Source organism: Magnolia sinica, chromosome 10 (assembly GCF_029962835.1).
Source record: "Magnolia sinica isolate HGM2019 chromosome 10, MsV1, whole genome shotgun sequence".
Classification (NCBI taxonomy): Eukaryota; Viridiplantae; Streptophyta; class Magnoliopsida; order Magnoliales; family Magnoliaceae; genus Magnolia; species Magnolia sinica.
In genome coordinates, this window is record NC_080582.1 from 3383020 (window position 1) to 3440470 (window position 57451).

The window sequence follows — 57451 nt, forward strand, 5'->3', positions numbered from 1 at the left end:
AAATACTCTCATGATCTGCTCTCTCTAGATCAAGTTCAGCCTGTGGTTACAACTTCGTCGTTGTGAAAACGGATTCGGGAACTTTTTCCTCTATTGGAATCCAAGATGCAATGGCATTTCAGAAGGGGCGAGCGCAGCTTTTGGAGGGATAATTGGTCAGGAATTAGCCCCCTTATTCACAGAGTGGAGCATACAATTCCTATAGGGATGATGGAGCTCAGAATCATGGACTGTTTGGGTTAGGCGGGGCCTCTTCCCCCCTCGTCAGTCTTCTCTTTCTTGCCGGAGGAGCTGATCGACGCTATCTTCCACGGAGGTTTCTGCACCTCAGATGGCCCAGATGCCCCTTTGTAGCCCCTCGATCCCGCTGGCGTCTTCTCAGTTAAGATAGCTTGGAAACACAGCCGATCGCCCAAACCGCAGGTAGACTAGCATGACAAATTTTGGCTTCCGCAACTGCCACCGAAGATATCCATGTTGCTCTGGAAATCGATTAAGGGTGCCATCTCAGTGGAATCAGCAGTCCAAGCCAAAGGTATCCACCTAGCTTCGCGATGTGTCTGCTGCAATGGGTTGGCGAACCAAGGGTCAGCAATTGAGATAGTCAATCATGTTTTCCTTCTCAACGCCCGGGCGAAAGCTGTGTGGTCCCATTTCACTTCCATCTTCGGCTTTTCTATTGCAAGGGTGCCTTCCGTGCAAGCTAGGCTTGATCAATGGTGGTAGGGTCCTCTTCCTAGGGGCTGGGTGAGAACGTTGTTTAAATTGGTCCCAGGATTCATCATTTGGGAACTGTGGAGGGGTAGGAACCAGGCCAAGTTCGAAGGCAACCACCCCACATTTCAGGTGCAAGTGTCTCGGGTGTTAGGTTGGCTCCACGCGATCTCCAACAGATGGTTACTAGAGCACTCCCATCTCCTTTCCGACAACCAGCTCCTGTCTCGTTTGGGTTTACATCATCAAGTGTCCCACCTGCCCGAGCCCAAAGTCATTCTTGTTAGATGGATGAAGCCCCTTAACGGTTGGGTAAAAATGAACGTAGATGGCTCTGTCAAGGGAAACCCATGTCTCGCAGGAGGGGGCGGGATGGCATCTTCATTTTCGGTTTTGCAGAGGCGTATGGCAGGGCCTCTAACACCCGAGCCAAAATCAGGGCCATTCATGATGGGTTGTTCCTATGTCTTAAGAAGGGCTTCAAAAGGATCATTATCGAGTCTAACTCTCTGATGGTGATCAATTTCTTTATTGGAACGACCAGCCTAGGGCGAAAATGGAGGTATTGGCTGAGTAGGATCAATGCTCTCCAGAAGGATGGGAAAGTCAAATTCTGCCATATTCTTAGGGAGGGGAATGGGCCGACAGATAGGTTGGCTAGATTGGGCAGAAGCTCCCAGTCCTCCACCCATTTTCTCTCTGTCGCCGAGGTCCCTCGGGAGGTTAGGGGCCTCATCTTCCTGGACAAGGTGGGCCTGGGTGCCCTTAGAAGTTAGCTCTGTCGGGTCCTCGTTGCTTGGTTTTTTGCATTGTGAAGTGGATAGTCATATGATAGGTTCTGGCAGGCTGTTCTGGAACTGCTGAACCTGAATTGTATATAATATTTTGTAACCTCTTTTCATGGAATGAAAAATCTTATTTTCAAAAAAAAAAAAGAAGCCCCCCTCTGGGTTCAGATTATGGAAGGGTCGGGGTTATCGGCTCCTCCCCACCGGAGGGACTAGTTAGAGATATTGAGATGGGCGAAGCCGGTTAAGGATTGGGTAAAGTTAAATGTAGATGGATCGGCTAGAGGCAACCCGGGTATGTCAGGAGGAGGTGGAATCTACAGAGGAGATAAAGGGAACTTTTTATTCGCTTTCTCGACAGGGTATGGGTTGGGTTCCAACAAAAGAGCTGAGCTCCATGCAGTATATGATGGCCTCATCCTGTGTTTGGACAATGGGCTGGATAAGATTGAGGTTGAATCCGATTCGAAGGTTGTGATTGATCTCCTATTTGGGAAGTCGCCCACTCCTTGGCAGTGGAGACCGTTGGTCTCTAAGATTGTTAAGTTGAAGCAGAGAAGGTCATTTTCATTCAGGCTTATTCAGAGAGAAGGCAACGGGCCGGCGGATGGGATGGCCCGCGAGGGGAGAGAGAGCTAGTCCTTCTGCTTTTTCAACCAAGTGAACGGCCTTTCCAAGCAGGTTCGAGGGCTGATTTTCTTAGATAAAGTAGGGTTGGGTTCTATTAGGATACATCCAATGGGTCCCTAGGGAGGTATTCTTTTTTTTTTTTTTTTTTTTTTTTTTTTATATAAATTGGAGGTCCCCACCCCAGGTTTTTGCTACCGGGGGTAGTTCCATTCTAGCTAGTTGTATAGCAATTTTTCTTGAAATGAAGAAATTGTTGTGTGAAAAAAATGCGAAATACTTAGACATCTGTTGTTCACTTAGTAAGGCTAACAAAAACCTTTTTCCTGCAACAATTTGAACCCCCAGCTGCAAGTTTTAAAACTATGGTGTCGTAGTTTTAAAATTATGTGGTGTCGTAGTTTAATCCTGTCTGCAAATACACCTCAATAGAACTTAACCTACAAAGCTCTGTTGAGGATAAGGGCTCCACTCAAAAAATAAGACCAACACTTCATATTCACCAGTCCACATGTGCAACCCATTTTTGGCACATGTACATCAAATTGCTACATTTCGGAAGAATTGTTTATTCCTGTGTCATGATGCAAAAAAGAACCGCATCACGTACATAAATATTGCATCCACTCTTGAAGTTTTATTCTTTCAATTAAAAAAGCATACACCAGAGACGACCAGAAACTGCGCAAACATAGGACACTGAAGGAAAAAAGAAAAGATATGTAGGCCACCAAGCTAAAAATCACACAATTTTGCAGCATTCCATGGCCCCATGGTTACATGCAAAACTCGCAAGGCTAAAACCAGCAAAACCAGCTATCTTTGCCAACTCTTCAAACTCCTTCACAGTCCTGATCTTCCCTTTGCTCCAGGCTGTCTCGATCACATCAAGCAGGAAGCTGCCCTGAACACCCACATCGTTCTTTATTTCTTCTGGAAGAACATTTTCCACAATGATCACCTTTCCAGAGTCAGGCAATGCTTTGTAGCAGTTCTTTAGAATTTGGATGCACCGCTCATCCGTCCAATCCATGAATATCCACTTCATAGTTATACAAACAAACAAACTCTTTAGTAAATTTGTTACAAACACATCCACTTCATAGTTATACAAACTCTTCAGTAAATTTGTTTGCAAACAGAATTCATTTCTATGAGATCGTGAAAGAAAATACTTATACAAGAAAATGATAGCTTCCCCTAATTGGGAATTCACTTATTTTGTTGGAAAATATTTTCCATGAATTATTATTCATGAAAAGTTGTACAGATTCATGAAAAGTTGTACAAAGTTTTCCTTGCCCTCTCTCTCTCTCTCTCTCTCTCTCTCTCTCTCTCTCTCTAAATTCTTTTTTGGAAACTAACTTTTTTAAAAAAATTGTCACTTTTTTCCAAGTTCCAGTGACATTTTAGTAGAACCCCTTGCTAATCATAAGCATGCCTGAAAGAAAAATGTTTGTCATATTATTTAAACTTGTTTATAATATATCATTGTATGAATTTACCACAATGTATTCCAAAAATGATACAATGTACTTTATACACACACACAGACACACACACACACACACACACACACACACACACACACACACACTTTGATACAGTGTTGAGTTCAATGAAAATTTCTGTGGATGATAAGATAAAATGTTAAGGGCCCGTTCCGATAAAAGCAGAAGCTACTTTTTCTAGTTAGCAGCAGACAAGTAACTTATTTGGGATAAGAAAGTTTGGTTTAAGATCAATTATAAGGAACTTCAAGTTAAAAAAAAAGGTTACTTAATCACTTCAGCTTAACATGTAGAAACCAAGATAAGCAACTTGAGGCATACGTAGGTTTTCATAAGTAACTAACGATTATAGATCCCTGTTAGCAAATGGCATGCCACAAAAAATGATAACGAAAATATAAAAAGGCAGTCCAAAATTCGGTCAACGAAATAGAAACTCTAAAAAGAAGGTAATGATAATTCATGTTTAATATAACTTTAATTAAAAATTGACCCAGTGCAAAAAGTGGGTACGTGTGTGCATATATGTATATGTATATTGGAAATGAATAAAATCAAAACACAAAACTTCAATTAAAATAGATTTCTATGTACATAAGTAACAACATACATTTGTAATGAACCATGGCAATAAAATCAAAAAAAAAAAAATTTGTTAGCTTGTTAGTACACCCACTGTCAGCTCACACTTCACTGTTAGCCACCCCCACTAGGGAATCGATACCAAGACCACAGTGTTGAAACGAGGTTTCTTTCACTCAGTCTACCACTTGAGCTATGGATCTGGGTGTTGGTAATAAAATCATTTGTTCCTCTCTTTGATCCTTTATTTCCAATTAATCCATCTATAAATTTGCAGCCCTCCACTAATTTCTTTTCACCTTCTACTCAATTCTATCAATCAGGCAAGGAGTTCTGATCTAATCTTTCAATCACTTTCAAATGCTTTTAGTTTTCTATCAAAATAAGTTTATTTGTAAGAAAAAGCTTAATTCAATTTGAACAAAGGATTTTTTTATTTATTTATTTTTTATTTATTATTTTTTTTTTTTCATTACTTGTGTTCTGAGTATACATGGTGTTTTAAACGTTATTTTGATAGTAAATATCGTTTGAATACTTGGAAACCGCAACAACATTCAATCCATGGGTCTATATTGTTACATTCTCAGCCAGCATTTCACCTTTTACCCTGTAGGGTTTGAGATGTGTTAGGACAACCCACTCTAGATGACAGTGTTAATCGACCACGTTCAGGCTTCGTTTTTCAAGCTCCGCTCACTACTTCACAGCTAGCTTTAAAAGAAGGCAGCCTTAGCCCAGCTTCAAAACTACTGAGTGCGCTAGCGTGCAATGTCTTTGAAGCAAGCAGCAAGCAACGGATGCTGGCTTCAAATTAAAGCTTATTACTAAGGTAAAACGCGCTAGCGTTGAAAAGTATGAGCACTAATGCGCGCAACAGCCGTTGCTTGCTGGCTTCAAAGCCTATTAGTAGAACGCGCTAGTGTGCTGTAGTTTTTTAGCTGCTTGCTGCTCGCTTTCTAAGCTACTAAGCTGGCTCATTCATATGATGTACCCAAGTTTATGGATTAGGACTGTCCTAGCGACTGCAGACATGCAGGCATGGACTTGCACATGGGCTGGAGAAGAAAACCAGATGTGCATGAAGCTGTGTCCTGAGCCTGGTCTATTCTGTAGTTCGAAAACCTCACAAAACTCAACTCAAATACGATTGTGTTGCACCTGACTCGACTGAATAATATTTAAACAAATAATACATATTTAAAGTATTATTTAGATATAATAAAAGTAAAATAGCAAATTTAATTGGACTAATCTGTTGTTACTTGGTTGGTTAAGCATGTGTTTCTTTGGAGAATCGTGCCCTCCATTTTTATTATAAGAAACTAAATTGGCCCAGAGTGACTTGGCTGAAGATATTCTGCTGGAAACCTCACCAAATCAGCTTCACTCGCCTGAGTTTTGAGCCAAGTCAGCGAATTTCAAAACTATGGTATATGATACACTAGTCTTGGAACTGGGAATCTTAGTGGGCCATCATCTCTATGCCCTAACGATACCCGTACCCGTACCCCTAGATAGTTCTCCATCATCGCCTCCACATACCCCTCTCCTGCCAAGCAGAGATCGTAGAAGCCAAAAGGCCCTCCGAGACCTGGGCCTCCACTCCAACCACAGTAGCATATTGCCCTTTTCAATTATCAAATGGGGAAGGCTAGCAGTAGGCTGGGTGAAACTGAACGTGGATGAGTCCTCTCAGGGAAACCCGGGCCTTTCGGCTAGTGGGGGGAGTCTGTCGCAATGATAAAGGCTACCTCATCTTTGCATTCTCCAAAGGTTTTGTTATTAGAACTAACTTTCAGGTGGCAGTAAATGCATTAGTGGACGGAATGAATCTCTGCCTGGATATATAAAGTGGAAAACGACTTGGAAGCAGCAGTGGACTTATTTTCTAATGCAAGTCCAACTCCATGGAGCATCTACTACTGGAAAAGGAAATTAGAAATTATGCAGGGAATGGCTATTATCACAATTCAGCACATTCCGAGGGAAGCTAATAGAGTGGCAGATGGGCTAGCTCGTCTGGGCAGCGAAAGCCAACTGGACAAGGAGTTTGACCAGATTGCTGTCCTCCCGCTCTTGATCAGAGGGGATCTCTTCCTTGACCGAGCAGGCCTAGGAATGGTTAGGGAAACATAGCATTGTTCTGCACAGTTAAATTATAGGTTATGATAGGCTGCCTCCTCCTCTGTCTCGGAGGGCTAGCCCAAATTGTATATCGTCTGTACAGTTTCATCAGTGTTTATTGTATCAATACATGTTTTCAGTAAATAATAATAATAATAATTAATTAATTAATTAATTAAAAAATTTATTTAAAAAAAAAAAAAAAAACAACTCAGCTTACCTTAACTAAAATGGCTTCTGCGCTTGGAACGCTGGCAAACATATCTCCTCCAACATGCTCCACACCTGTAATGAAAAGTCAATCTTGTCTTCTCACTTCCATCCCAACAAAAAAGCGATTATAAGGGCCCGTTTGGTATATATTAATTAAGGAGATCCTGTTGATTTTGAATGGTTGCATTCCAGCTCTTCCCATTTGGAAATACTCAGACCCCGTTTGGTACATGCCTAAAAATGTTCACTCTCATTTTAGCCAACAGCACTGTATTAGAGATCTTGATTCTCAAACATAATGAGTTCACATTATCAGTCATTACATATCAAAGATCGAGATCTATAATATGTAATTACTATTAACTAAAATGAGATGCATCTACCAAACAGGTCCTTGTACTTTCTATTTTTAATAATTTTTTTGGTAGTTTTTAACCTCTTGTTCTGCATTATTCCCATCCAACTCATGAAACCGATCAGAGTTTTGTGTTAGGTGATTGTTATGGTAGTGCCAACCTTTTGAACTGGTTGGATGTCATACACACATGGCAAGTTGAAAAAAACTACTGCTGAAGACATAAGAGTGCAATCAGTTATATTTGAAGACTTGAATGAGTCTGGTGAGACTCGTCCAAGTCGATTCAGAACCAGTCAAATCCGATCCAGTTCAATACCACAAGCCCCCAAGTCACCTTTTACACTGGCAAGTTAGGTCGATTCATCCCTGATGTAGGGCGGGTCGCAGACAGTTTCATGTCCAAGATGCCCAGAGAAGGCCTGCTCGAAGGTGGAAGTGATCCGGATTGTTAGAACCTTAAAATAGGCATATCTTACAAACCAGAATGAGTTATTCGACCTAACATATATGATTTTGGGTAGGAGAAGCTACTTTACCCAACCAACCTGTTATGTTGGGTTTCCCATGCCGAATTTGCAAGATTTCATCAGATCAACGGTTGAAAATCCTTTTTATTTTCATTTTTACTATTTATAGTAAGTTTTAATTGGAACGAACTTTTGATCCATTGAGTTTTAGGAGTTGTGTCCAACATGAGAAGTGCTTAATAAAATTAGGAGAACAAATTGGTTAGGCCAAATAGGACACTTACTATTTTCATCCGAAAACCATGAGGTCTAGTGGAAATCATGACCGTCTATAAGTTTAATATTTATAGTAAGTCACGGTTTTAGGGAGTTTGATTTGAAACTTCTTCCTAGGGTTTATATCACTATTTAAGGGTTTGTAAATAATTTATTATCAATCAGTTTATTTTGGATTTTATTAGAATTTATTTATTCTATTTTCTCTCTCCTCAAAGATTTGAGGAATTCCTGTGAGGAGTCCAGAGAAGCTCCGTGGATTCGGAGTAATTATTCCCTAAGGAAGACGGCACTCGACCTCATCACGTTCATCCCTGTGTCAATCCCTTACTTTTTTTTCTTTTTTTTTAAAAAAAGGAAATTTCAAATTTTCATTGACCTGGGCAAGTCAAGTCCAAATTTTCATTGATCTTGGGCAAGTCCAAACTGGACTCATGATTAATCTGAGATGCCTTGCTACATATAAAAATCATATTCTAAAATATACCTGGGTAGTTAGGTGCAGTGGCGACGACTTCTGGCAAATCGAAATTGATTCCCTTGATATGAGGGTACTTAGAGATAATCAGGTTAAGCGAGGCTCCCGTCCCACCTCCAACGTCGACCAACTCCTTGACTCCTTCAAACCCTTTGTAGGTCTCTAAGATTCTTGTCAAGACAATGGTGGAGTGGTCCCACATTGCCTTATTAAAGAGCTTGCCGAATTTCAGCTCCGTGGAGACGTACTCATATGAGGACTTCCCATGGGCTTTGATGAATGGTAGCTCCCCTTCAAGAACAGCATCTTTCAAGTGGTGCCTAGTCATTTGAAACACCACAAAAGACCGTGTGCTAACCTTAGTAAAACATTGAGGCCTGATAATGTGTAACTAGGATTAAAAAATCTTTTGAGGTATGGACAAAAAATCTCTTTTTAATAAAAAAAATAAAATTATTTTTACATTACTGCCCATTATTTTAACACATGGACTTTCAGTCAAGTGAGCTAATGGACAATTACCACGTTTGAATGTTAAGGGGCAAACTGACTTCTTTGTCTCTTCTCAATGTCTTAACCCATGCCACATCGAGACAATGATTTCGGCGAAAATAATGGAGCGGAAGCATGCTGTTTGCGTGGAACTTACTTAGATTATAATGGCAGGATGCGTTTTGTGGGGGCACATGTAGTGTCCATATAACATCCACTCGGTCCATCCTTTTGGACCGTCCATGGAAGGACAAACATTAGCCACATCTAAAACTTTTTTTCTTTTTTAACAATCAGCCACATCTAAAACTTAAGTGTGCCACATGACAGAAAATAATGGGATGTAATGCATACCTTTGGAAATTTTGTTGTTCATTGTTACCTGTGTGATGGCTCACCTAAGCATTGGATCTTTTTTTTTTTCTTTTTTTTTGGCTCCCAACATTTCACCAGCTCACGAATCTGATGGATGGAGTGAATATCGCAAAGGCATTATGGTGGACCACACCATACGAAACTATGGGGATTGGATGGATAAGGTTGAAAACTTGTTGGGATCACAAAGGTTTTGGATCAAGCTGGTATTTGTGTCTTCCCTTCAGCCAGGTCCATGTGGCGTTTAACTATGTGAACTTATGAACAAGTTGGATGGCAAATAAACATCACAGCATGCCCTGATTTAAGTTTCTACGGTTAGTTCCATTATCCCCACGGTTTCCTATGGCATGATCGCTTTCTATATTCCTCATTTTTTAGCTCATGCTCTAAGTTGAGCTGGCAAAATGGCTGAACTTGGATAAAACATGTAAATCATGGAGGTCCCATAGTTTCGTGCCACGGGTAAATGCAGCAACCGTTCTTCCACTAGCTTATGCATGCTAGCCACGCGGGGCCACTGTGATGTTTAAGAAAAATCACCAACTACGCTAATTTCTTCAAATAATTTTAAGGCATAGGTGCAAGATGATGTAAATCTAAAACTCAAGTGAGCCACGTGGTTGGAAACAGCACCCACTTTCAAACAGTAACAAGTCCTCCCTAATATTTGTGACCCATCAATCACTTTCTCCCAATCATTTTAAGTCATGGACCAAAAAATGAGACAGATCTAAAGCTCTGGTAGGGCATAGAGAAAGAAAACAGTGAAAGTGTACAACAAATATCATTGGATCACTCGTGTCACCCCATCCTAATGTTCTTAAAAATCATCCCATCCACCAAAATTTCCTAAGGTGTGGACCAAAAAATGAGGCCGATCCAATACTCATGGGCCACCTTGGAAGTGAATGCTCACAGTCGAAGACACTGTTATAAAGTCATACCAAGATGGTGTAGCCTACCGTGATGCTCAAGACAAATCCAATCTGTCCACTAGTTTTTTCAGATAATTTTATGGAGTGGGCCTGAAAATCATGCAGATTCTAAACTTAGCTCTGTATCACAACAGAAGTTTTTGATCATGCTATTATTTCTTAGTTTTAAGTTCATACCAGTGTCAATGACTAATATGGTTTGGTAAACCTCATCAACGGTTTTGATGGCATGTAAACATGACGTTGGAGCTCAGAAGGTTTCAGTGGTAGGCATTAGCCGTCCCACTTTTTCCTACCGTGGGATCCACTTGAACTTCGGTTCTCCCTCTACTTTTGGGACGCGGATTGGCTAGTGACCCAGCCGCAAGCCAATGGCCACTAGTCGATGCTCTGTGGGCCACACAATGATGTATGAGTTTCATCTACGCCGTTCATCCATTTTTCTATATCATTCTATGAATGTATCTAAAAATCAGGTAGATCTAAATCACAAGTGGACCACATCAAAGGAAACATTGTTGAATGAATGCCCACCGTTAAAAAATTCTTGGGGCCACAAAAGTTTTGCATCAAGCCGATATTTGTTTTTCCCTCCATCCCGGTCTCTATGACCATTATTAAAAAAAAAAAATTTAAAATTTTTTAAAAAAAAAAAAAAAAAAAAGAAGAAGAAGAAGAAAAAAATCTATATTTCATATGGAAGTGAGCACAAAGGAATGACAAAAGGGTATCGACAAAAGGTCTTTATGACCTAATCAACAGGTTGGATGTCAAATAAAAATGATACGCCCCGGAAGGTTTTTAATGGTGGATATTGAATCACTACTATTTTTTCGTGGTATGGTTTACCCGAGATTTAGATCTGCCTAATTTTTGGATCAAGCCCTAAAATTATCTGAAAAAAAATGTATGGACGGTGTGGATAAAACATATACATCATGGTGGGGCACACAGAGCAGCCACCTGGCTTAGCCAAAACGCATCCCAAAAATTTTGTGGGACCCACTTGAACTTTGGGTCTCACAAAATTTTTATCCTTGGACATAAAATGAGATGATTTGACTGTTGGACGAAGTAGATTTGTCATAACCATCACGAAGGTGGCCCACCTGATTGGTTGGTTGCATGAAAAGTAGTTACGAGAGGTCTATCTATCCGCGGTATTGGAAGCCATTTGTTTTAAAGACACACCAAGCATTTATCAGCTGCTTACCACATTTCGAGAATGACTCGATCTTGTGTTAAAAGACTCATGGTCGCAAGGGACGCACCGTCTTGATTTTTAACGAGCAACTTGCATACAGATGCCAAACCATAGACCCTTTCCACGCACCCGTCAGCACAAGTGCGTGAAGTGCACGTGAGAACAGAGAAGCTGGCAAGAAGGCGCAGGACACGATCGAGGGTGGCAGCAGCGGCATGTTGGTTAGATGTGGGGAGGTGAGCGGCAATCTCGGAAGCCGAGAGGTGAGCCCCTGGCCCACATTTGGACATGATCTCAAACACATCGAGTTCGATGAGGGCTTTGATAGCCATTGGGAGGACAGAAGCATTGGACAGTTGCATGGCGAATTTCCAATCTTCTTCGAAGGTGTTGGGTGAGTTTGAATGATTGGAGATCGAATCCATATCTGATTGGATAACGGACGGGTGAGAATGTGAGGAAGGGTGAGTGAAGATTTCGTTGGTTGGGATGGAGTTTGTCAGGCTATTTATGGTCTCGACCCACCCACCGCGCACGGCTTTTTTCTTCACGTTTTTATTTTATTTTATTTTTTTATAAATGAAATGGGAACCGCTACCTCGAGGCTCTAATTTTTGCACGTGGTACTTCTATTGCTTTGCACCTTCTTTGACACAGAATTTACTGCAAATTTGCTGGGAACAGCCAAAGCATAGATAGATAAATTAAGCAAAGTATTCTAATCATATAATTAAGTCCAATTATAAATACTCTAAATTTAACATGGAAAAATTTTTACAGAAAAAAACCACGGCATAAAGCGACACTAATATATCAAGAAAGCAGAAAATTACAAGATATAGAGATTGCCTAATTTAAACAAGCCTCTGATCACCCTTATAAGCCTTTGGAAACATCTTGGTATGGATTAGAAAGTCTTGAGATACCCTTATATTTTTGATTACACCTATATATATATATATATATATATATATATATATATAAAACTTCTATGAGAAATACAATTGAAATATGAAACAACCACCGCAATTATGTAATTATGTGTAAATTTGCACGCACATTCAAGGACACTTTAATGGCATCTACGGATCATAAGCCTTCGATGACATCGAGCATTAAAGCTTAAAGATAGTATTGTATGTGTGACTCTGCTTCAAGAAAAAAAATTATTTGTACCATGTGAACTGCCAATGTGGTGGAAGCTCTCCATTAGATGAGGAACTGTTATTTATTCGAAAATTACCCTTGGACAGTGGAGTCAATGCATGTGGATGGCCGGGACGCCTCATGTATGTGTTTTATCCACACCGTCCATCTATTTTTTTCTAAATCATTTCAAAGATTCAAGATTTAAGGGACCACATCACACGAAGCAGCAATAATAATGACAAATACTGTTGAAAGCTTTTTAGTGCCTATTTGATTTTCAAATTACAATGTATTTACATGGTAAAGTAGCCATTATCATTTGTATTTTCAGCACGGGGCCTAAAGCTGATGTTGACCAATCTAGTGTTTTGGAGCAAAATGAAAGGGGCTTAACATTTTAGGTCCAAAAATTGTGAGGTCTATCATGTTGTGTGGGTCATATCCATGCTGTTCATCCATTCCACTGGCTCATTTTAGAGCATGAGCAAAAAAACAAAAAAAAAAAAGCAAATCAAAAGCTCAAGTGAACCACACCACATTAAACAGTGGAAATTAAAAACCTAATGTTGATAACTACTTGGGGGCCACAAAAGTTTTGGATCAAGTTGATTTTTATGATTTCCATTCATGCTTCCGTGTTCTAAGGGATTCGATTAGTCATCAGTTGAGTAAATCAGACAGGCTAGTCAAGATGCAGATCGGTATAACTGACGGTGATTTGTATACCTATAATAATGTGCGCATTTTATCCATGCCCTTCATCCATTTCAGATTATTATTTTAGAATGTGAGCTCAAAAATAATTTATAGAAAAAACAATGGTGTTATTGAATGCCCATTGGTATAAGCTTTTTAGGCCCATTGTAATGTTTATTTGCCATCCAACTGGTAGATTATGTGAGAAAGACATGGGAAAACACAAATATCAGCTTGATCCAAAACTTATGTGGCTCCCAAGATTTTTTTAATGGTACACGTTTAATCACCATTATTTCTTATGGTGTGGCCCACTAAGATTTTGACCTGCCTTATGTTAGGGCTTATGGTCTAAACTGAACTGAAAGAATGGATGAACGGCCCACGGATAAAACGCATACATGAGTAACACGGGGAACCCGTGCATGACAGTGTCGGTGGGCAATCAGCACAATAATATTTTACTTTGCAATCAGTCGTTCCAACCTGCATTTTCTTTTGAGTGAGAGCCACCCCTGAAATTTCACTGATCATACGAATGTCAGGACCCACATCTTTGAAAATCGATCCAAATCCGCGAAATCATTTCATGTTATTTATTTATTTATTTATTTATTTTTAAAGAAGATTGGCCGGTAACACGCCACTGAAAATCGGCCCAAGATACACAAAATCATTGCAGGGTTTTATTGTTTTTTTTTTTTGGAAGATTTGCTGGTGCACGACACGCCACCGATCTGGCTGGTGTTTTTACGTCACCAAGTTTTATGGGTCTCGTCAATCACGTGTTATATCCCAACTGTCCTTCCATTTGGAAAATTAGTCATTAAAACTTTGAGAAGTAAATAAATATGATAGATCTAAGAGAACGAGTGGACCACATAATAATAAGTAGTGGGGATTGAACGTCTACCATTGAAACTCTTTTGGAAGCAAGGAAAGTTTCTAATCAGAGCCCTGTAATTGTTTTAACTGTGAGAATCATTGTCCCACTGTTATTTATGGTGTGGTCCACTTAAACTTTTTAAATGAATTTTTTCTGGCATAATGCTCTAAAATGATCTTGCAAAATGAATGAATGGTGTGGATATAATAAATACATCATTTTGGGGTAATGTAACTTTGATCTCCTTTGAACCGTTGGTACAACTCGGAGCTCAAGGCACTCTCTTCCCACTACACGTACCCAGATCGATGGTGTGTGGTACACCAGCTAATCCGCTTCGGTTTTTTTTTTTTTTTTCACATGTGTAACTCATTTTCATAGCAAAAGTACACCGTCTAATAATATGACCCATCATCGTAGAAATCCATAATAAGCGTCACGACAAACTCGCTCCAAGGTATCGCCTGGATTTTACTCCAGCTATCATCCATTCGGAAACGGATTGGCTACTCCCTGCCACCAGCCGATGGGCGGTGGTCAGTGCTCTGTGGGCCCCATGATGATGTATGTGTTTCATCCATGTTGTTCATCTATTTTTATAGATCATTTTATGATATGAGACCAAAAATAAGGTATATCCCAATCTTAAGTGAACCACGTTACAGCAAACAGTGTTGAATGAACGTAGACCATTAAAAACTTTTTGGGGACAATAAAAGTTTTGGATCAAGCTGATTTTTGTTTTTTCCCTTCATCTGGGTGAATCAATAGATTGGATGTCAAATAAACAGTATGATAGGCCTTAGGAGGATTTAATGGTGGATATCCAATCACTATTGTTTTCCTGTGGTGTGGTCCACCTGAGATTTATATCTCTCATTTTTGGGATCAAGCCCTAAAATGATCTGTAAAATTGGATGAACAAAATGGATGAAACACATGCATCATGGTGAGGCCCACAGAGCATCGACCATTAACTACCGTGCTGGTGTTAGGGGGAGTAGCCAATCCATTTCCTAGTTGAAACGAATCGTCGTGGAATATTCTACCTACCTTTCTTATGTAGGGCCTGTTTGGCCGGATGGATCCCATGGGATTAGGAGGGATGGGATGGATTTTAAGGTAATGATGGTAGTGTGAGTGGATTGGTTTAAGATCCATTGAATTGCTATATCTCGAGACAAGTTCATGGAGTCTGTTTGGCATGCCCAGCATATCCCGGGATTTTACCTTCCAATCCCTTCCAATCCGTCCAACCAAACACGGCCTAGGCATGATTGAACGGGATTTGGAGGGATGGGATCAATTTTAAGGTAATGATGGTGATGTCAGTGGATTGGTTTAAAATCCATGGGTTCATTATATCCTGGGATAAGTTCATCCGGTCTATTTGGCTCGTTTGGCATATCCTGGGATTTTACCATCTCATCCCTCTTAATCCGCCCGGCCAAACAGGCCCTTAATTTTTCTTACACATGCACCCTCACACCCACACATACCACGATATCTCACACCCACACATACCACAATATGTACTCGAACTCATGACTTATGCTTTGAAACTCTTGTAAGTCTACCACAAAACCCTGAGGCCTTAGTACTCTTCACATCTCAAGTTTTAGATGTTAGTTTAAGACTTTTGAGTGTTTATCATTGTTGGAATTGGGGATGTGAAAATCAATGTACACTCTAATTTGACTACATGCATATATGATAAAGTCGATCTTAGTCATTGATATTAATTACTATGGGTCTTCTTAAATATATGCTATGTACAGTAGCTTAATCTAGTGCTGTCTTAATCATACATATCATAAATTATGCGAGTAAATATTACATCATCTAGTCTTTAGAAACTTGAGATTAGACACAATGGTTATTGGTCAAGAAGAGTTGTGTTTCATAAATTTTAATACATTGATGAGCCATAACTAATACAAGTGCTTGGGAAATATTTGTGGACATTATTGGTAGAAATGTATGGTCATCCTATATGAGGGAATTGACTCGCTCAGCCGATGATCTAGCCAAAATGGGGGTCGACTGTCAGATCTTCCTTTTCTCCAAGAACTTAGCCGACCTCCCGATCCACATTAGGGGGCTAATCTTCATGGACAAAGTGAGCCTAGGCAACATTAGAGAGGTTTAGCGCATGCCTAGGTCCTGTCGCTTCTATAGATTCTCACTTTTTTTGTTTTCAAGTTTTCGATATGATAGGTTTCCCCTCGGGTAGCCCAAAATGTAGTTTTGCAGGCTGTACATGGTTTTCCATATATGAAATATATTATTATTATTATTATTTTTTTTTTTTAAAGGTCTCCACTATTAGGAACCAACTAGGTTTCGGTTGTGCCTTCAATCCTTATCTTATACATGAGCGTGAATATGCACTGAGTATAGGATCCATATATATATATATATATATATGTATATATATATATATATATATATATATATATATATATATATATGTATATGTATGTATGTATGTATAAACTTTTGGACACTTACATTAGTGGATCGAATAACAAGTCGATTGTCAATGTCCCATTAACTTAGGCTATGATTATATGATTAGAGACTTGATGTTGCACATAAGTTGATTAATCCTTAAACCGATGGCATAAAGGGGTCTTAGATCTTGACTGGACAACTTTGGCTCATTTTATGAAGATTTCTTAAAGGAAACTAAAAATGATAATGTTAGATACATCAATCAGGGCTCATTGATTTTTGCATGGGCCAATTAGGGATCCATCAAATTTACCATGGGACTTGTTTAAGGTTAAATCTTATTAAATCAAGGACTTATCAAGTGGTTTTACCATGGGACCCATCACTTAGAAAGTTTTAATCAACTTTTAAAATATTTTCAACTGTTAAAGTTTTATTTTAATCATTAAAGCCTTTTTAATCACACTTGATAATGATTTGATAATTGAGATTTGATGGTCCATTAATTAATTATCATGGGATTTTAATTTATGATGGATGACCTATATTGTAAAATATGCATGTGAGTCAGATCAATGAACTTCCTACATAATAGGGTTTCAGTCCTTGCCTAAGTGGTAGACTCTGAGGAATTTCAACACGAGGTCTTGGGTTCGAAACCCATAGGTGGTGAAATCCCACCACGGTGTGCATGAGTGTGTGGCGGGTGCGTGTGTATAACAAAAATAAAATAAAATAAACTTCCTACATAATAAGGTATATTAAAGTCCATAGGGTGGCGGAACACCATATTGTGTACACACCTGAAACCTTATCCCTCCTTTATATATAAATTATATTACAAAAGGGGAGAACTAGAAGAGAGAAAAGGAGTTTGGGCATCACCACCTCTTAAATGTCCCAACTTTTGTGTGTGTGTGTGTGTGTGAGAGAGAGAGAGAGAGAGAGAGAGAGAGAGAGAGAGAATCTTTTTCCTCCCTTCTGCATCATCATCACTTGCTTCATCTTCATCTCTTCTTCGTGGTCCACCTATGTGGATGGATAGAAACAGGCATATCTCGCAAATCAGAATGAGTTATTCGACATATCATATATAATTTTGGGTGGGAGAAGCTACTTTAGCCAACCAACCCTGCTATTCTGGGTTGTCGATGCCGAATTTGTGAGATTCCATCATATCGTTCATTTTATTTATGTTTTTATTATTTATAGTAATTTATAGTTCCATCATAACTTTTGATCCATTGAGTTTTAGGAGTTGTGTCCAACATGAAAAATGCTTAGAAAAATTAGGAGAACAAAGTGGTTAGTCCAAATAGGATAGTTACTATTTTTGGCCGAAAACCATGAGGTCGAGTGGAAATCATGACCGTCTATAAATAGTAAGTTTACTATTTATATTAAGTCACGATTTTAGGGATTTTGAGTTATATTTTGATTCTAAAAATTCTTCCTATGGTTCATATCACTCTTTACAGGATTGTAAATTAGTTTATATATATATATATATATATATATATATATATATCAATTTATTTCTATTTTATATCTCTCATCGTGGATTTAAGGAATCTCTATGAGGAGTCTATAGAGGCTCCCCAGATTCAGAGTAATTATCCCCTAAGGAAGACGATACTCAACCTCATCAGACCCATCCTTGCATTATTGATGAATAGAATGGTGTCATTTGTGTACAAGAGATGCGAAATACTTCCGCTGCCCAAATGAAATGGTGGATCAAGATGTTGTTCATTGGCAAGATGAAGAACAGCCCCCTTCGAGTTCAGATTATGGAAGGGCTGGGGTTATCAGCTCCTCCCCACTGGAGGGACCGAGTAGAGATAGTCAGATGGGCGAAGCCGGTTAAGGATTGGGTAAAGTTAAATATAGATGGATCGGTTAGAGGTGACCTAGGTATGTCAGGAAGAGGTGGAATCTGCAGAGGGAATAAAGAGAACTTTTTATTTGGTTTCTCGACATAGTATGGGGTGGGTTCTAACAATAGAGCTGTAACACACCGTACTTTTCTGTACTCGGGTATTACCCGATAATTTAATTTATGGAACCGCTCATCTTCATTCTAGCTTAAATCTGACAGTTAAAAGTAATTGTCATTTATGGACCGATCCATCCATTCATTAATTTTCAAATTGGACCATCAATTTATCAGGTCCACCATTTATCGGGACCTAAAACATCAAATCCATTAATTGTCTTTCGAGTGCACAACCGTTGAGTTGCTATTCCACCACCAAATCATCACCATGAGACCAGCCAATCATTAAATCTGTGGTGGGATTCCAATCCATCAATTCTTAAAGACTGGAGAGCCCATGTAGGTCATAAATGGAATGATCTGATGCATGATTCCCCTAGTTTGACTATCGAACAATAAAATCAACCGTTAAAATTCCCTAAGGTAGACCTTTTGGAAGACCCTGATATCATGATATCAGGATATCTCAAAATCAGGAGAAAATTGCCAAATGCACAACTCATTAAACCCACAACCCTCAAGCTATCAATCCACCACTTAATCGTCACTATCAGACATTCAATCATGGAGATTACTGTTGATTTCCATGTAAGCAGTCCCTAGAGTCATTATACCTTTAAGGTTAAAAATTGGAGTTTATCTGACCGTTGGTTCAATAGAGATCATAAAATGAAGTTAAAATCTTATAGTATGGCCCATCTATGCTGCAAATCTACCTCACTTTTATCCTAACTCCTTAAATAATTTATTAAAACATATAGACGGCGTGGATTATCAAATACATCACAGTGGACCCCACAAAGTGAATTGTGTACATAAGGTACACGTTCACACGCAGTACACCGAAACCATCAGCACGGTTTGACCGTGCTGACCCGAAAAATCTAAAAGAAGAGAGATTTTTCTCTCTTTTCCCGCCAGTAACGGTGTTTGAAAAACACCGTCCGTGTATGTTGCATGAGGCCCACCATCATGGGCCATTACAATGATCTGAACCGTCCATTATGTTGTCGTGGTGGGTTTGGCTAAAACCCAGCTCTCCCACACGTGGATACACGTGTACATGTACACGATCTCTTGCTCAAATCGGGTAGGTGTGGTTACTTTTCAAAAAACAGAAAACTCCGTTTCTTCTCCTGTTTGCCAGGCTGGCAACCCTAGCCTCTTGTAACCTCGGCCGTTGGATGAACAGCATCCAAACCATTCGTTTTAGGGCATTTTCATAGCTGGCATTTGAATCTTTCCGCCACCGCCGCAAATGGGATCAAACCTAAGCTAAAACACTAACGGGCCTGTTTGGGAGCGTGGATTTGGAACCCCCTGGATTCGCAACCCCCAGGATTGGAAACCCCTTGGATTGGCAATCCTCTCGGTGTGTTTGGTACCCTGGAGTGTGAATCAACTTTAATTCAAAAATACCTATACATGGTATATTCATGGGGGTTTGAATTTAATTACTAAATCAACTTTAATATTCCCAATTAGTGAGATATATAAATTTTGACACTATGGTTGTGATAAGCCCGCTAAAATATATGTTTTGCCTAAAAGTGATGAAATTCCAAGTCTCAGATGGACCACAAGCACAAGATCATGTCTGAGTGACTAACCAACGATTTTTAATCGTTGATTGATATGGACAATGTTTGGATGGTGCTGATCATCGTTAGTGGGCCATGTGCCCAGTAGAATGATAGTGTACAGTGACATACATTTATACCCGTAATTATTCAAATGATTTTATGTGTAATCCAACCCCCTCAAAGAGGGGATTGGAAACCCCCTGGATTGGCAATCCCCAGTTGCTTTATGCTGCCAAACAACCATGGGGATTTGAAACCCCCTCTAATCCTCTCCAATCCTCTCCAATCCAAGGTGCCAAACGAAGAGTAACCGTCGTCCATTCGGTGGGTCCCACAGCGATTATAGGACCCATCCACACCATCCAAATGCATTGGATCACAAGATCACTCCTTCAACTCAATTCTGCCATTAGTGGGGTTGTCATCTTCCCCGTTCACGTGGGAGACCCACTTGCTCTGAATGTGGCCCATTCTCTGATCAGGGTCGTCCATCAGGAGGACCATGATGTCAAAAATCTAGATATAGAATTAGATCAGTGCCCTGCAGCCATCTGAGTCAGTTTTAGGAAAGAAATCGGCTGACTATGCCTGGGTTTAATCGTTCTTAGGCGTAACTAAAACAAGGATTAATTACCTTTCGAAGCATCTAGATAGGTATTACAGAGACCTATTTAAAGTTACCATTTAGGGCAACCTTTTGGAGGGAAGGAAATCCGGAAAGAGGGGAAAAACAGAGCGCCGTTTGGTGCCGCACCGACGGACTGGGTGAGTTTGAAGACCGAGCCCTGCTGAGTCCATTAACGGACGTCTTCCAGCAGAGGAAAAGAAAGGAGAAGGAGAACGGAAGCAGAAGGAGAAACGGGAAGACAGAGAGATCTGCTGTTGCCATGCCGCACCAAGACTCGGCTCGAATCTGCCGAGTTTGGGGAGAATCTGAGTCGAGTCCAGCTACTGAACATTCGCAGCAGAGAAGTAAATAGAAGAAAGGAAGAAAGAAAAAAAAAAGAAAAGAAAAAGAAAAGAAAGTAGGAAAGAAAGGGGAAAAAGGGAGAAGACGCGAGGGAGAGAATCGGGTCGCCCACTAGCTGCCCCATTGCTGCCGAGTCCATTTGTCCGAGTCTCGTCTCCACTGTCGTCCAGAAGCAGCAGAAGAAGAAAGAAGTCTGAGAAGAAGCTTTAAGAAGGAAGAAAGAGTGAGAAAAGAAAGTAGGAAAGAGAGAGAGAGAGAGAGAGAGAGAGAGAGAGAGAGAGAGCAGCGCACAGCGCTGAGTTCATGCCATGTTGACTAGTACGAGTTGTGGGCTGAGCTGTAGCAGAGCCAGGTTCTGTCCGGATGTATGGACGAGCAGAGGTGGAGGAAACAAAGAAATCAAAAGAGAAGGAGAAGAGGAAGGCGTTTCGAGTTCAGCAGAGCTTGACTCAGTCCGAGAAGGAGTCGGTTTTCTGACTTGCTGGTCAGAATCGTCTGGAATTTGCCGAGCGTTCTCCATAAGAAAGGAGGTAAGAAAATGGAGGAGAGATGGGTGTCGGGTTGTTATTGGGCGGAACTCAGCAGAACCGAGTCAATGTACTCGACTCACCGAGTCTGAGTCAGCCGAGTTTCGACTCGAAACAAACTGACTCGAGCAGGATCAGGTTCTCTGTAGTTCAAAGAGAGTGAGAGCAGTAAAAGGAAGGAAAAAGGGAAGAAGAAGAAGAAGAAAAGGAGAGAGAAGAAGAAAGAGTCAAGCTGAGTTAACTCAGTGAGTCAACCCACTATGTCAAAGATAAGCCTAGCCAGGCATGGGTCCAACATTGTTGCAGAAAGAGACAGGAATTGAGCCACAACGGAAGCTAGCTGAGCTCGAGTTGAGTCCAAGTTAAAGTGGGTTAAAGCCAAGTTGGAGAATCCGACTTGTTTTAAATCAAACTCGAGTCACACCATGACTCACACAATGAATGGTGTTACGACCTAGTTGTACAAGTGCTTAAAGTATGGAGGGATTGGATTCTTAAACTTGTGCAAATGATTCTAACAATATAGGAGGTCAAATCGACTCTTGAAAGGTGAGGAGTTTCCCACTTCGCTTCTTACATTCATTAGTTCCCATGATAGTTTGAATCTAATATGTAGAATTTTATAATAATGTGATTATTAATTCATTCCTTCATTCCTATGTTGTGTGGACGATCATGGAGTAATGCTTAAATTCCTATTACTCTAATCCCAAATTTATTAACTATGTGTATAGAATTTAACTTTATACTCTCTATGTCACATTAGTAACTATTTAATTATAAGTGTAATTCTAATAATCCTGATGTAAGCCTTGATGTTATATTTCATTTTAACCCATAAATTGTTTAACAAAGAATATTTGTGGAATGTTTTTTTTGTAAGAAATGAAGAGTGAATTTTCAATTGTTTCAAGTAGTTTAATCCTACTTGATAATGACATGCCGTATTTGTAGACCCTTATTGGAGTCTAGGGTAATTATCAAAATCCTTGTTAAACTCATGTTTGGATGTTTAATCATTGTTTAAGAATCCGAAGATTTGATGATGTCTTCAATTTAAGAAACATTTTTGCCAGATTTATGGAGTGTGCATGAGCATCATGGTACATGACAATCACGCATGACATGTGAGCTTTTCCGAGTGCTCGATGTAAGTCACACTCTGATTAAATTCCTGAAGGCTCTAGCACTTCAGTTAAACTCACAGAGTATGTTCATTTGTGCCACTTTGGGCGCTCTTTCTTTACATGAGGCTTTTCTGAGATTAGACACTCCACGGGCGTACCCCGTGTATTTTTTCAGGAGATATCCTTGGGCGCACTCACTTACATGGCTTTTTTCAGGTAGATAATCTGCCGCAGGCAGTCTGCATGATCTTTTCCGGGTGGCTAGTTATCCTTGGGTGTACTTATGAGTATTTTTTCGGGTGACTAATTCTCCTTGGGCGACCCTTTATTTTGACAGTTGGATGTGCATCCCCAGACTGTGACTTAAGCATACATTCATACACTCATATATTCATTTACAAGTTCACGTTATCCTCTTTATTATTTGAATACGTTGGTTTAAATTGTTTTGTAATGACATGATATGCTTGAATCTTTGCGGTAAATTTCCACTAAGTTTTCACTCACCCAATCGTGCGGTTGCACCAAATAGACGCAGCTTTGATGACAGGTAGAGACACCTACACGGGATCCTAAGGACGGCTGAGGTGGAGTTAGGCAAGGAGGGCCTCTATGCCGTTGCAGTTGAGCCGTTGGATCTCGATTGATAATTTAGGATTTACTTGCTTTCATATTTCAGATTTTGTGTTTTGTTTGAATTGTAATAAAATAATTCCCCTGTTGTAGGATTTCATTTTGCTCCCATTTACATGTATTAAACTTCCTATTTGTTACTTTTGATATTCCTGGCTTATGTAGTGATTGCTTTGCTTTATACTATGAAATTTACTATTAATTAGATGCATGCTAGTTCATTTTATAACGTAATACTCGGGGTTCTCAATGTGGAGCGACTATCTTTGGGTTTCGAGAACCAGGGTGTTGCAAGAGCTGAGCTCCGTGCGGTATATGACGACCTCATCTTGTGTTTGGACAGTGGGCTGGATAAGATCGAGGTTGAATCCGATTTAAAGGTTGTAGTTGATCTCCTATCCGGGAAGTCGCCCACTCCTTGGTAGTACAGACCATGGGTTTCCAGGATTGTTAAGTTGAAGCTGAGAGGGTCGTTTTCATTCAGGCTTATTCAGAGGGAAGGAAATGGGCCGGCAGACGGGATGGCCCGCAAGGGGAGTGAGAGCTAGTCTTGCTTTTTCAACCAAGTGAATGGCCTTCCCACGCAGGTTCAAGGGCTGATTTTCTTAGATAAAGTAGGGTTGGGTTCTGTTAAGATATATCCAATGTGTAAGACCCGTATCCTATACCGTACCATTCCGTAGGCTTCCGTGGTCTTCCCGGTCGAATTTCGGCAACCTTCGACCCTTAACCGGTATTTGCGTGTGACCCTGAGTCAGCGCCATCAACCTGAATCGACTCAAACCGAGACTTGTACCCTTGTGACCGCGCCGTCGCCGCGGTTCCGATGCTGCATCTCGCGTGCCGATCCGATACTCTAGCCAGGAGATGTGGGCCAGCGTTCGGTGCGAGGAAAACGCCGCACATGCGAATTCCGAGAGAATCTTTATGACTTGTCACATCAATCAATCAATCATTAAATCTCATTATGTCAAGTACACATCACCTTTCACCCATTCCCAAGCAACCCTTAAAGTCAAAAAGTTTCTTACACACCCATGCCTTTCTTACACAAGCAACCACAAAAGTAAAAAAGAAAAAACTCTTACACACATCACCCACCACATCCATCATTCCATCACCAATCTTTCTCTCTTTACAAACCTCTCTTTCTCTTGTTTTTTAACTCATTCCAAGCAACCAAAAAAATAAAATAAAATCCCACGTCCAAGCCTCTCCCATCTCTCCCAAGCTACAAGTGTGGCCCACTTCCTCTCCTCTCATCTCCCATCTCAACCATCCAAACTCCATCTCCTCCGTTGGAATCGAAGCTAAGGAGCAAAGAAGCCATTGGAGCCAAGAAGAAAAGATCTAAGGTGGGTGATCCACCGTTGATTTACTATTACAATGCCTACTTGTGATGGGACCCATTTTTATGTATGTATTATGATCATGGAGGGCCTATAGTGGCGGGGCCCCTCCACCACCATCTGATCTTTTGTTCTTTTCTTTTTCTCTCCCATTTCTTTTTCTATGGTAATGATCATGATGCGGTGTGTGGACCATTATGATGTTTGCATCTAAGCCACCTACCGGCGGACCCCACCCATGTGGGACACACCATGATGTTTATAGGTCATCCCAACTGTCCATAGGGTGCCCACCTTGATATGGCTAACAGTGGGTGTGGCTGCTAGTGAAGTGTGATCTGACGTGGGCCCAGCCCCATAGCTCACGTGGTGGACTGAGTGAAAGATACATCGTTTCAATGCTGGACCCACCCAGCACCATAGCTCAAGTAGTAGACTGAGTGAAAGATGCCTCGTTTCAACACTGGAGGTCTTGGTATCGATCCCTATGGAGGTAGCTAACATGGAGTATGTGTACTGACAGTGGAGTGTGGACTGACGTGGGGTCCATGGGACCCATCCACGCCATCCATCCTCTTAGATGGGCCTCACCATGGTGTGTGTGCTTTATCTAGACCATCCACCACTCCCTTGGATGGTGGGACCCACGTCCGTGTGGGGCCCTGTAATGCCCCGAATCTTCAGGACCCGAGTACACGACCCGTTTCCCAAAAACCCGAGTGTTAACCTTAAAGGATGGTCAAAGTCGAGTATATATTTTTCTTTTATCTTTCATCAGAGTAAGCAGATGAGCGTAGAATGGACAAGTAAGCTAAAAGGAAAGTTTCAATTTTCATTTAGAATATACAAGTGGTTACCCATAGTGACTTATACAAACCAATGTCCCCATTCTCATGAATACAAAATGAATAATATTACATGCGAAATAAGGTAAACTGCAACAATCTTAAACTGTGAAATCCTGTAACAACCCTTAGCAAATAGAATCATGCACCCTTGTCAACCATAGCCTGCTCCTCACCAATATACGGGGCCACCTGCACTACCTGTACGGTTGTATATTTGATAGATGAGTGGCCAGCTCAGTGTGAATTCCCCTCAAGATTACATACTGCCGCATTAGGTAAGCATAATTATAAAACAACAAAGCAATCAAAACAATATATGATGCAATCTTTTTAAATACATGGATGCATGTATGCACATCGGCCTGGGGATGCACATCCAGCCGGACTTGGGCTCGTCACCCATGCAAATCATCGACCTGGAAAAATCATCCAGTTGGACAGGGGTCGATAGTCGGTGGTCTGGGAGCTAGTGAAACGATACCCTGAAGATCCTAAGGGCACGTGCTACAGCATCTATATTAGCCACCCGTCATCGCCAACATGCTATAGATGCATGATTAGCCAAACCATTATTAGTCTAGTTACAATCAGCCAATTTAAATACGTTCACGGTCACTATGGGGAGCACATGACCCAGCGTAGGTTGACGGCTTGGGCATAGTGTCCCATTACCACCATCCCCGGCCCATGAGACTACCATCTTAGGATGTTTAATGGAAACTTATCGATTAGTGGTCAATCATATTACAATATATGGGACTTACCATCGCATGGTTGCACAGTATAAAACATCGAATCCATATAGGAAAAATATCAAAACAAAACCACACAGGGCGAGTATCAAAATATGCCACATAGGGTGAATATCAAAACCATACGATAAAGACTATCCTTAAAAATCATTAGACATAACAATCCTGGATGGTAGCCCCACATCAATGATCCATATAGACCACCACTCAATAACCACTAGATCGAAGGTCCATAGCAATCATCGTCAATCGAGTTACATCCCAAGTATGGGTGTACATTTATAAGTGGGGGTTATCCACTGATGTGCCAGTTTAAGTTCCATAAGCAATCCACAAATAATTTATGAACAAATATACAAGATGAACATTAAGCAGGTAATATAGCAATTTAATTTCCACCAGCTAAAGAGAGATATCAAATATAAATTTAAATGAAAACTATAACTTAAGCTAATGAGAAGATGGAAAGCTCAAGGGGAATGTCATCACCTTATACTTTGAATCGCCTACCAGTATTGCACAGTGCTTGCGCCTTTAGAATTGTATCCTACCACAAATTATGAACTTGTACAATTAGGTCCAAGTTCTACGCACTACCTAGGTTTGGGATCATGGCCCAAGGTTTGAATTATTTATCTTAGGATTTTTAATGAGAAATTAGGACTTTCATCTTAGGGTTTAGTCTTAAACTCAGATTCTAGGATTTGAACTTTACTTAGTGTATTAGTTAAAACTAAATCTTAATAATTATAAGATAACTATTAGCGTTAATGTTTATATTAGCTAATATGTTAATAGTGATAGTTCATAGGTTCATATCTAAATATATTGATATTAAATTCTACACCTAGATCCAAACCCAACACACCATCTATGTTTAAAGCATTGACCTAGGGCTTAGATTACTAGATCTAGGATTTTTATTCTAGAGTTTAGGTCTAGTATAAATTTTTAGATTTAATTTCTAATAGATGTAATAACCATATTAATAACGTTACTAATTAAAAATAGTAATCCAATAACGGCTAATGATGTATAGTCGATAATAATAATGATTTCAAAACAACCATCAATCTTACTAATACATTTAACATTAGTTAATGCGATACTAATACTCATTGTGATGAAAATACATAGTATGGTCTAATAATAATATTTAGTACTTGACAAAATAAAAATGCTAATATTTAATGACAATATCTTTTATATGTACTAATTAATATAGGTATGAAAAATTTACTAAAGGCTATGCATGCTTAATAATTGCTACAATCATGGAAATGAAACTAATGGTAATTTAAAATAATCTGATTTGAGAATAGAGAGTTAACTTATGATTCAATAACCTGGCTTAACGATTTGACTCAGCTGAGTTGACTCAGCAAGTCAAAGTCCCATTGCCCCTTCTACCTTCCTTCTCCTTGCTTTCTTCATTCTTCTCCTTCCTTCTTATTTTCTATTTTTCTTTTCTTTTCTTTTCTTGCCTAGGCTAACCCAGACTAAACCAGGTCTAACTTGACTCAACCGAACGCAGCCTCAATCGAGTTGACTTGGCAGCAACTACAACTCAATCTCCTTGCTTTCCTTCTTCTTCTTCTCCTTTCTATTCTCTCCCATCTGCTAGGACTCTAGCGAGGTCTGGAGCAGACCCAAACCAACTCAACCCAGCTGGCTCGACTTGTACTCGAACCCAACCCCTCAGTGAGTCAAACTCGGCTCGATTCGAGTTGGTGCAACACGCACCCTCTCTTTCTTCCTTTCTCCCCTCTCTTTTCTTCTTCATTTCTTTCTTTTCTTTCTCTCTTCTTATTCCTCCTCTTTCTTTCCCTGTCAGCCGAAACGTCTAGCAACTTGCTGGCGCTTTGATCAGTTCAGCGGACTGGTGCACCCCAAACTGAGCTCGGTTGGAGCTGCTACCGCACAGGGCAGCCACTCGCCGATCTCCCTTCCTCCTCACTCTCCTTCTCTCCTTTTTCCCTTATTCATCTTTCTTCCATTCCTTTCCTTCCTGCTACGCTTAGAACGCGGTCTAGCAGTAAGTCAACGATCGATGATTGCTGAGGGAGACGATCGCCATTAATGGCAGATCGAAAATGGAGCTCCGCCCCCTCGAAATGGTGCTACTGGAGGGTCTGTATCATCCCTTTGGAGCTTATGGATGCCTCAAATCGAAGCTCCATGAAGGTTTTCTTGGTGGGTTCGGATGAGGAAGATGGCGGCCATTTTTTAGTGCGGCTATAAGGAATGCATTTGGATCTCATTACTGCTCAACCCTCTCACTTTTATTTGCTCGCCCTAGCATCCCAGAGCCATCAGATTGGAAATAGATGGTCTGGATTTGTTCTAGCTGAAAACGTTTTTAAATCCGGTGGGTAGAAAAGCTAAAACCGGATGTGGTTTTGTTGCTGGTTTTCTCAGAAAACCATGATCCCTATGAACGAAATGGACGGCCAGGATCTCCTTTCCATGGACTGCTGAGATCTAAGGATGAGGGCGCACGCAGATCGTGCCAGCTGGAGTGGACAGTTCCCGTTTTTGGTATTTTTGTGTTTTTGGGCTCTTCTTGCATCGCTTGTCGTGCGAACACTCGTGTGCTATTTCGTGTGAAACAGCCATGGTTTTGGTCAGGGCTGAGGGACGCACACGATGGACGGTTCAGATCATGGGTGTGGACCCTAGTTCGCGGGCCACGATAAGAAAGACACGGTCCGTCTGTTGCTGAAAACAAAAGCAGAGGGAAATTCCTCCGCCTCGAGAAGTTTTCGTGTCAGCGCTGGTCGGCCTGGCTGGCACGTCTGATGCACACCAGGTGCACTACACCATGGTGTACGTGCACAGAAATATAGGGCCCACCCTGGTGTTTGTGACTAATCCACGCCGCTCATCGTCTTGGCCAGATCATGTAGTCCCATGGGTTCAGATATGGAGAGGATCTAAGCCTTTTAGTGGGACACAACATATTTGAACAACGGACGTTGCCCAACGTCTAATTGCCTCTGGAACCATGAGATATCGTGATTGGCCGTGGCATCGTGTAGGGTCCCTTGTGATGTTGCTTAGGCAAATCCTCTCCCTTCATTTGCTTTGTATGATAATGTTAGGCCATGGACCAAAATATGAGGTGGATCTGAGTTTTGGATGAGCCACGTGTGGTGATAATGCCGTCACTTCCCCGTCCGGTTTTACAACAGTTTCTTTTCTATGTTGTTGTTCAAAATAGATGGGGGTCCACCTGTGATGATCTTCCGAAAGATCCATTCCATTCACCGTCTTTAGCACACCGTGCTAACCCATGGTCCAAAATTTGAAATAGATCCAAACTTCAGGTGGGCTGCACGATCTGTTAATGTATTAAATGGTATTTACCGTCAAACCCCATTAGAAATTTGAATGAATTGAGATATTTTGTGAGATGTCTACTTTACTACTTGTAGTTGTATGATCCGCTCTATTCATTGTGTTTAAGATGCCCTGCTAGGATTAAGGTCCAAAAATGGGGCGGATCTGTTGATCGGGTGGGCCGCACGATATGTTTTAGCTTCAATGGTGGTAGTATGTAATGACATTCATGAATATTTATGATCTTGCCATTCATTTCTCAACCAGCTTCCGACGTCCATTACGTCGAAGTGCGCTACCCGAATTTCTTAAATTTTGGCAGGCATTCTTTATTTTTCGTGCTCTTTCCCTTGGTCCAGTTTAGGCCCCGATCTCCCAAGGATGTCCAAGATGCTCCTTTAGTGGCTTGCACACTCTGTAATTCAAAATAACATTTGTACACCTCCAATTGACAAGTTACCAGGTAGTTGAGACTTAAACCTGGAGATCTTCACAATGACCGATTCATCCTTATATTCGGATGACCCATTTGGCGGATCCAAACCTGATGGATGGTCAGTTGACTTGTTAAAAATAAGGAAGCTTTATGGTTAGTACTCTAACCATACATATGGGTGGATGTATGGTCAGTTTTGTGAATAGGTAAACACAAAGTGGGTTTCCGGAGTGATTAGAGGTAAGACTTATATAACGTTAGATTCGAGTGACTTTCTTATACATGAAAGTTTCTCAGATTCAGATTCTAATAGTGGGCTAAGTATATTCATATGGTGTGAATAAGATGGACGGATCAGAATCTTATTCTGATAAGTGTACGAACAGATGTAGAGGTTAAGTAGTTGATTTACTGTGATCTAAGGCCTGAAATTCGACGTGTATGGTTAATTTTTGGTAATTAGGCGTGGTATAAAATTTTGCATTAAACGGATAGTGAAAACCACGTGATCTAGAATCAAGTGGCCTAGGCAATGGCATTTTCGTAATTATTACTGATATGAGGGTTTTGTGAAATCTAATGGCTCCACATGGTTTTAGGCGTGCGTCTAAGCAATTCTTAGAAAAGAATATATACCTAAATTGTTATGGATAGGGAGTTATTTGTAAATTCCTTTAAGGGAAGACACATATGTTAGATCTCATGATAGAGAGTCTTACCTTGAAGTCTACGGTCAGATGGCTTGATCTATGAAAGAATATCATTCTCAATGGTTCAATTTTTGTTGGGGAATGGATGTAGGGTTAGGATAGCTAAGTTGGTGTCGTACACATGTACGTAACAAGTTAAACTTCATAGTAACACTCGAGGACTTTCAATACTCGAGTATTGAAAAGTTCGGGGTGTTACAGGCCCTCCTTGACACACCCAAACCCATAGCTGTAGTGGTAGACTGAGTGAAAGATGAGTCGGGATCCTCTGTTATCAAGTCAACAGAGAATTCCTGTTACCCTAATGGTTTGGCGTCTGAAGCTGTTTATTACCATCCACCACTCCCCTGAACAGTGGGACCCACATCCATGTGGGGCCCTCCCTGACACACCCAGACCCATAACTATAGTGGTAAACTCGTGAAAGATACCTCCTTTCAACGCTGAGGTTCCCTAGTAGGGCGGCTAACGGTGAAGTGTGATGGTCAGTGGGCCTGTGGGACCCATCCACACCGTCCAACCATTTAGAGTGGGCCACACCATCATGCGTGTGGGACCTCCACCGTCCCTGGACGATGGGACCCACCCCACGTGTGGGGCCTCCCTTAAATGCATGTGACCGTCCAGGCCGTCCAGGGCGTGGACGTTGTCAATTTATTTTTTATATATATAATATTAATATATTATAATATATTAATATAATATATAATATGTATATTATATAGTATATTATAATATAATATATCATTATATTGCATGTTGTGGTGGGCCCTACGTGGGACCCACCTCTCTCTTTTAAATGCGGAAAAACTGCATGTACAGTAGCTTATGATATTATATTATATTATATTTTATATATATATATATATTACATATGAGGGTGGGCCCTACGTGGGACCACCTCTACCCCCCCTTTAATGCATTTAATGTTTGAAAGCTGCGTAGCAACAACTACTATGTGGTGTGTGCGTGTGTGTGTATATATATATATATATATATATATATATATTATTGTATATATGTATAACAGTGGGCCCTACATGGGACCCACCTCTGCCTCGTTTACGCAGCAGCCAGCTGCCCTATTGCTGCTATGCATGAACCCCACTGCCAGCTGTCGTACACGGCATCAAGTTTCGTGGGTCTCACCTGTTCCACCCACGCCGTCTATCTATGGGACCCACCATGAGGCATGTGTTGTATACGAACCATCCCAACCATTTTGATGGATAATTTTGAGGCTTGAGATTAAAAATAAGACAGATCTAGGATCAGGTGGACCACATTATAGGAAACAGTGGGTTTGAACGTCCACCATTAAACCTCTTAGGGCTACCAAGTTTGGACTAATATGATGTTGTTTTCCTCTAAATCCAGGTCCTTGTAACCTTATGAATAAGCTAGGTAGAAAATGAACCCTATAATGGGGACCCACTAGAATTTAACCGTGGAAATCATTATTACCACGGTCAGATATAATATGGTCTAGTTGATCTTTTGATATGGTTTATTTTTATATAATACTCTATATGGATTTTCTAAAAATAGATGAGTTACGTCCGGCCCATTTAAATCGGCTCATTGATTCAGCCCATTGGATTAGGCCCATTTGATTCAGCCCATTTGATTCGGCCCATCTGAGTTGGCCCATTTGATCAGCCCATTTGAATCGGCCCATTTGATCGGCTCATTCGATCGGCCCGATGCGATGTATTTGAGGCCCGTGAGCGAGGCCTAATGTGATGTATGTGTGGCTGTTACATTGTGTATAAATTCCTTATGTAGGCCACTCCTTGGGAGCGATGTTGGTTAAATGTCCACATTGATGGGCAATGATGGTTGGATGTCCTCATTGTGACCTTCCCTTAGGCCTGGTTAAGCTCATTCTTGTTGATCCCGATTGTCGCAACCAATTTACCGATTTTGATTATCAATCGATTTGATTGTTGTGATCGATTTGCCAATTCTGATTATCGATCGATCTGATTGTCGTGATCGATTTACCGATTCTGATTATCGATCGATCCTATTATTGTAGCCGATTGCCGATTCTGATTGTCGTGATCGATTTACCAATTTCGATTATCGATCGATCCCAATTGTCGTGACCGATTACTGATTCTGAATGACATGACCGATTTGACGATTCTGATTATCGATCGATTTCGATTGACCGATTGCCTATCCCGATTAACGTGACCGATTTGTCGATTCTGATTATCGATCAATTTCGATTATCATGACCGATTGCCGATTCCGATTGACGAGACCGATTTGTCGATTCTGATTATCGATGGATTTTGATTGTCGTGACTGATTGCCGATTAACGTGACCGATTTGTCGATTCTGACTATCGATCGATCCCGATTGTCGTGACCAATTGCTGATTCTGATTGACATGATCGATTTACCGATTCTGATTATCGATCGATTTCGATTGTCGTGACCGATTGTCGATTGACGTGATCGATTTGCCGATTCCGATTATCGATCGATTCTGATTGTCGAGGCCAAGTATCGAGGCCGATTCCGATTTTTCAAGGCCGATTCTGATTGTATAGGCCGATTCCGATTGTCGAGGCCTATGTGATGAGACCCATTGTGATGCGTTTGAGAGCCAGGCGATGAAGCCCATTGTGATATATTTTAGGCCCATGTGAAAGGCCTATCGTGATGTGTATTAAACCTTGAGTAAGGCCCATCGTGTTGTATATTAGGCCTTTGTGTGAGGCCGTGGGCCCATTATATGTTTGGCTCTGTGTGGCCATTCCTTAGGGGCAATGTTGATTAAATGTCTACATTGTCGAGGTTGATTGTTAATGCCGATTATTGATACTGATTATGAGTATGTGATAGCATAGCATCATAATACATGCCCATACGCATCATCTGCATGTTTTTTATGAGATGTGATTGACCATTGCATATGCCATAGGGCAGGTTGTTCATAGGGCTCCCTGATAGGCGGAGTTGCCCCGCATGAGAGCATGACATGCACAGAATTGATGCATGATTGGACTGTGTGACTCATGCATCTCGCATTTATGTGACATGACCACCATATGCCCTGCGCATTAGGGTCGTAGCCTCCATAGGTATTTCGTGGATGGCCAGATGGGATACCGAAAATCTGTTCTACATGGGGTGCTATAGATATCCTTGGGTGAAAGTCTAAGAACCCTCTTCGTTCCAGAGGTTGCTCCAACGTCTAGACCGAGTGGATGGATGAGCGCATGAGGGCCGTATACCGTTAAGCCGTGTCTCTCACTGTGTCGTGGTCGGTTGGAAGGGGGTACGGCCTTACCTGCCCGAGAGGAGGGGACAATGCTAGGCTGAGTCTAACCAGCTCGAGGAATGGGTCCACTATCGATGAGCCGGGCCCGATAATGGCAGGCGGATAGTGAGGTCTCTTCCACTCACCTTGTTGCGTGTAATGGGGCAATAATTTGGTTTGGAGTGTAATAGACCCCAGTGATTTTCTAGAGAGAGGAACCGTACTGATATGTGGTCTTATTGAGTAGGAGTTGCATGCTCATTTATTCATTCATTCACTATCCATTCGGGCTGGTGGTGCGTAACTAATTGTTATGTACCTTCGTTATGGCAAGGATTTCGGTTGAGCGCGCGACTAACCTGAGATCAGGAGTTTACTACATTGAGTCTGGCTATCCAAATTTAGGTATGAGACTGGTTTAGATAGAAGCCCCTTGTGATGGACCCCATAGCCTACGATACTACGTACTATCATTCCGACTTCACTCCAGCTTAGTCATTTCATTCGCATCGCATATTGCATTACATCATCGGTATTTGATATTTGGCTTACTGTCTCCACATTGCAGAACTGATCTACATTGCTTCATCAGTACATGATATTGTCTTTATTATATTGTTGCATCGCATCATTTGGATAAGGCTGATGGTATTTATGGGCCTATTAGCATGTTTTCGCATTTCTCTGATATTGTATGATTTATAGGCTTGTCAATATTTTCACTTACTCTGATTACTGTAATATTGCTTACTTGACACTTACTTTATACACACTTTCACCACCCTCTAAGCTTTCTATAAGCTTATGCATGATAGATGCGTGCAGGTGACGTTAAGTTGCAGCAGCAATGTTGAGCTTGGAGCGTGCAGCGGACTTTTGGAGCTCTGATTTTTGATATATGTATTTCCCTTTTAGCATTGTATTCAAATGATTATATTAGTGGATATGTGATGATGATGTTGGCTTTATGATTTAGGTAAACTTGTAGTTATGCTTCTTACGAGATAAATGTACGTTGGAAAATCCTCCTTGTAGGATCCCAGGATCGGAATCTGGCATATAGGTGCTGGGAGCCGAGAATGGGGTACTAAGGAGGCTGTTGGCACCGGATTCGGCAATCGAGATTCCTGTGAGTCTGATCTCCGGATTTGGGGCGTGACACAATGGGTCCCTATGACGTTTATTTTTATTTTTTATTTTTGGTAAATTGGAGGTCATTTTTGGCTGTCCCTTAAGATAGGCGGCCCCCAGGTTTTTGTTACTCGGGGTAGCCCGCATTGCCTAGCTGGTTGTGTAGCAATTTTTCTCGAAATGAAGAAATTGTTGTGTATAAAAAAAAAAATGCAAAATACTTAGACATCTGCTGTTCACTTAGTAAGGCTTGCAGAAACCCTTTTCCTGCAACAATTTGAACCCCCAGCTGCAAGTTTTAAAACTATGGTGTCGGAGTTTTAAAATTATGTGGTGTCGTAGTTTAATCCTGTCTGCAAATACACCTCAATAGAACTTAACCTACAAAGCTCTATCGACGATAAGGGCTCCACTCAAAAAATAAGACCAACACTTCATATTCAACAGTCCACATGTGCAACCCATTTTTGAAAACATCAAATTGCTACATTGGAAGAATTGTTTATTTCTGTGTCAGGATGCAAAAAAGAAGCGCATCACATACATAAATAGTGCATCCACTCATGAAGTTTTATTCTTTCAATTAAAAAAGCATACACTAGAGACGACCAGAAACTGTGCAAACATAGGATACTGAAGGAAAAAAGAAAAGATATTATGCCACCAAGCTAAAAATCACACAGTTTTGTAGCATTCCATGGCCCCAAGGTTACATGTAAAACTCGCAAGGCTAAAACCAGCAAAACCAGCTATCTTCGACAATTCTTCGAACTCCTTCACAGTCCTGATCTTCCCTTTGCTCCAGGCTGTCTCGATCACATCAAACTGGAAGATATCCTGAACACCCACATCGTTCTTTATTTCTTCTGGAAGAATATTGTCCAATATGATCACCTTTCCAGAGTCAGGCAGTGCTTTGTAGCAGTTCTTTAGAATTTGGATGCACCGCTCATCCGTCCAATCCAAGAATATCCACTTCATAGTTATACAAACATACAAACTCTTCAGTAAATTTGTTACAAACACATCCACTTCATAGTTATACAAACTCTTCAGTAAATTTGTTACAAACACATTGCAAACAGAATTCATTTCTATGAGATCGTGAAAGAAAATACTTATACAAGAAAATGACAGCTTCACTTAATTGGGAATTCACTTATTTTGTTGGAAAATATTTTCCATGAATTATCATTCATGAAAAGTTGTACAAAGTTTTCCTTGCCTACTCTCTCTCTCTCTCTCTCTCTCTCTCTCTCTCTCTCTCTCTCTCCCCATTGTGATAGATGTCATGTATTTTGCAGAATGATGGAACATGGGGTTTAATTAGGGTATAAATATTGGGTCTTTTCACCTATAGAATATAAATATTATTTATGGGGGTCGAATTAGAATTATATAAGAAGCTCTTTTTCTATTTTTTTGGGGGCTAGAATATTGCTAGGGTTGTAATCCTTTTGAGAATTAGCTTTTTCAACTCGAGCTCATTCTTGGAATAGGCACAATGCTGAACCAAGTAAATCCCTTGTATTTTTCTGTGTCTGTAGTTCTCTTTGTTGCATCAGCTCTCTCTCTCTCTCTCTCTCTCTCTCTCTCTCTCTCTCTCTCTCTCTCTCCAAATTCTTTTTTGGAAAATAACTTTTTTAAAAAATTGTCACTTTTTTCCAAGTTCCAGTGACATTTTAGTAGAACCCTTGCTAATCATAAGCATGCCTGAAAGAAAAAGGTTTGTCATATTATTTAAACGAGTCCGGATCCTCTGTTATCAGGTCAACAGAGAATTCCTGATACCCTAATTCTCATTGGTCCATGTCACCACTCACTAAAAAAATAAAAATAAATAAAAACAGCTTCGGACGCCAAACCCTTAGGGTAACAGGAATTCTCTGTTGACCTGATAACAGAGGATCCCGACTCTATTTAAACTCGTTTAATATATCAATGTATGAGTTTACCACAATGTATTCCAAAAATGATACAATGTACTTTCTGATACACACACACACACACACACACACACACTTTGATACAGTGCTGAGTTTAAAGAAAATTTCTGTGGATGATACATTCAGATAAAATGTTAAGGGCCCGTTCCGATCAAAGTAGAAGTTACTTTTTCTAGTTACAGCAGCAGACAAGTAACTTATTTTGGATAAGAAAGTTTGGTTTAAGATCAATTATAAGTAACTTCAAGTTTAAAAAGAAAGTTTCTTAATCACTTCAGCTTAACATGTAGAAACCAAGATGAGCAACTTGAGGCATACGTAGGTTTTCTTAAGTAACTAACGATTATAGATCCCAGTTGGCAAATGCCATGCAACAAAAAATGATACTGAAAATATAAAAAGGCGGTCCAAAATTCGGTCAACAAAATAGGAACTCTAAAAAGAAGGTAATGATAATTCATGTTTAATATAACTTTAATTAAAATTGACCCAGTGCAAAAGGTGGGTACATGTATGCATATATGTATATGTATTTTGGATATGAATAAAATCAAAACACAAAACTTCAATTTAAATAGATTTCTATGTACATAAGTAACAACATACATCTGTAATGAACCATGGTAATAAAATCATTTTTTTTAGTACACCCACTGTCAGTTCACACTTCACTGTTAGTCACCCCCACTAGGGAATCGATACCAAGACCTCAGTGTTGAAACGAGGTATCTTTCACTCAGTCTACCACTTGAGCTATGGATCTGGGTGTTGGTAATAAAATCATTTGTTCCTCTCTTTGATCCTTTATTTCCAATTAATCCATCTATAAATTTGCAGCCCTCCACTAATTTATTTTCACCTTCTACTCAATTCTATTAATCAGGCAAGGAGATCTGATCTAATCTTTCAATCACTTTCAAATGCTTTTAGTTTTCTATCAAAATAAGTTTATTTGTAAGAAAAAGCTTAATTCAATTTGAAAAAAGGTTTTTATTTTTTTTCCTTCTTTTTTATTTTCTTACTTGTGTTCTGAGTATATATGGTGTTTTAAACGCTATTTTGATAGTAAATATGGTTTGAATACTTGGAAACCGTGACAACATTCAATCCATGGGTCTATTTTGATACATTCTCAGCCAGCATTTCACCTTTTACCCTGTAGGGTTTGAGATGTGTTAGGACAAACCACTCTAGATGAGAGTGTTAATCCACTGTGTTCAGGCTTCGTTTTTCAAGCTCCGCTCACTACTTCACAGCTAGCTTTAAAAGAAGGCGGCCTTAGCCCAACTTTAAAACTACTGAGTGCGCTAGTGCGCAATGGCTTTGAGGCAACCAGCAGGCAACGGCTTTGAAGTCATTGCTTGCTGGCTTCAAAGCCTATTAGTAAAACATGCTAGTGCACTGTAGTTTTTCAGCTGCTTGATGCTCGCTTTTAAGCCACTAAGCTGGCTTATTCATATGATGTACCCAAGTTTATGGATTAGGTCTCTGTCCTAGCGACTGCAGACATGCAGGCATGGACTTGCACATGGGATGGAGAAGAAAACCAGATGTGCATGAAGCTGTGTCCTGAGCCTGGTCTATTCTGTAGTTGGAAAACCTCACAAAACTCAACTCAAACACGATTATGTTGCACCTGACTCGACTAAATAATATTTAAACAAATAATACATATTTAAAGTATTATTCAGATATAATAAATCTGTTGTTACTTTGTTGGTTTTTTTTTTTTTTTTTTACACACGCACCCGACACCCACCCACACACACCATAGTGGGATTTCACCACCTATGGGTATCAAACCCAAGACCTTGTGTTGAAACTCCTCAGAGTCTACCCCTGAGGTAAGGAGGCAAGCCCTGTTACTTTGTCGTTGCATATGATAGGTGTGGCTCGCCCTTTTTGTTGGGCCCCGCCCGGAGAGTTGTAAATCTTGGTGGTTAATGAAAAGCTTTTCCTTTTTTTAAAAAAAAAAAAAAAAACCTGTTACTTTGTTGGTTAAGCACGTGTTTCTTTGGAGAATCGTGCCCTCCATTTTTATTATAAGAAACTAAATTGGCCCAGAGTGACTTGGCTGAAGATATTCAGCTGGAAACCTCACCAAATCAGCTTCACTCGCCAGAGTTTTGAGTCAAGTCAGCGAGTTTCAAAACTATGGTATATAGTACACTAGGCTTGGAACTGGGAAGCTTAGTGGGCCATCATCTCTATGCCCTAACAGTACCCGTACCCGTACCCGAGGATGCTTCTCCATCATCGCCTCCACATACCCCTCTCCTGCCAAGCAGAGATCATAGAAGCCAAGAGGCCCTCCGAGACCTGGGCCTCCACTCCAACCAAGGTAGCATATTGCCCTTTTCAATTATCAAATGGAGCAATGATAAAGGCAACCTCATCTTTGCATTCTCCAAAGGTTTTGTTCTTAGAGAACCAACTCTCTGCCTGGATAAAGAATATCACATGATTCAAGTGGAAAACGACTCGGAAACAGCAGTGGGCTTATTTTCTAATGCAAGTCCAACTCGGACCATCTACTACTGAAAAAGAAAATTGAAATTATTCAGGGAATGGCTATTATCACAATTCAGCACATTCCGAGGGAAGCTAATAGAGTGGCAGATAGGCTAGCTCGTCTGGGAAGAAGCGAAAGCCAAGTGGACAGGGAGTTTGACCAGATTGCTGTCCTGCTGCTCTTGATCAGAGGGGATCTCCTCCTTGACCGAGCAGGCCTAGGAATGGTTAGGGAAACATATCGTTGTTCTGCACAGTTAAATTATAGGTTATGATAGGCTATCTCCTCCTTTTTGTCTCAGAGGGCTAGCCCAAATTGTATGTCGTCTGTACAGTTTCATCAGTGTTTATTGTATCAATACATGTTTTCAGTATTAAAAATAAAAATAAAAATAAAAATTAAAAAAAACAACTCAGCTCACCTTAACTAAAATGGCTTCTGCGCTTGGAATGCTGGCAAACATATCTCCTCCAACCTGCTCCACACCTGTAATGAAAAGTCAATCTTGTCTTTTCACTTCCATCCCAACAAAAAGCCAATATAAGGGCCCGTTTGGTATATATTAATTAAGGAGATCTGTTGATTTTGAATGGTTACACATCCAGCTCTTCCCATTTGGAAATACTCATACGCCGTTTGGTACATGCCTAAAAATGTTCACTCTCATTTTAACCAACAGCACTATGTATTAGAGATCTTGATTCTCAAACATAATGAGTTCACATTATCAATCATTACATATCAGAGATCGAGATCTATAATACCTATAATTACTATTAACTAAAATGAGATACATCTACCAAACAGGTCCTTGTACTTACTATTTTTAAATATTTTTTGGTAGTTTTTAACCTCTTGTTCTGCATTATTCCCATCCAACTCATGAATCTGATCAGAGTTTTGTGTTAGGTGATTGTTATGGTAGTGCCAGCCTTTTGAACTGGTTGGATGTCATACACACATCGCAAGTTGAAAAAAACTACCGTTGAAGACATGAGAGTGCAATCAATTATATTTGAGCTAGCACTCCACATCTATGTTTGAAGACTTGAATAAGGCTGGTGAGACTCGTCCAAGTCAATTCAGACCCAGTCAAATCCGATCCAGTTCAATACCACAAGTCCCCGAGTCACCCTTTACACTGGCAAGTTAGGTCAATTCATCCCTGATGTAGCGCAGGTCGCAGACACTTTCATGTCCAAGATGGCTAGAAAAGGCCCGATCGGAGGTGGAAGTGATAAGGACTATCAGAACCTTAAAATAGACATCTTACAAACCGGAATGAGTTATTCGAAGTACAATATATGATTTTGGATAGGAGAAGCTACTTTAACCAACCAACCCCTTATGTTGGGTTGCCCATGCCGAATTCGCAAGATTCCATCAGATCGATAGTTGAAAATCCTTTCATTTTCATTTTTACTATTTATAATAAGTTTTAATTGGAACATAACTTTTGATCCATTGAGTTTTAGGAGTTGTGTCCAACATGAGAAGTGCTTAGAAAAATTAGGAGAACAGAGTGGTTAGGCCAGATAGGACACTTACTATTTTTGTCCGAAAACTATGAGGTCTAGAGGAAATCATGACCGTCTATAAGTTTACTATTTATAGTAAGTCACGATTTTAGGGAGTTTGATGTGAAACTTCTTCGCATATCTTGCAAACCGGAATGAGTTATTTGACGTACCATATATGGTTTTGAGTAGGAGAAGCTACTTTAACCAACCAACCCCTTATATTGGGTTGCCCATGCCGAATTTGCAAGATTCCATCAGATAGACGGTTGAAAATCCTTTTTATTTTCATTTTTACTATTTATAGTAAGTTTTAATTGGAACATAACTTTTGATCCATTGAGTTTTAGGAGTTGTGTCCAACATGAGAAGTGCTTAGAAAAATTAGGAGAACAAAGTGGTTAGGCCAAATAGGACACTTACTATTTTTGTCTAAAAACTATGAGGTCTAGAGGAAATCATGATTGTCTATAAGTTTACTATTTATAGTAAGTCATGGTTTTAGGGAGTTTGATTTGAAACTTCTACCTAGGATTTATATCACTATTTAAGGGTTTGTAAATAATTTATTATCAATCAATTTATTTCAGGTTTTATTAGAATTTATTTCTATTTTCTATCTCTCCTCAAAGATTTGAGGAATTTATGTGAGTCCAAAGAATTTATTTCTATTTTCTATCTCTCCTCAAAGATTTGAGGAATTTATGCGAGTCCAGACAAGCTCCGTGGATTCGGAGTAATTATTCCCTACAGAAGATGGTGCTCAACCTCATCACGTTCATCCCTACGTCAATCCCTTACTCGGGCAAGTCCAAACTGGACTCATAATTAATCTGAGATGCCTTGCTACATATAAAAATCATATTCTAAAATATACCTGGGTAGTTAGGTGCAGTGGCGACGACTCCTGGCAAATCAAAATTGATTCCCTTGATACGAGGGTACTTAGAGATAATCAGGTTAAGCGAGGCTCCCGTCCCACCTCCAACATCGACCAAGTCCTTGATTCCTTCAAACCCTTTGTACGTCTCTAAGAATCTTGTCAAGACAATGGTGGAATGGTCCCACATTGCCTTATTAAAGAGATTGCCGAATTTCAGCTCCGTGGAGACGTACTCATATGAGGACTTCCCATGGGCTTTGATGAATGGTATCCCCCCTTCAAGAACAGCATCTTTCAAGTGGTGCCTGGTCATTTGAAACACCAAAAAGACAGTGTCCTAACCTTAGTAAAACATTGAGGCCTGATAATGTGTAACTAGGATTAAAAAACCTTTTGAGGTATGGACAAAAAACCTCTTATTTTAAAAATATTTTTACATAACTGCCCATTATTTTAACACATGGACCTTCAGTCAGGTGAGCTAATGGACTATTACCACGTTTGATTGTCATTGGGGGAAACTGACTTCTTTCTCTTCTCAATGTCTTTAACCCATGCGACATTGAGACAATGATTTCAGCGAAAATAATGGAGCAGAAGTATGCTATTTGCATGGAACTTACATTATAATGGCAGGATGCGTTTTGTGGGGCACAGTGTAATGTCCATATAACATCCACTCCATCCATCCTTTTGGACCGTCCATGGAAGGACATGAGGCCAAAACATTAGCCACATCTAAAACTTAGGTGAGCCATATGGCAGAAAATAATGGGATGTAATGCATGCCTTTGGAAATCTTTTCGTTCATTGTTACCTGTGTGATGGCCCACCAAAGCATTGGATTTGCTTTAAAAAAATAATAAAAATTTATTTGGCTCCTGACATTCCACACCAGCTCACGAATTGAATGGATGGAGTGAATATCACAAAGGCATTACAGTCAACCACACCATACGAAACCGTGGGGATTGGATGGATAAGGTTGAAAACTTGTTGGGCCCAGAGGTTTTGGGTCAAGCTGATATTTGTGTTTTGTCCATGTGACCTTGTCTTTGTGACCTTATAAACAGGTTCGACGGCAAATAAACATCACGGCAGGCCCTGATTTAGGTTTCAACGGTTGGTCCCATGGCATGGTCGCTTTGGATCTTCCTCATTTTTTAGCTCATGCTCTAAGCCAAGCTGGCAAAACAGCTGAAAGGTGCAGATAAAACACATAAATCATGTAGGGCCAACGGTGTCGTGCCATGTGTAAATGCAGCAACCGGTCTAAGATAAATCATTTTAGGTCACTGTGATGTTTAAGATAAATCACCAACTATACACTAATTTCTTCAAATAATTTTAAGGTGTGGGTGCAAGATTACGTGAATCTAAAACTCAAGTGAGCCACACGGCTGGAAAGAATGCCTGTTAAACACCCACTGTTCAAACAGTAATGAGTCCTCTGTAATGTTTGAGACCTGTGAATCACCTTCTCTGGATCATTTTAGGTCATAGACTCAAAGATGAGGCAGATCTAAAGCTCAAGCAGGTCATAGAGAAAGAAAACAGTGAAAGTAGTATACTACGTAATTAAATCATTGGAACACTCGTGGCCCGTCGTAATATTTCTCAAAAATCATCCCATCCACCAATTTTTCCCAAGGTGTGGAACGAAAAATGAGGCGGATCCAATACTCATGGGCAACCTTGGAAGTGAATGCTCACCTTGGAAGACACCTCTCTGTGTTTTAAAGTCATACCAAGATGATGTAGCCCACCATGATGTTCAAGACAAATCCAATCCGTCCACTAGTTTTTTCAGATAATTTTAGGGAATGGGCCTGAAAATCATACAGATCTAAAACTCATCTAGCCTACATGGCTAGAAATAATGGGCATCAAATACCCACCAGTGTATCACCAACAGAAGTTTTGGATCATGCTACTATATTTCTTAGTTTTAAGTTCATACCAGTGTCAGTCATGACCTTATAAATGGTTTGATAAACGTCATCAACGGTTTTGATGGCATGTAAACATCGAGTCCCACTTTTTCCTACTGTGGGACACACTTGAACTTGGGATCTCCCACTTTTTCCTAAGATCATGGGATCCACTTGAACTTTGGATCTCCCATAATTTTTGTCCTTGGACATAAAATGAGATGGTGAGACTCATGGACGAAGTAGATTTGTCATAAGCATCACGAAGGTGGCCCACCTAATTGGTTGGTTGCATGAAAAATGGTTACAGAGGTCTATCTGCGGTATTGGAAGCCATTTGTTTTAAAGACACACCAAGCATTTATCGGCTGCTTACCACATATCGAGAATGACTCGATCTTGTGTTAAAAGAGTCAGGGTCGCAAGGGACGCACCCTCTTGATTTTTGACGAGAAACTTGCATACAGATGCCAAACCATAGACCCTTTCCACGCACCCGTCAGAACGAGTGCGGGAAGTGCATGTGAGAACAGAGAAGCTAGCAAGGAGGCGCAGGAGACGATCGAGGGTGGCAGCTGCGTCATGTTGGTTGGATGTGGGGAGGTGAGAGGCAATCTCGGAAGCAGAGAGGTGAGCCCCTGGCCCACATTTGGACATGATCTCAAACACATCGAGTTCGATGAGAGCTTTGATAGCCATTGGGAGGACAGAAGCAGTGGAAAGTTGCATGGCGAATTTCCAATCTTCTTCGAAGGTGTCGGGTGAGTTTGAATGATCGGAGATCGAATCCATATCTGATTGGATAACGGACGGGTGAGAATGTGAGGATATGTGAGGGAAGATTTCGTTGGCTGGGATGGAGTTTGTCATACCATTTATAGTCTCGGCCGACCCACCGCGCACAGCTTTTTACCTTCACGTAGTTTTTTTTTAAAAAAAAATTTTAATGAGATGGGGACTGCTACCACTGGGCTCCGATTTTTGCCGACCCTGGGTTGTTTTTTATTTTTTTCGACTGATAATTTAGGGATTTTGACCCCACAGGCCTTGTATATATGGTCAAATTTCCTAAAGGGATTTAACCTTTCAAATATTCGAGGGTGCCATTTTGACAAGTTTTGCAAAAATTTTCCGACCAAAATGCCCTTGTCCCTCGTAGTAGTCGTACAACTTGGAGTGCGTAACCAATTACACGTTATTTCAATCCAGTGACATAGACGGGAGCCTTTTTTATCATGGGCAAGGCCCAACTTGTGGGGCTGATGTTGATGTATGTGTATAATACATGCCACCCATCCTTTTTGCCGTGTCATTTTAGAGGTAGGGCTCAAATATCAGCCTGATCCAGAGCTTATGTGGGCAATATAATAGAAAATAATAGTGACAGTGGCACCCACTTTTGAAACTTTCCAGGCTCACTGTGATGTTTGTTAGAACTGGACACTGCCCAAGTTAGGACTTTTTGTGCTCACAACGAGCTGGTCGACAAGGTGGATGGAATATATCACCTTATTGTAGGCCTTGTGCTATGGTACTAATGGCTAGCCTTTCATTTGATAGTAAAGTGAATATGTGACAACCACGACCCATATAACATAACAACCGCGACCTATATAACATGACCCATAACAACCACGACCCATATAACATGACAACCTCAACCCTTGCCACATTACAACCACAACCCATATAGCATGACAACTACGACCTCGATCCTTACTACATTATAACCACGACCTTAATTTATAGCATTTGATTCATTTTTGGTAGTGTAGGTAGTGAATAAGTGACAATCTGTCAATTAAATTAAGAATTTAATTTAACTTAATGGGCCAAAAAAGAGTTATATCCAAAAATTTTATGGCCCCCAAAAGGTTTTCAATGGTAGTTTTTCAATTTATGTGGGTCGGGGGTTGTCACGTGTTAAGAATTGGGGTTGTCATGTGTTAAGAGTCGGGGTTGTTACTTGTTCACTACCTATACTACTAAAAATGGATTAAAGGCTACAGATAAAGGTTGTGGTTGTCATGTTATATGGGTCGTGGTTGTAATGTGGCAAGGGTCGAGGTTATCATGTTTTATGAGTCGTAGCTGTCATGTTATATGGGTGGTGGTTGTCACATGTTTACTTCCTTTAATATCAAATGAAAGGCTAGCCATTTGTACCATAGCCTAAGGCCTACGATGGGGTGATCTATTCTATCCACCTTGTCGGTCAGCTTGCTGTGGGCCCAAAAAGTCCTGACTTTAGCAGTGTCCACTTCTAATAAATATCATAGTGAGCCTGTAAAGTTTCAACAGTGGGTAGTACTGTCACTATTATTTTCTATTATGTGGCTCACACGAGCTCTGGATCAGTTAATATTTGGGCCCTAGCCCTAGAATGACATAGCAAAAAGGATGGGCGGTAGAGGTGGGCATCGGTCTAGATCGGAGCGGATTAGGTTCAGCCCGATCAGATCCGAAATGGCAATGGTTTGACCCGAACTCGATCAGATCCAGAATCAAATCCGGGTCACTTGACCCGAACAGATCCGATATATGATTCGCCTGACTCGACCCGAGTCTGACTCGGTCAGAGAAACCGAGTCGGATTGAGTTGGGTACGATTCGGATATGTGTGAATTTAATTTAACTTTTCATATCATGTGGTCCACTTCAACCATTAATATATATTATTTTTTTGCTTAAGGCCTAAATTGATATGTCAAAATGGATGAACGGCTTAGATAAAACATATACATCAAGGTGGGCCCCACATAGCTCTGAAAAACTATTCGTTAATGTATTCATGTTTTTACCGAACATATATATTAACATGCACTACACGAAAGCACTCTGACTTTTTTTATTTATTTTTTTTATTTTTTTTTATACAGTGAGTGGGGACTTGCTGTAACGACCTTAGCAGGTTACGTGGGTCTTATCATGAGGTATGTGTTATATCTAAACCGTCCATCTATTTGGCGAGCTCGTCATAAGGCTTATGATGAAAAATAAGACAAATCTAACTATCAAGTGGACCACATGAAATATTTAATGGTGAAAATCATTCGCTACTACTACTTGCGGTGTGGTCCAGATCTTTGGATATTAATAATTTTTTAGATAATACTCTACGATGATCTCTAAAAATATATGAACGGTGTAGATATAATAAATACATCATTGTCGGGCCCATGTAACTTTGATATCCTTGGAACCGTTTGTACAACTCAGAGCTCGAGCACCCATGTTTTTACTTAAAACTGCTTTCCAGCCCATTGTTTTGCTCGAAACTGCTATAGAGCTTGAATTGGAAACGGAATTGAGTAACTTAGTAGACTCAGCGTACTGAGTAAACTCTTCGAGGTTCACCATGATTTGTATATTTAATCCACTCCATCCATCCATTTTACCTGATAATTTTAGTGCTAGAGACAAAATATGAATTATATCCAAAGCTTGAATTGACCACACTACAGGAAACAGTGTGAATTGAGCGTCCACCGTTGAAAATATTCTTGTGGGCCACAGAAGTTTTTTATCAAGCTTATATTTGTGTTTTCCTTTCATCCATGTTTGTAAGATCTTATGAATAGGTTGGATGGCAAGTAAACATCACTGTGGCTTGTAGGGCACATAAAGGTTTCAACGGTGAAAAATCATTACTACCACTATTTCCTGTGGTATGATACATTTGAGGTTTGGATTTTCTTAAATTTTGGGTTCACCCCCTTAAATGAGCTGAAAAATCGTATGGACGGCGTGGATTAAACACATACATTCACGGCGGGCCCAACTAAGTTTATTGAGTACGATAAGGTTACTCAGTACGCAATCTGATTTCTCCTGAATTGCAGTTACGAGAAAATTTAATACTCTGATGGAGTGTGATGGATCATACACAGGCACTTAAAAATTGCAGATGTGTCATATGAGTAGTCCAATTAAACCTACCAAATTATTGTATATAGGGAAGATTTATTATGAACCGGAGATTAAGCTTGTTTGATTATCTTACAAGGAATGGTGGAGACATTTGTGGGACAGTTATAAAATCCAACGGTCTTATTTCCGCGAACAAGTTTTTACGGATCAGATGATAGGATTGTCCAACCAATCTGATCTCGGGTTTTCTCATGGAGGCAGTACGTACGGTGCATGGTCTACTCAAATTTTTTAGTTAATATAAATCAAGTGAATAATTCCGAGTTCATGCATATCAAGCGCCATACGTAGCCGAGTATCATATATGTATAAAAGGTGCTAAGACCCATGTGACGCCACACATCTGAGACACCTTCTTATTCGTGGAGGATTGAAAACGTGCATGGTATGTGGCCCATCTAACGACGAATAGCTTTGATTTAGAGAGGGATTGGATACTGACACTACAGGAGGGGACCGGCTGCTGGATAGTGTTCTGTGGGCCCCACCATGATGAAAGAAAGAAAATAAATATGTTAGAAATGGCGTCAGGCAGTGGAGAGGAAGAAGAGAGCGTTGAAGAAGAAGAAGATGAGAAATAGGGTAAGAGATTTAGGGGTATAAAAAAATGTATTTATACTACCCGACTACCCGCTCCGGGTTGGGTCGGGTCGGTTCGGTCTGGGTCATTTCGGTTCGGGTTATCGGATTGGATCTGTTCGGATACACCATTATTCGACCCCGACCTAAAAAACGATCGGATCTGGACAGATAGACTCGATCAAACCCAATTTTGATCGTCAGTTCTGTTCAGAACGGGTCGAGTCAGGTCGGATCGGGTCCAATATGCCCACTTCTAATGAGTGGCATGGATTATACACATACATCAATGTAGGCCCCATGGGTAAATAAAAAACTTAAGTGAATCACACCACATCAGACAGTGTAAATTAAACACCTAATGGTGATAACTACTTGGAGGCCACAAAAGTTTTGGATCAAGTTGATTTTTATGTTTTCCATTCATGCATCCGTGTAATCTTGGGAACTAATGAGTCCAATAAATCAGGAGGCTAGTCTAGATACAGATCGGCATAACTATGGTGCTTTGTGGACCTTATAATAATGTGTGCATTTTATCCATCCCGTGCATCTGTTTTGGATTATTATTTTAGAAGGTGAGCTCAAAAATAATTTATAGAAAAACAATGGTGTGATTAAATGCCCACACCGTCATGAGCTTCTTAGGCCCATTGTAACGTTTACTTGCCACCCAACAACTAGTTGATTACGTCACAAAGACATGGAAAATACAAATATCAGCTTGATCCAAAGCTTGCGTGGCTCCCAAGAAATATATATATATATTTTTTTTTTTTTTTTGATGCACGTTTAATCACCATTATTTCTTATGGTGTGGCCCACTTAAGATTTTAATCTGCCTTATTTTAGGGCTTATGGTGTAAATTGAACTGACAAAATGGATGAATGGCCACGGATATAACACATACAATAGTACCGCGGGGGACCCGTGCATGGCAGTGTCGTTGTCATAAAAAAACAAATCATAGTAGGGTTTTTGACTTTTCATTTTTTATTATAAAAAGATTGGCTGGTGCGCCCAGTCCACCGAAAATCGGTGCAAGATCCGCAAAATTATCGAAGGGTTTTTTTATTTATTTTTTATTTTATTTTAAAGATTGGCCGGTGTAGGACGGACGCGGATTGCGTCCTACCCCCGCCCAGGATCTGTGGGGCCACCGTGATGTAAGTCTTTTATCCACGCCGTTCAACACCTTTTTCAGATAATTTTAATATATTAACTAAAAAATGAGACAGGTCCACGGCTTAAGTGGACCACACCAAAGGAACCTACACCGATAATGACACCCACTGTTGAAACCTTTCTAAAGGCCAACGTGATGTTTTTCTTACCATACAACCTATTCATGAGGTCATGTAGACCTGGATGAAGTGAAAGCACAAATATCAGCTTCATCCCAAACTTCTCCGACTCTCAAGAAGTTTTTAATGGTGGACGTTCAATCCCCACTTTGTGGTCCACTTAAGCATTGGACCTGCTTATTTTTTACCCCATATGTTAAAATTATTTGAAAAAAGTGTTGAATGGCATGGATAAAACACTTACATCACGGTGGACCCCACGGAGCCCTTCCCAGACGGATTATAGTCCGGCGAGGTAGGACGCAATCCGCATCCGTGTTGTACACGGCAATGGCTGCTGTGCTGACGTCACCAAGTTCTAAGTCTCAACACGATGTATGTGTCATATCCCAACCGCCCTTTCATCCGGAAAATCCGACTTAAGGCTTGAGAAAAAATAAATAAAAAAGATGCAATGAACAAGTGGAGCACACTGCAAAAAGCGATGGGGATTTAACGTCTACCATTGAAACCCTTTCGAGAGTAACAGAAGTTTTGGAAATAAATATTATGGCGAGCCCCACTATTATTTTAACGGTGAGAATCATTGTCCCACTGATATTTATGATGTGGTTCAGTTAAAATTTTTATATGAATCGTTTTTCAGGGTAATGCTCTAAAATGATCCTGTAAAACGGATGAACGGTATGGATATGATAAATACATCATTTCGGGGGCATGTAACTTTGATTTCCTTTGAACAATTGGTACAGCTCGGAGCCCGCACTTCACGTACCCAGATCGGTGGTGTGTAACAAATACATCATTTCGGAGGCATGTAACTTTGATTTCCTTTGAATAATTGGTACATCTCGGAGCCCGCACTTCACGTACCCAGACCGGTAGCGTGTGGTACACCAGCCAATCGGCTTCCGTTGTTTTTATGTGACCCATCATTCTAGAAAACCGTAATACGAGTCATCGATAAACTCGCTCCAAGATATATATATATTAATACCGTTGTAGAAGGTTATCAATAAACTACCTGGCGAATCTGAAAAATTATCATTAGAGTACCTTAGATTTCTTAATGGTGGCTCATAATGCCAGAGGATAGGGGTCGACTGCAACGGCGAGCCGCATTGTGATGTTGACATGAAATCCACCCTACCCGTCCACATGATTGGAAACAGTGTAAATGGCACCACTTAACCTCCAAACTAATGCCCTCCTTATTGCCCACCTAAATCACTTAGGGGCATGATTTTTGGAGTCTAGGTCTAAATTTTGGTGTGGCATCTAATGGTTGAAGTGAATTTTATATAATCATCAAGGTGGACCCACCTGAATCAAGGATTAAAGTCTCTCTCCCAACTTTTTTTTTGGTGTGCCCCACCTAAATCACATGTCAGCGTTATTTCTTAGCTCTTGACCAAATATGGGATTATACATCTAATGGTTAGAGTGGATTTCATGTGCTCATTATGGTGGGACTTATAAATAAAGATTCAGTACCCTCTTATACTCTTAATATTAAGAGGTAGGGATTTCATTGGATGCCACCCTTAATTTTTTACGGGACCCCTGTAATGTGTATGTGAGATCCACACCAACCATTAGATGTGTAATCCTTGCTTGGACCTAGGGCCAAAAAACCAGGCTAACTCACACAAAAGAAAATAGATGGGAGAGGGACAACCAGCCTTGATTTTTATAGGGCCCATCATGATGATTATATAAAATCCACTCTAACCATTAGATGCGAAACAAAGATTTAGGCTCCGTGCTCAAAAATCATGCCAATCTGTAATTTAAGTCAGGCATATCAAGGAAAAAAGTTTCAAGGCTGAGTGTCCCTTTAACCGTGAATCATGAATGGAGATGAGTTTTGGGCCATAGGCCTAATAGGAGGTGATGCGCCGTAATTAGGGTGAATTTCACATAAACATTACAGTGAGCCCACCAAAGCTGCAGCCCCCTTTGCTAACACAACCCACCGGAGCTACCTTCCATAAATCTGAGGGAAAGAATTACTGTATCTGTGAGATCCCTTGATGAGGAGCTCTCATACAAAGGCATTGGAATGTAAATTCAATACAAGTGGGGTTGTAAATTCTACATAAAAGTTTTTTTCCTTCAAATAATGCAGCAACTGTATATTAAGGCATCTGCACATGGATACAAAATGCAATCCATCCATCATGAAGGTAACTTTAGGTTCATATCTTACCTCAAGAATCAGATTGGTCCACTTGTTGGACCAGTGCGATCTACAAAACAAATATACAGTTGAAAATCCTACCATTTCTAGTAAAGTGGTTCCTAGCTCTAATGAGTGAACTAGCCTGACTTTTGGGTTCGAACATTTGTAGAGTGAGACCTGCCTGATGGATGGCTTGGATATTGCTCATACATTCATTTGATTCGATTTCAAGTTGTTGCTTTCAATTGAAATATTATAAACTCATGAGGTTTCTACCTAACCTTAATTCATTGAAAAACGATCTAGTGGGTTGCGTATGGAAACATCTCCATTCACATTATTGTAATTGACTTTCTTGGCGTTCGCATCGCCTATCTGAACCGTCCATTGGAATTTGGGTCCAGTTACCTCATGTTCCCTTCCTGGGGAAAATGCACAGTTTGCTCTGAGCAAACCTTGTATAAGGCTTTGTTTTTTAGTGAGTACTGCGACCCCCACCTGAATATTCTTTGTACGGCTAGACTCCTTTGGTACACATGGTAGTTTCAATCTACTTACATAGTTGTATACAATATAAATGTTTTAGTATACTGCATTCAAATGCTCTTGGAATAATTTTTCCATGATGTTATATGACATATATTATGGACATGATGGACGGTTTAGATCAGCTAATTAGACAATCTAAGTGACTTAATGAAACTAGGAGCACCGTAACTTACGGTGCTCTAAGAATATCAGAGCATTCCTCATTTTTAAATGGGGTTTTGTTTCTTGTATTTTTTATTTTCACCACCCCTTGACCTGGCTATTTAATTAGGAAATCTTAACTTTAAAATTGTGATGCATTCACAAGGGCTAACCACCCATTGTATAATATTGTTTTCTAGTAAGGCTGGTTGAGATAGAAGACCTGAAGTCATTGTTAATGAGTTTTATTAGTAGAAGTTGGACTCCTCCATTTCATTTTCTAATAAGAGAGAGAGAGAGAGAGAGAGAGAGAGAGAGAGACTTTAAGTCATTGTATAATGAGATTTATTGGTAGAAGTCCGACTCAATTTCATTTTTTAATAAGGATTTAAAAAAAAAAAAAACAAATTAATCTAGAATTAGATTCCTATACCTTTCTCATCAAAGTATTGTGTAAGTTACGTCTTTAATCTAAGTAATTATCATTAGAATACTTTTGTTAAATTTCTTAATGGCAACTTCAGTATGCCGTGCAAGAAAAGGGGCCGACAACGCAGGTGGGCCTCATCGTGATGTTGATGTGAAATCCACCCTGACCACTAGGCCATCATGTTAGGCCTAGGGGCCAAAACTCAAATCTATCAATGATTTAATGGATCACACAATTGGAAGTAATGGATGGGGCAACGCTCACCCTGCAAATTGTTTCCTTTGGCATGGTTCACCTAAATCAAGGATAGACATGATTTTGGGCCCCATGCCCAAATTTTGGTACGGCATCTAGTTGTTGAAGTGAATTTTATATAATCATCATGATGAGCCCCGTAAAAGTCAAGGATGAAAGTCTCTCTTCTAACTGTTTCCTTTGGTGTGACCCACTTGAATCATGAATCAACCTAATTTATCGGCTATGAACCTAACATGGGATTATACATTTAATGATCTTAGTGGATTTCGCATACATACCATGGCGGGCCCCATAAAAATCAATAGAGGAAATTTCATGGGCCTCCACCCTTGAACTTTGATAGCACCACCGTGATGTGTGTATGAGATCCATTCTGACCATTAGATGTATAATCCTCCATTATACCCAGGGCCAAAAAATCAGGCTAGTACGTGATTTATGTGGCCTATACCAAAGGAAACAAATAGGAGAGGACGTCCACTCTTGATTTTTACAGGGCCCCACTGTAATGATAATTTGAAATTCACTCCAACAAGTAAATTCTACACCAAAATTTAGGCTTGGGACACAGAAATCATGTCTCTCGCCTATCCATATTTCATGTGGGCAATCAATGAAAATATTTTGGAGGGTTAGGTTGTCCTGTGGCCCACCTGAATCACAGATGGAGCTGAACTTTTGGCCCTTGGCCTAAAATGAAATGCCACACCTAATGGTCGGGGTGGATTTCACATCATGGTGGGAGCACTAGAGCTGCTAAACCCTTTGATCCAATGATCTACCCCAGCGGCCGTTAGAAAATGCAAGGAAAGGCGCTCTAATGACAATTGCTTATTAAAACCCTTTTTTAAAATGTAGTTTTTTCCAACGTAGCAGCACGTGTGTCAAGCATCACATGCATACGCCCATCATGTGCCAGCGTGACACGTGGATACAAAGATCTAATCCATGTATCGTGAAGATAACTCTAGGTTCATATCCTGGCCGAAGAATCAAGCCGGTCCACTTGTTGGGTTTGCCACAATCTACAAAACAAATATACAGTTGGGGAAACAGTCTCCAAAGTGTCTAGACATCCTACCATTTCTATGGGTGATTCCTCTAATAAGCTGATCGGGATGATTTTTGGGTGAGAACATTCATACTGTCAGTCCTGCCTATACATGCCTTGGATAGCATAAAATATTGTACACGTAATGCAATCCAATTAGAGGTGATCATAGAGGCTAACACGCTTTAGAGATTCCAGCACAATCTAACCATTGGTAATTGTGGGTCCCACTTTGTGTACCTCTACATGCAGAAGTATGTGGGACAACCAAAATTGATTGAATCAATAAGAAATAAATTATAGAAATGGGTACTGAATTTCTTCCTTTAGAAACATGACAGGAATATGCTTCCAAACTTGGAATCACATCAAATCGACAGCATTGATGCATATTTACCAAACCAAATAAACAAAAAAAAATTTTTTAGAAAAATAGCTTTCATTAGGTAGGAATCTTAATCCTTTACACAAGCTAACTTTGGGCAGGCCACCGGCAAAAGGAAGTAGACCCACCTACCATAAAACAGCTAAGGAACGAGTAAAAAAAAAAGGAATTAGCCTTCCCACAGGTTGCCTAGGCCATCTCTGTCTAGGAACAATAGACCACGAATGGTAGGGGGAAACTATCCCAGCGATCCGAAGAGCCAGTTTACTTGGCCATAACTCTTCGACTGGGCCAAGCCATCTGCAACTAAGTTAGCCTCCCTATGGGTGTGAGCAATGTGAATTTTCAAGCCTAAAGGAGTCCAAATGAATTATGGAAGCTAAGGAGTCCAAATGAAACTACGTGCATGGTTGATCCGAACCGCGTAGACTTCATCCAATCCAAACTCAAACTGAGTTGAGTTTGAGTCACCCAGGAACTCCACTTGACCTGACTTCATCCAATCCAAACTCAAACTGAGTTGAGTTTGAGTCACCCAGTAACTCGACTCGAACGGAAATCCAACTCGGTACTGACTCGACTCAATCCAAAACCCGACTCGTGTCTATATATATATATATATAGGGTCCCGGTCTCCTGCGCACCGTGCCGCACGGAGCTTAAATACGAGCTCTGATAACAGCGGTTAGATCTCCGTATACGGCTGGGATGCAGCATTAAAGCTCAGGAGAGTCTCCGTATACGCGACTCGCGCGCCAGTATTTTCGGAGATCGAGCGAGCTCCTCCTGAAGTAACGTCTCCAAGTTCTGTGGGCCACACCCTGATGTGTGTTTTGTATCTACACCGTCCATCCATTTGGCATGTTCCAAAAAATGAATCAGATCCAAAGCTCGAGAGGACCCCACCACAAAAAACAGAGGGGAGAGTGACACCCACCGTTAAAAAGTTCTGATCAGCTGCAACAGCTGTATCTGAACTTATGATACAGCCAACATTTCTGATTTGTAGAATATCCAATTCATGAAAAAGGCAATCTACACGGTGATAATCATCATCCCCTGATATGAAAAAATCGATGATCACTGATTGGTGCGGCCCACCAGTGCATGGTCATACAATTGGCTGTCCATTGATTTTGATGTTGTGTTCTGATCGAAAATTGGATCGGCTTGATTTTCATAACGGGTGATCAATATGGTGTGGCCCATCTTTTGAACGGATTGGATATTCTACAGATTTGTCATGTTGGTGGAAAAATAGCTGCATGGTACTTCTGATACAGCCTTTGCATCTGATCATTCATCCATGAATTATATATAGAAACTCAGTGTATTAACTATCTCCATCGTGCAATTAATACAGCTACGTCTTAGATTAGACATGTAACAAAATGGCACGTGTAGATTGATCCTGACTGTCTGATCCTTAGAGCGGTTGACAATAATTTTCAGTGGACTCTTGAAAATGGGGCGATTGATTGGACCAAGAAAAACAGGATCGATGCCATTCAAGAGGTGGACGGCAGATTGAATGATCCGGATTGATGCACACATGCAAATTTGGATAAGAGAAATGGTGAAAATGGGGCGATCGATTGGACTAAGAAAAACAGGATTGATGCCATCCAAGAGGTGGACGAACGATTGAACGATCCCGATTGATGCACATGTGCAAATCTGGATAAGAGAAGTGGCACGTGAACCTTGTTAGGAGCATAGCTGATGAGGTGTGCTCATATGCTAGAGGGCTGCTGGGGGTCCCATGACAATTGTGCATTCGATCCACGCCATCCATTAAAATACACCCTTCGAAAACTGATTCATTTTTTAACGGTGGGCGTCACTCTCCCCTCTATTTTTTGTGGTAGGGTCCTCTAGAGCTTTGGATCTGATTTATTTTTTGGGTCATGTCCTAATATGGTCTCTCCAAATGGATGAACGGTGTAGATACAAAACACACATCACGGTGTGGACCACGGAACTTGAAGACGTCACTTCAGGAGGAGCTTGCGTGCGTCCGTAAATACTGGCGCAGGTGTCATCTCTACGGAGACTCTCTCCAGTGCAGGAATGCCGATGAATGGGATCTAACGGCTCTTATACGAGCTCGTATTTAAGCTCCGTGCGGCACGGTGCGCAGGAGACCAGGATCCTATATATATATATATATATAAAAACCCTAGAAAACCCTAGATTTGATGTTTCAGATTTGAGATGCCGTGTAGCTGATGGAGAGGTTGCAATTATGGCAGGTACACCTAGGTTTTGAGTTGTGATTTCAACCTGTGGATACCCGTTGCACCCGATCCAACTCAACCCAACTCAGTACTTGTGACCTCGGTACCAAGTCGGGTCAAGTTCAGCTCAGGTCCATTTCAAAACCGAATCGAGTTGGGTCAGCCCCAACTCCGTCCAACTCGACTCCATGCCCAGCTCTAAAAAACAATACCCAAATTCACCTGATTAATGTGGTTTTTCAGTTGGTAGCTGCAACCCAAGACTTCAAAATCCTTATACAACATTGTATTCTACGGTGTACTGGACCCAAGATGAATATTCTCTCTAGGGCTATACTCCTATGGCGACTTGCATGCACCGCACTTGTATTGTTGTACATGATCCAGATAGTTTGAATCACTTGACCAATTGTGGATGGAACATAGATCAAAAATTACTTCCAACAGATGATGGAATACAATTTGAAACGCTCACTATTTTCCTTTTAACCATTCATTTGGCAACCATTACTTGGATGACTAGGATTGCTTGTCAATGTAATTTTTAAAATATAGTCCGTCCAAGATGTACCGCATAGCGTGGATGGTCTCGAAGGAAGATGGG

The 57451-nt window shown here is 40.5% G+C and overlaps 2 protein-coding genes across 4 annotated transcripts; one reads left to right on the forward strand and one right to left on the reverse strand.

Annotated features, from left to right (window-relative positions):
* Positions 1-1799: 1799 nt before the first annotated feature.
* Positions 1800-2141, forward strand: LOC131257616 (uncharacterized). The gene has a single exon (XM_058258396.1). It carries the CDS (start codon positions 1800-1802, stop codon positions 2139-2141), a length of 342 nt encoding a protein of 113 aa, XP_058114379.1.
* A 595-nt stretch (positions 2142-2736) lies between these two features.
* LOC131257780 (caffeic acid 3-O-methyltransferase-like) lies at positions 2737-44662 on the reverse strand. Of its 3 annotated transcripts, none has more exons than XM_058258662.1 (4): positions 44177-44661; positions 8151-8461; positions 6570-6634; positions 2737-3171 (listed from the first exon to the last, which is right to left on the reverse strand). In XM_058258662.1, exons 1-4 carry the CDS (start codon positions 44590-44592, stop codon positions 2872-2874), a joined length of 1092 nt encoding a protein of 363 aa, XP_058114645.1. In that variant the 5' UTR covers positions 44593-44661; the 3' UTR covers positions 2737-2871. The 3 variants fall into 3 exon arrangements, with proteins under 3 accessions (XP_058114645.1, XP_058114647.1, XP_058114646.1); XM_058258664.1 differs by lacking the exon at positions 44177-44661 and adding an exon at positions 11160-11640; XM_058258663.1 differs by lacking the exons at positions 2737-3171; positions 6570-6634; positions 8151-8461 and adding exons at positions 35673-35986; positions 39891-39955; positions 41864-42174 and having other exon boundaries at positions 44177-44662.
* Between the last annotated feature and the right edge of the window lie 12789 nt (positions 44663-57451).

Coding starts and splice junctions, on each gene's coding strand:
- LOC131257616 (XM_058258396.1), top strand. CDS start 1,800: ATGTCAGGAGGAGGTGGAATCTACAGAGGAGATAAAGGGAACTTTTTA.
- LOC131257780 (XM_058258662.1), bottom strand. CDS start 44,592: ATGGATTCGATCTCCGATCATTCAAACTCACCCGACACCTTCGAAGAA. Junction 8,462..44,176: donor CGAGTCATTCTCGATATGTG/GTAAGCAGCCGA, acceptor TCAAATGACTAG/GCACCACTTGAAAGATGCTG. Junction 6,635..8,150: donor CACTGCACCTAACTACCCAG/GTATATTTTAGA, acceptor TTTTCATTACAG/GTGTGGAGCATGTTGGAGGA.